Source organism: Syzygium oleosum, unplaced genomic scaffold (genome assembly GCF_021117445.2).
Source record: "Syzygium oleosum isolate NSW1041296 unplaced genomic scaffold, Sole_v2.1 Sole_v2.03, whole genome shotgun sequence".
NCBI classification, from domain to species: domain Eukaryota; kingdom Viridiplantae; phylum Streptophyta; class Magnoliopsida; order Myrtales; family Myrtaceae; genus Syzygium; species Syzygium oleosum.
The window spans coordinates 16,974,806-17,039,162 of NW_026607487.1; the positions used below are offsets into that span (position 1 = coordinate 16,974,806).

Sequence of the window (64,357 nt, forward strand, 5' to 3'; positions counted from 1 at the left end):
ATGCCTTGTAATTTAGGTGATATTAATCGGATTTTCTGCAGACATTGGATATTTGTTGGGTGATACAAAGGAGCACTGCAGGTTCTTTTTCCTTCTTTTCATTTTTGAGAAGTCAGTTGGATGATGGAAATAAAGAAACCTTTTTTAAATATGCAGAACATTTAAAGGTACTAGAGCAAGGGCAGCTTTTGTCTTTATTATAGGCTTTTGGTTGCTGGACCTAGCGAACAACACGGTTCAGGTAAATTTGTTGGACAATTGATCTTACCAATCAATCTTGGCACATAGGAAATTGCATTTTTCACATTTCCTCGAAAAGAATCTGAACATTTTCATATTTTAGGGTCCAGCTCGTGCTCTTCTGGCCGATCTATCAGGTTAAGACTTTCCTTTCTAAGTTTTAACAACAGAAATTCATTTTTCTTCCTTGCCAATTTCTCATTCTTTTCAATGTGCATCTTTTTTAATTAATGAATGCCTATTCAGTTTTCAGTTTTGTGATCATCCATGCATGCTAATGCTGTTTATATATCTTCACATGTGGCTGCAGGACCTGACCAGAGAAATTCAGCCAATGCTATTTTTTGCTCATGGATGGCTGTTGGAAATATTCTTGGTTTTTCTTCTGGTGCTAGTGGGAATTGGCATAGGTAAATATTTCTGACTTGGCTTTGAGGCAACATGCTTCTGAGATCATTGCAGATGTGTGACATGTTTCCTTGTTTATTGAGATTATATTCCTTTCATAAATGTCGCCTCTCTGTCATTTTATACTCTGAATTATTGTATTGAGGGAAAAATAAATTCAGTGTTATCTTATCGAATATCTTTCTTGTTGCATTTGGGTTCTGCTTTTGGGTTTTCTTGTTGTTATTTTCCTTTTGCTGATATCTTACTTTTGATGCAGATGGTTTCCTTTCCTGACCAGTAGAGCTTGTTGTGAAGCTTGTGGGAATCTCAAAGCTGCATTTCTTGTTGCTGTGGTAATGTTTTAAATTGAACACACTTTACTTCTTGAACCTGTCTGTTGAGCGTATGCTTGGGGAAATATATGCCTTGTTTCATGATTAAGTGTCTGCGATCTGTGACTGCAATTTCTTCGTTGAGCTTCTTTTTAATCAAACTATACCTTGTGAAATACTGCTTTTAGGGTATGAGTATTGGAAAGCAGATGGGAAGCATAGTGCCATAGTTTTATTATTTCCCTTTATCATCAGTTCGTTCTTGCATAGTATACGTTTAATAAAATCGTCATGAATAGCTTCCCCATTGGGTGAGTCTCTCACTAATATCAGACACCATCCCTGCCAAATATCTACAGAATCCATTCACGAAGAATCAACACATCCATTAACATTTGTCGCTTGATGCTGATTGCTGACTCTTTGTTTTATTGACTCATGAGAGAAGAAGGTTGTGAGTATACGGGAGGACAATAATTAAATTTAGTGATAAGGTTTTGCATGCAATGTGCTACTGGTTAGGAAAAACATACACTTTTATTCTCACAGTACGCAACATTTGTCTTCTTACATTTGAAGCAATGCATAGATAGGTATAGATTTTGGTTCAGTGAAGGAACAGTATGTCTATCACCCACCTTAAGTAAGAGGAAAACCAACCTTCTACAGGTTTGTTATGAATCACACAAACAATCTTTGCAAGGGTTAGAAATGATCTACTTCACCTGCTTGGGAATATGGATGTAAGTTGATTTTAGCATGGAGGACACCGAAGGAATGTCTTGCCCGAGAGGTCCACTCAATTCTTTTCCATGGGATGAAAGCAACGAGTGATGAAAAGACAGTGCTGTCAATGTTCTTAATAGTTTGGGTTATATATTAGAAATTGGCTCATGCATTAAATGCCAGCTTGTAGTTAGATTTTTTTAGTAGAGAAAAAGTTGAATTTGTCGAGAGGCTAGGACCCTGACTCTTTATCTAAGCACCAAATTGGACACCCGATTTATATTTAGTTCAGTTTAGTGCACGAGGGGGAATTTTATTGATTTATTATCTGGTCAAGTATATGCGAGTTTATATGTCATGTTTGGTTACGTGCAGGTTTTCCTTACATTGTGTACCTTGGTGACTCTTTACTTTGCTGAGGAGGTTCCCCTTTCTGTGAATGGGCATCAACGTTTATCGGACGTGGCTCCTTTGCTGGATGATTCCAAGCAAAATGGTCTGGAACTGTCCAAGATGAAATCAGACATCCCAGGTGTTCACAATGCCAATGCTATCAATGGGGAGGGATTTCATGAAGGAGAGCTTGCTGCTAATCATTCGAGCCCAGAAACTAATGGTGGACAGACTGAGAATTTCGATGATGGCCCTGGGGCTGTTTTAGTGAAGTTGTTGACCAGTTTAAGGCGTTTACCCCCTGCAATGCATTCAGTGCTTCTTGTTATGGCTCTAACCTGGGTACGATCCAACTTCAATAATCCTGCACTTTTATTAGCAAAAACTCAGTGCTCTCATGTCTTTGTCAATTTTAGCTGAAATTACACTACATATGGCGCTTGCCTTCATGATAGGTCTTTTGTTCTTATTTGTAGTCTGGTTATACTTTTCCTGACATATGCATTAATGGTTAAATGCAGTTGTCATGGTTTCCTTTCTTTCTTTTTGACACTGACTGGATGGGGAGAGAAGTGTATCACGGTGATCCAAAGGGGGATGATGCAGCAGTAAACCTTTACAATCAAGGTGTCAGAGAAGGTGCTTTTGGTTTGCTATTGAATTCAGTAAGACTCAGAATTGATGTTCATCATTTATTTGTAGCCTGATCTTATCGGGATTTGCCATGTCTCTGCTTTTTTTTTTCCCTCAACAGTACCGGTTTACCTGTTGATGTAATGGAAATCGCATATGAATCAGTATTAGCTTATATTCTTTTTCTCTTGACTTCCTTTGTTTCTTTCTGTAGGTGGTTCTTGGCATCAGTTCCTTCTTTATCGAACCAATGTGCAAGCGAATTGGGGCACGGCTCGTGTGGGCTTTGAGTAATTTTATCGTGTTTGCCTGCATGGCAGGCACCGCTATCATCAGTTCTGTATCCATCTCAGAACATTTTGAAACTGGAGGGATTAAAGCAGTTGAAGTGGCGTCTCTTGTTGTATTTGCTATCCTTGGTTTTCCCCTTGCTGTAAGAAGCATCCCTTCAGTTGATTGTTCTCATATATGTGTTTTCATGCACTAATCTAATGATGTCGTTCTTGTAGATTACATATAGTGTTCCCTTTTCTGTCACAGCAGAGTTGACTGCTGATTCTGGTGGTGGCCAGGGTATGTGGTCTTGTATTGCCTTTTTCTGTTAAAATTAATTAATTTCTTTTTTCAAACTCAACATGCTCCTCTTTGTAACCCTCCAGGTCTAGCTATTGGAGTTCTTAATCTGGCAATTGTTATTCCACAGGTAGCTTACTTTATTTAATTCTCTCGATTCTCTTCTCTTAAACTGGAATTCAGGGCATTACATATTTTCTCCACATATTTTCTCCTAGCATAGACACTAGATTAGTTTGCGTTTGAATAAAAGAGTGTAGTGTCATTTTGTAATAGTTAGGATGCATATGATTTCTAGTTGGAGTTTTTTGCTTTTGGAAGATCATTGGGGCACGATCTTTGTATCAGAGAATGCACTAACTCTCTCTCTCTCTCTGTCTCTCTCTCTCTCTCTCTCTGCTATGAACAATAGAGTGGAGACCATTGCATTGACCCATGCTAGAGACATTAAAACTGGTTTACAAAAATTATTTACAAAATTGTAATCTAGACTTCTGAGTAGCAGTCAAACAATCCTATTCGGTATCCAATAAGAGCATGCAACATTATTATCTAGTAAACAAGTTTTATAAATTTGTCTTTGTATCTATAGCATCCCTCGTGATAAAATTGATGCTGATTTTGTGTGCATTATGTTTTTCCTTTTCAGATGGTAGTATCGATAGGAGCAGGTCCGTGGGATGCTCTGTTTGGTGGGGGGAACATACCTGCCTTTGTTTTGGCTTCCATTGCTGCTCTAGCAGCTGGTGTAATTGCCATTCGTAAACTGCCAAACCTTTCGAGTCGTGGGTACGAGTCATCTGGTTTTCATTTTGGCTGAGGGCAGAAGTGGCCTTGACTCAGTCCAAGACACCCCTTCAAATGTTGATCTCCTCATAGCTCAACAGAACGCGCCGCGGCTCGCTCAATAGAGCAAAGGGCTCGTTTACGGTGCAACAGCACCATGATTTTTTTCCAGGGTTACACATTTCATATTCAAATTAATTCATTTTTCCCCCAACCGGCGTGGGTATATGTACATTGTAAATCAGCATATATACGACGAGAGGCTTATACAAGTAGATATGACGACAATTTTTTGAGTTGCTCGCAGGTTGACACTAATATTTAGCAATAATCTGTCCCGTCTCCTCTCTTGTCCCTCCCTTTTTTGGCCCCCTCTGTTCTAATCTGTCGTCTTCGTCCTGCTGCCTTGTTTGGTTGGAAACACTGAAAATCATGTCTCAAGACACTAATATTTAGCAATAATCTTTCCCGTCTCCTCTCTTGTCCTCCCTTGTTTGTTTTATTGTCATTTGCACTCTCGATTTTAGAGGCCACAAAATCGTGGACTTTGGAAGTTCTTTGTTTAAAACCAGTTTTGCGTTTTAGCTTTTCGTTTCTATACCGCACGACTTGTCGAATTATGGTTGATGGATATTTATATAGACAAAGAATATAGCATAGATGGAAAAAGTGACGGAAAAGTCTGAAATTTATTGTATTGGTGCCAATTTAGTTTTAAGTTTTTTTTTGTGCAAATTTAGTTTTGTGCCAATTTAGTCATTCCAGTTAATTTTGGCTGGGTATTACTAACGTTGACGTCGGTCTGCCTACGTGGTACTGTCGGAACTGACGTGGATAATTTTTAATAGGGTTAATGCTACGAAAAATCCCAAACTGGTATATCTGTGATAAATTTACCCAAAACTATTTTTTTGATTACAAAAAATCTCAAACTGGTACACCTGTGATAATTTTACTTTGAACTAATTTTTTGACTATCAAAAACCCCAAACTGGTACACTTGTGACAATTTTACCCCGAACCAATTTTTTGACCACAAAAAATCCCAAACTGATACACTCGTGACAATTTTATCATCAATTAGTTTTCGTTAAATTTTACTGTCAAATTGTTAAGTTTGATGACATGTGGTAGTTGACGGATGTACCAATTGGGGTTTTACTCATTTGTTTGTCACAAGTTTACCAATTTGTGATTTTTCGTGATATTAATCTAATTTAACGGACACTAACGGAGGGTAAATTTATCACAAATGTACAAGTTTAGGATTTTTAGTGGTCAAAAAATTAGTTTGGGATAAAATTGTCACAGGTGTACTAGTTTGGGGTTTTTGATGGTCAAAAAATTAGTTCGAGGTAAAATTGTCACAAATGTACCAGTGTAGGGTTTTTGGTGGTCAAAAAATTAGTTCGGGGTAAATTTGTTACAGGTGTACCAGTTTGGGGTTTTTGATGGTCAAAAAATTAGTTTGGGGTAAAATTGTCACATGTGTACCAGTTTGAGGTTTTTCGTAGTATTAACCCTTTTTAATAATATTTTTTTTTGATTTTTTTAATTTTCTTTCTTTCTTCTTCCTCTGGTGGGGTGAGCTGGCCTCGCCTGGGCAAGGGTCGCCATTGACCGCCACAGGCAAGGGTAAGCCCTGGTGAGGCCGACCCTCGTTGGGCCTCGCTTGGGAGAGGGCAAGCCCAATGAGGGCTACTCTTGCCAAATCTGGCGACGCTAGTCTCGTTGGGCGTCGCTCGAGTGTAGGCGACACCTGGTGAGGCTGCTGTGTCCTGGGTGAGAATCGGCCTCGCTAAATCTAGCGAGGGAAGCCCTTGCCGGGGCTCACCCTTGCCTGGTCGGGCCTTTCTTGTGGCGGTTGACAACGACCCTTGCCCAGGCGAGGCTAGCTCGCCTGGTGGCCGGTCACCGGCCAAAGAAAAAAGAAAAAAAAAAGAAAAAAAATAAAAATTGAAAAATTGAAAAATATTAAAATATTATTAAAAATTATCCATGTCAGCACCAACAATGTCACGTAGGTAGACCGATGTCCACATCAGCAATATCCAGCCAAAATTACCAGGAAGGACTGAATTAACAGAACAAGAATTTGCACATAGTTCAGATAGTCTGGACTATGATTACAACACTGGATGGAGATAAGCTTGTAATAATTAAGGTTATCGTAGCACCGATACTGTTCACTGTAGCAAATAGTAGCTAGTCACTGTTCATAGGCTACTATTCATAGGTATCCTATGTTAGAGTCATGGACTCTTGTGTAATTAGTGCGTGTCTTATATGTAAAAGGACTATTGTCCAAATAGTGTACCCCAGCACCTATATAAGGTCATGTAATCCTTTGGTTTGGAATAAGAGGGAAACTTATGAAAATTCTCCAAGATCCTCACACTCCATGTCTCCCTAAACCTTTCACTTCTTCAAAGCTTAGTATGATCTTCTAAGAAAAGCAACTCGGCCGGTTAAACATGTTACAATCCTGGTCTCTTTGAGTATCTCTAAAGATTTAGGACTAAATTGACACAAATGCAATAGGTTTAGGACTTTTTAACATTTTTTCCTAGCATGCACTACCCATGGCAAAAAGCAAAATTTATGTAAACGATTCCATTTGCGAGTAATTATAAGTTTCAAACCCAGGATGAACATCGTCTGGGTGAAATGTTCTTTGGGATAAGGATACTATGAGTGCCATAACTTCCGTATGGCGCTTATTTGAGTGCCATAACTTTTTTTTCGTTCACTTAAGTGCCACTTCCGGCAAAAAGTGATCACTTGAGTGCCATCGGTCATTTGGCAACTGGAAAATCCGACGTGGACGCTGGTCGTCCTACGTGGCTTCGCCGGAGCTGACGTAGATAATATTTTAATATTTTTTCCCTTTTTTGAATTTTTCTTTCTTTCCATCAGACGAAAATAGATCGTTTGGGCGACGGCCGCGAAGGCCTCTGGGCGAGGCCGTCGCGGCCTTACCGGCGGCGGGTGAGGCCACAAAGGCCGTTGCTAGATCTGGGCGGCCACGAGCGAGGTGGCCTCGCTAGATCTGGCGAGAGTCTTCGTCGCCTCGCTCGCGGCTGCGAAGGCCCTTGGCGAGGCCATCGTGGCCTTGCCGGTCGCGGGTGAGGCGGCAAAGGTTCTTGCTAGATATGGCGAGGCCACCTCACTCGCAGCCGCCTAGATCTGGCGATGGCCTTCACGGCCTCGCCTGCCGCCGGCAAGGCCGTCGTTGGATGGAAAAACGGAAATGAAAAATAAAAAAGAAAAAGAAAAATTCAAAATTTTTTTTAAAAAAATAAAAAACATTTAAAGAATTTGCGTCGGATGAAAAATTATTAAAAAAATCCACGTAGGATGGTTTGTCGGAAATGGCACTCAAATGATCTATTTTCGTCGGAAGTGGCACTCAGGTGATCTTTTTTTGCCGGAAGTGGCACTTAAGTGAGAAAAAAAAAGTTATAGTCCTCAAGTCAGCGCCGTACGAAAATTATGACACTCCTAGTATCCTTATCCCAATGTTCTTTACATCAGCGATTCATTATGCTCTGTTTTTTCCATACAAAAAAAACCCTCCTCTGAGAAATAAAAAGAAAGAGCCAAAAAACTAGGAAAACAAGCCATGATAGGGTCCCCCACGTGAAAAACTTGGAAGGAATGCGCAACGAAAACCTCCCAACTTCACAACATGCTCCTGAACAAAGGTTTCACTCATTTGAATCTCACTGACAAAACACATATCTGTAAAAGTGAGCAATCATCTCACGATAGCTCCAAATTTTGCCACCCTTGTTATGTACCAGGACCCTCCTTTTAGTTTTGGTACATCAACCACTTTGTTCCTTGTTCATCCGTGCTAATGCACTAACAGCACTTCCTGTCCTACCTAGCATCAAGTGAAAAACACCGATTCTCACGTCCAATGTTAAGTTATAAAACCAGGTGTGCACAGATGAAATCTATTGCATCGAATGATCAGATTTCAGCTGTTAAATGTCGAATCTCGATACTGCATCCACGGAGGAATCGCTTTCCCCTCCTGTGTGTGGGCACGATGAATTCTGTTTGTATAAATTAGATTCTCTCGAAAGGAATCGTCTTAACTCAAAAGGATGCATGAGTTCCTTCGCTAGAAGAGGGACGACAGAGCAGCAATGCGATTGTTTACAGAATTCGTCGCAAGATGATACTAATAAAAGAAGGAACGAGCGGTGTACATGGAAACTAAAAATCATAGGTAGAGAACACAAAGTTTCGAAATCTGAAGACAACGTCAAACCGAAAGTACCTAGTAAAATTCTATTGTAGAGGTGGAAGCATATCCACCTGTTCATAACCCATCTTCCATTGCAAATAATATGGGTAAATAGAAGCCAACGATACCGCTAAATCTAGATTAGGTTCATGTGCTTCTTCGTCAGTGAGGTCCAAGCGTTCAAACTCATTTTATTTTCTTTTACTAAGTGATTGGCTCAGTCTATCTTTTGACAGATACCCATTTTTGCAGTTTCTCCCCCACACCAGCTCATCAACTATAATAAGTCATTAGTGTCATTGAAATCCCCTGCAACTCCGGGCAGAGCAAAAGAAAAGGAGGGAAAAGAAACAACGACTCTGAACTCATCATATGACCCTTTTGACCATGTATCACCTTCGCTCAGAGGCTTTAGTTCTTTTTCGCTGTTACACGTTGTTGCTATTGGTTTCGTCAGAAGAAACAAGGAAAAAAAGCAAGACAATGAGAATTAAGAATGGCATGGATGGATCAGAGGGGAGGGGATGAACTGGTATGCCCCAGGAGGTGGTGTCTCTCCTCATTGGGAAAAATGAGAATTAAAAATAAAAGCAAAAATGGAAAAGAAAGCTGTGCAGGGCCTGAATATTTGGCCAAGCCAGTTGGTGAGCGAGGCCGTCCCATGAAGTGCATGTATCTTTATCAAAAGGTGCTAAAAAGAAGAGATGGGAGTGATCAGTGTCAGCGTTTTTCAAAGAGAATGAACAGGTCGTGATTCCTTTTCATCCTTTTATTAGTTCCCTCCTCGCTGCTGCGATGTACTATTTTCTTTTTTTGCTGGGTTGCGATATGCCGCGGTATCGCTCGGATGATGTTGAATGGATTTTTATTTTGTTTTCGATGATGGGAAGTGTTTTTTCTCTTTTCAAAGAAACTGAACACGGTGCTCATCGAGGGATTTGAAATTGCATTTCTCGGTCGCCTATGTCGAGCATATTCCTTTATATGAGACTCAGTCCATGCGTGATCCGTGAGTGTAGGCCAAACTCCGAAGTGAATCTGAGGCCTTGGCTGGAGTTTTGAGTTAAGGGGCAACTACGACTTTATAAAAACAGACCTCTAAGTGAACCCTGTGGGGTCGTGTTCTTAGGTAACCTAATTACTTGGCTCTTAAGGTATTGACAGGAACAAGTTTATAACAGTGAACAAAACACATCAAAAGATGAATTCGACTGATAACATATCTCAGAGATTGGACGAAGATAAAAATATTATATAGTTCGCACGGCTCCATGCCCATGATGAGTAGATACATGAGTGCATATAATAATGAATTGAGCCAGTTACAGGCAAAATATCAAATCAATAGCTCCATGGCAATGATGTAATGGACCATGCATATCAATCAACAGCAAGAATAATTGTGATCACAAAATTGGAAAAGGATTTTGCCACACGAGGTGGGATCCAAGCGCTGTTGTCTAGGCGGGAAAATTAGATGGTCGGGCAACAAAATCTTGTTTTGGCCAATAGGGGTTTATAGGGTCCTAGCCAAACCTCAAGCTGATATTGGATGAGTCTGATATTTTTCTAAGGATGAATCAACACCCTTTTAGACAACAAAATCATTGCCAAACCGTTCATATTAATCTCCTAGGGTCTACAACGATCTCTCATGATGGTCTTATTTCAAAATTGTCTTACCTAAATCATTCATTTAGTGTATACTTTGAGAAAGTAGCAACTTCTACAGGTTGTTGGCCAAAGTTGATTTATTATCGGCCGCATTTGAGAAAGTTTTGTTCGTATTAAGTACTTCAAGTGGCTTTGTGCACAACAATCTGTCGCATTTTTGGACCCTTTGGAAGTCCTTATTATTGAGATCAAGAATAAGGTGATATGCATGTTAGGTTAGTAATTTAACCCTTTGCTTTATTACATTCATTCTTTAAGCCCTAGACCCATGATTTAAGCCAAGAATGGAGAGATAATATCATCTCGTTCAGACAGCTCCGCACTGTTTTCCCACACAGAAAGGTTAATATCTGCAACAGTTAAATGTGTTTGAAAAACAAGTACATTGCAGCAATGATAACAAGATCTAGTCATCCATCACAAAGGGAGATTGGGGAGAAAAAAGAAAACCAAGTGATGACAATATGAATGGAGCATAGGATTCCCCAAAGCTTTCTCTTTTATGAGAGCGTGGCTTTTTGCAGAAAAAATGAGAGAGAGAGAGAGAGAGAGAGAGAGAGAGAGAGAGAGATCTAAAACCTTTGTCAAGAAAAGTTGCCCTAATATCTAAAAGAGAACCCACAAAGGAATGAGGAATCCCAAGCAAAGAGAGACTCCAACGCCCACACTTCAAGTTAAAAAATTGATATGGGTGTTATCTTTTGTCACATAAGCTCCAAAGTTCATCTCTTTCCACACGTGGGGCCTTTTCCCCCTGGCTCTTTTTAGGGTTTCTTTCTACTTGCTTCTTTCCTTTTTTACATGGTATCAAAGGAATACATTTTTTCCAAGCCCTCAAAGCATTAGTGTGTTGTGAGGAAAGAAGATAGCCATTGACATGTCACCCCGACATACGTAAAAGGAAAGGCAAAGGGAGAAGTGCCCGGAGAGCAAAGATTGTTTGTGGTATACGTGTACTTAAAATAATATTTCTCTATCTCATTCACACATTCTTTTTAATATGTAGAATTTCTCGTGATTGTGACTGTGAGGGAGCTCGAAAGTTAATCGCTCCATAAATTATAATAAAAAATAAAACTCTTCCCAGTTTCATCTGATATAGGACCCGCAATACATCTCATTACCATTAGACTCGGAAATTACTCGTTAATTTAGACTCAAGTGCCGCACTAGTGACTATTATATACCAAAGTATATTGACAAGTATAATATGACAATAAATAGAAAATGACCTCTTTCAGTGACATTCAACGTTGAATGGGATATAGTTATTCCATGAGCACAACAAACATTTGGCAATAAGTGCCATGGTTCTTGTGAGATGTGGTCTGAATTGGATAGAACTAACTTTTAATATAAGTAAGCTTGCAAGCCTGCTAATCCATTCATCTTGTCAATTCATGTTGGCTTCTATCAAAATAGGAGCTACTAATTCAAACAATCCCTAGTCCAAGAGATGAAATTTAAAATTCAATTAAAATGGAGCCAAAAACCAACCCTTGTATACACCCAACTTTCAATTTCCATTGTCAACCAGATGTGCCAAAATTGCAATACGAACTAGGTTAACAGGAAAAACAAATGCAGCAAACCCTAAAGGAGCGTTGTAGAAAGTGGTGCACGACTCTTTTATATGTTGCACATCAAACTTTGCTTTTCTGTAGGGTAAATCGTGCTCTCTTTTTCAGCCTTCTTTTTCGACCTTCTTGTCCACTTTTCTGCTAATGTCCCTGATTTTTAGTGAAAAAGGATATGATTAGGGAGCGTAAAACCAGCCCCATTTCGGGACCCTTTTGTTGATAAGAAAGGTTCTGGGACCTGCTTCGTGTTTGCTAATTTAATTGCCACGTGAAAGGGAATGCACTAACAACAAGACAAATTGATTATTATGTGCTTGCTGCTTAGCACATAATCTAAACAGGGTTTTCGCATTGTAAGTCCAAACGAAAAAGGGCAAGCTCGCCTGATAAAGTTGGGGAGACCGGCCGGTGTGATTGACAAGGGCAAAGCATACTTTGAATTTTCTTCCCTTTTTTATGAATAGATAATTATAATAAAGAGCACACTTTGATTTCTCTTCTTTCTTTTGTGGCCTAATACATAATCTGAAATTTTGAAACGCATCATTTTTAATGATAAGGAGAGATCACCTGGATTATAATTTCCCCAAAGAAAAAATAGTACTTTAGAATAAGGTTATAATTCGTAAAAGGCCCCATGACCCACATTGCTATGCTTTTCAAAGCTAAATCGATGGGTGGCGCATGTTTTCTTTCCATTTTTCTTTTCGTTACCCTATTATTTTCCCCTCTCTCCATATATATCTTATCCTTCTACGCGCTTCTCTAATGTCTTTTTTGACTTATTCTTGATAGAAGCATACTGATGCGTCATTCGATTGAACATTATTCATAGAATTCTATTTTTTTTTTTGGGGGGCTCACAAATTAAGAAGAATTTATGGGAAAACACTACTTTACAAAGGTTATTATTAGAGGTACTTTCAAAAGATTTTTCTCATGGTCAAATCGAACAACAGAGAGATGTCCATAGTATTTGAACAGTCGAGTTCATTAAGAGTCGATGAAGGGGAATAGCATTAGATGGAGCATTCGATAAACAAGAACTTGTACTCTCAAAATATAAAGAGTTTATGCGAAATATAATGACCTTTTTCAACTCATTGGAATATGCTTATTGGGCAAATATGTCACCCGTTACTCATATCAATATAGATGTTTATTAATATATAGGTATATATATATTATATGAGGGTATGTTTATTTCGGGGGAAAATTCATGATAAAGAAAAATGCTTTTCGGGAAATCATTTCTCACAAAAATGTTTTCCTTTTTTCGAGATAGGGAATTCATTATCCTAACTTTAAGCATGTGTATATTCTTTAATCGTAAATGGTTATCCGTTGACTGATCCACGTGTGAAAGTTTAAAAAATTAATTCACGAAAAGTTGTTTTAGTCAAAACAAACACATCCTAGGTTTGGGAAGTATATTTACGTATTTATAATTAAAAATATATTTCTATGACATGTTATGAATGTTGTATAATTCTTTTAGTTAGCACAACACATTAATATATATGTCAATGTGTCGTGTAGATGGAAACTCGTGGGCAAATTAACCTGCTAATTTTGCTTTTGAGGAGAACTTTAATGGCTGTGACAGAAAAAGGAGAAATTTAATGATGGTGTTTTAGACCAATACCTCCACACGAAAGAGCTTAGCTCTTTTTTTTTTATTGTTAAGTGATCGAATCGGCAAGTCTCAGCCAAGGCGAATTATTATGCGAATTCGTTTCGGCCGCCGGTCCGTGTTTCATCAAAGAAATGTGTGTGCGTGCTAAGTGTGTTTCATAAATATTTGTCTAGATTGGCAGTCAAATGGTGTCAAGACTAGTTTAAGAAAAAATGACAAAAATAGTCTCTAAACTTTGATTTAAAGTCGAATGTGGTCCTAGAACTTTAGTTCAATGTGCAAAGTTGTCCATGAATTTTTAAATTGTTCAATATGGCCCCTAAATTTTTTGTATATGTTCTATTTAGTTCTTAGACTACATGAAAATATTTAATGTTATCCCTAAACTTGGATTAATGGAAGGACAATATTGAACATGTATCAAAAGTTGAGAAATCACATTGAACAATAAAAATTTATGGACCACATTAAATAAATTAAAAGTTCATGTATTACATTACACATTGGATCAAAATTTATATACCATCTATGTCTTTATCCCTAGTATTTGCACACCTTGATCCACCTCTGCTAGCGATTTTAAGGGTGCACTCCTCCTTATCGATCCGGTGCATTCATGATTTTGCTTTTGAAGTGCTCTCAACATGACTTAAACTTGAGACCATTGAATGAGAAGTGAATTCTCTTATTATCAAAATCGACACCTTGTTTTATACGCAAATCTTAAACGACACATTGGTAGCCCCACCCAAATAGAGGTTCAATCTAGAGAAGGAGAATTTTTTCCTTTACACCCTTTATCTGGTGGGAGAAAATATATATGATAAAAAAATGAAATGAAAGCAGCCCCGTGAAGGGGGGACACGTGGCGGCGTGCAAGTGGGTGGGAGGACGCTCTCGTTGGGGCATGATGAGTTCATGAAAAGAAGATGAAAAAGCCCCACAGCTTATCTTTATCATCCATCAATCTCTTTCGGAACTTGGGCCTCCCCTCCAATCATACTTTCCTTTCTTTTCATTTTTATTTTTGGGTGGACATTATTACATGCTCTAAGAACTGAAACCATCTTGGCCACTCCTATATATATATATATATATATATATATATATATATATATATATGCTTCATGTATTAATACACATTATCTTTGTTGAGTAGTGACCATTCATTTAAGTCAATCACAAAATTATAATTAAACAAAAAATGTATGATGATATCGTCACAAGAAGTTACTCGTGATAGAGGCATAATCGATTCATAATTAAAACGCGCACACTTACTTTTCCGTGTGCTTCAATCACAATATATGTCATGCTCTAACATTACTTAATTGTGTTGGGAAATTTCCGGGTATCTCCGAACGAAAGCTACCTGTACACACAAATGTATTACGAACATATGAATAAAAAAGCTAGATTATCATATATTGTATTGCTAATGTTGCAATTGGCTTTACAGTTTTAATAGATGCACCAGTCATTTTCCCCTAAAGGGACCCTCATCTCTCTTTCAACGTTCAATATTTGAAATTCTGAGTTTGCCTCCTCTTGGGCAAGTTGATTGAGGTTGCTTGGATTCATTATTACATATATATATATATATATATATATATATATATATATATAATATGTATATAAGGACCGACTCTAGGACATGATGCAATTAGATTGATGTGCCTAAGTGAACGTGCGCATTGATGTTGTCTGTTTCAAAAGCATGGATTTAGTTGTGGGGGAAAATAAAAAAAGAAATAGCATGAACTCACTCGAGTGGAAATTGAGGTTTTCAGTGCCCAACATTACAATTTAAAGGAAGTGATTAGTATATTTTACAAGTTATCTGTAGCTGAATATCATGGTTAATCAAGAGATTTGGCATGTTAAGATATATATTTGACATCATTCATATCATGAGGGGCAAAAGACGACATTAATCATAGACAATGAATGCTTTATCTATCTATGGTTTGGAGAGTCCATGGTATCCACCACTCGTTCATGTTGTCACGAGCAAAGAGGTGTTAAATACTAAGTAGGACAACATTGAAGCCCCATCTCGAGGGCGTCATGGAATGTTTTGTCCCCGTGATTGAAACGTTTCAGAAGTTACATATAAAACACACACACACACACACACATATATATTTACATCATTTTTTTCTCCTATTTGCTTAGGCCCCTATGGAGGGATGTATTGAATATTCAATGGGAAAATCATTACCTCGGCAGCAATTGTCAAAGACCCAATGGAGATAACGCGGTTTTGGAGAGAGCACCACATCGTCTCATATGTGCCAAATTTATATATTAAAACCTAACATCACTTACAATGTTCACGCATCACGCTCAATCAACAGCCTAACTTTGACAAATTTTAAGTCACTATGGATGAAAAAGGAGATGGGAATCTCGGATTTTCCTTTTGAAAATTGGAGTTCGTGGGGTTCACTCTTTTCTTTTCTTTCTTTTCTTTGGGTCCTTGTGCGTTTTTATGTTTAATTTTTTTTTGAAGAAAAGGATGAAGTGGTGAGGCAAAAAATTACAACTTTATGAAGAAAGGGGATCCCACAAGGTTGGTCTTTTTCAGGGTCGTCTTGCTCTTTGATGGCTGCTTGTGGGACAAAGCAGCACCGACCCCCTAGCATCCCTCCCCTAATGTCTAAAGTTCCAATCTCCTCAACTTGCCCTTTCTTTTTCATTAAAAAGAAAGAAATTGGTCCTTTTCTTGACTAATTTCATTCCCTCCAAAGAAATTCTACCATATTCTCATTCACATTTTGTCAATCTTCCCGAAGCTAGCACCTAGAACCTACCGGTCCAACTCGTGATTATCGCTCCCTTTTTTTCCTCATGCGAGGAGATGGGTATTTTGACGCTGAGCGATTTTATTTAGATGGAAATCAGAGAGTTTCGTGAAAGTGATGATCCAAAGCACAATTTAAGTTAGTGATAAAAGTCCGACCAAAGAAAAAAAGTCGGTGATAAAAGCGATGATTGGAAACACAATTCATGTGGGTGGTTAATTTTATGCTTGCTGTCCAATTCATGTATGATCAAGATTTCTACTTGGCTAAACATCATTGACTAAATGCAAACAGTACAAAGCGGACTTCTTTTTCTTCTTAGCCGCTCTCCTTATCTGTCATTATTTTTCTGCAATTTTTTTGTCTTTTTTTTTTCCTGTCTATTTCGCATAATAGGCGGGAAATTCACTATCGAGAAAGAGACCATGAAGACGGCCACTCTGTCCAGCCCCCTGTGGAGGGAGGGCTCCATCATTTCCGGATTCAAAAGACAATTGTTAGAGCAGAGGACTGGTAGACTGGTAGTTGCCCCTCCTGCTTCCACGTGGCGTCCAGCCAGCGAGTCCAGGTGGCATGGCCAAATTGGTGCGCCATAATCTCATTCGGTGCGAAAGAGATGTTACAAAAGACGAGACAAAAATCATAGGGTAAATATATAATGTGCTGCTAAAACCCCGTGAACTACGTATGAAGCTTCTCTATATATCTTAAAGAGAACGTCCAAGAACGACAAAACATACGGATTTTTCGTGGATTTAATAGGATTATTTGGAGGTACTATGGTCGGCCGGTTCAAATCAAACGATAAAGGTATTCGATAGTTCCGACTATTAAGGTTTTGTTGAGTTAGGTTTATGTCACCTCATGGAGAGGATTCTCGCTTCCTTTGTGTCCTTCCCCCCTTCTTTCTTTAATCATTTTTCAATGCTTCCACTTTTCTCTCTTCTTCGTCTGTCATCGTGTAGGGCAGACTTGAAGTCTAATATCAATGGACAATAAAGTCAATGACTCCCCATTTTTCTTGCACCAGAATGAAGTCCTAACGTAAGACGTGCGGCTTCTGCTCTTGTGTAATGAAAGACCATACAGCATTCGAGGCCTGTTTATATGTACGTGTATCCACTGGTTCTGGCATGGAATAAGGTCTTCCTCTCCCGAAATTAAAACAAGAAACGATAATTTAAAACTTTGGAAAATCAGGAGAAAATTGTATACGATTCTACGTATGTTGATTTAATATATGAATACTTTGGAAGGGCTGAGCATTTGGAAATTAACGAAAGTCAAAATGAATCCCCCAAAAATAATGAAAAAAGTCAAAACTACAAAGTAGAAATCTCTCCACTTACCTAAATTCTTGAAAACTTGAATTTGGATACTGTTCTCACAAACATGATGAAGCATATTCATTAGGGCTTCTGGCCGTTTAGCCAAAAATGCTGACTAGTGACCGCTGAAACCTAATCGCTAGGACGTACGGCTTTGGAACTGGTTTGTATCGCATCTTTCTTTGACATTTAATAATGTAACGTTCAATCCTTTCCCGTTTCATTTTTAACATGTTTTAAGTTGTTTTTCAACTTTCCTCTTCTTTGCTTTGCGACAAAGCTTTTATGCACCTCGTACAAACTTTGTTTAATGTTCATTTTTTCTCCTGTTCTCATGTAGCAATGCCGCCTCATACTTTCTCCATAATAACGCTATAAACATTTGCCCTAAGCGACAAAAGTAAAATGTTTACTCCATTAAGGAAATAATTTGAATAGTTATAATCGAATCGATGTTGTAAAAACTTGAATTGATAACAAGCGTGATTGAATATTTAATGTTATGATACTCAAGAAATATGGCCATGAGTTCGTATTCGAGTTCAGGTAGTAGTGATATCCTTGGGATCACTTAGAGCCCCCTCTACCTTAGCATTCATCCGGTCGTGGGGCGATTTGAAATTGTCATAATATGATGAGATTAGCCTCATTTCTTGAGGGTTAGGCATCTAACAATATTTAAATTATATGACGACATATTATAGAAAAAATTAGCGTTAAGCATACTAAGTTTGTTCATGATCAAAACCATCCAAAGGTTACAAACATGAAACATCATTAGATGGTTGTGATCTGATTGAATATGGTTCCATTAGTTAAATTCACATGCACTTTGTCGAGGTGGTTGTTGATATCTGTCTCGTAAGAGAGATATGAAAGAGAAAATGCACCATCAAGCTCAAAGGGACAAGATGTAGAGATTTTAGACAAAACTTTATCAAATTAGAGTATATTCTCACCCCGTCGGTCTTTTATTGACTATTTATTACATGTGACAATAGTTTCTATTTGATTTAGGATCATTTAGATTAATCAAAGAGATGCTATGTTTACTAACACTTCGTTTGTTACGCGAAAAATGAATGATTTGAAAAACGTTTTTCTAAAAATGATCACTTGTATCTCTTAAAAAAATGAATGAACGAAAAATATTTTTATTATTCATGAAAATGTTTAAACATAAATTGTTGTCGATAATAAAATTATTTTTCATTGATTAATTATTTCAAGCGATACAAGTTATCATTTTTATGAAAATATTTTCCAAATTATTTATTTTCCCGGAAAACAAATGGAGCCTAAGATTCTCAAAGGGAAAATGACCAAAAAAGTCACAAAAACCTATTGCATTTGTACCAATTCAGTCATAAACTTTTTAATTTGGCCAATTGAGTCCTAAATCTTTTGATAATTTGCCAATGTTATCCGTTCGGCCAATTTCGGCTAGAAAATCGCTGATGTGGATGTTGGCCGTCCTACACGACATTGTCCGTGCTGAGTGGACAATTTTTTTAATTTTTAAAAAAAATTTGAATTATTTATTTATTCTTTTGTTTCTTTTTTCTTTTTTTTTTCTTTACTGCAGTCGGTAAGGGCTAGTAAGGGGCCGGCAGTTGAGGGTCTGCAAGCCCTTGCCCAGGTGAGGCCATCCATCGCCTACGGTCGGTGAGGGTATCCATCGCCTACAGTTGGCAAGGGTGGCCCTCGCCTAGCCTGGGCCATTGCCTGATACTGGCCACCCGTGAAAAGGAAAGAAAAAAGAAGAAAAAAAGGAAAAAAAAAAAAGAAAAAATATTTAAAAAATTATCCACGTCTGCGCCAGCCACGCCATATAGGACGATTGGCACTAACTAGATCACCATGTCAGCATTTTTTGATCAAAATTGGCCAGAAGGACTATATTGGAAAATCGTCAAAAGGTTTCGAACTAAATTGATATAAGTACAATAAGTGTAAGACTTTTTTTGATAATTTTCCCGATTTTCAAAGTATGTTTACTAATTAATTTGGAGATTGTTATTAGCTATTGTACATGATCCACTTATTTAATTGACACTTGCAGTGTGCCATATCTGTTAGTATATGTACTTTGTAAACCAATCTTAATATACCTACTACAGCTCTCAAACGAGAGAAGTCATGTGGTGTCAAAACTCTGATAGATGTTCATGTACGTGCGGATTTTCAAAATACAGAAAAGAGAATGTCAATGCAGAACCCTCATATGGCTGGGGCCACTGGCATAAATTTATCAAATAAAAGAGATGAGAAAAATATTTGTGTACCTGCATTCTCCACGTAAATGTCTTTTTATAAAATATTAGATGAACACCATTTGAATACTAACCCAATAAATTTCTTTAGAAAGAATCTCCTTCGTGAGTGCAATAAGACAATGCTAAAGTACTTCAAATATCTTCTTCTTTTACTCTGTGACAGCTTATGGAAGCGATGGATGACAAATTATACAACAAGGTAGACATCGGATAGTGGATCAAAGGGGACTGGGTCCACACACCCATGACCCCATCTGCCGCTGCTACTGCTGCAGAGAGAGAGAGAGAGAGAGAGAGAGGGAGGGAGGCATTGGACCATCGTTTTAGCAGGAGTAAATAAGGAGACAAAAAAAATAAGGAAGCTGCTCGGTTGTCGTGATCTTCAGAAATTTTTAACCCAAAGCCAGAACGAGAGTGATTCAATGAATGGCTTGATGCAGAAGCTCATCAGCAACGTCACGTTCCCCTTTATAACCAGGAAATTTTTCAAATTACTCCTTCGCTGATACGACCCTTCCCCACTTCTCAGCTCTCTCACTGTTATCTTTTTTCATACTCCAGGAGCGATCACAATCAATTTTTAAATGTGGGTCTCAAAATATCTTTTCTGTAAGCTGCAAATTGCTCTCGAACAATCGAAATACTTCTTGTTTGATCTTTACTCGACATACGGGAATGATTTGTGTGTATCCGATTACTTGCTGTATAGTTCTTTTCTAATTGTTTTTTCTCTCTCTTGTTGCATGTGGGTGTGTGTACTGTGTGGTCGTGGTCTTTTTACGCCACCATCTGTGAGGATGACGACGTGCATTAATTATTCTTTTCTCGTGGATTTCAGCGTTTCATTCAAATCCCCTCCACGCCCGCGCACTAACGCAAGAAACCGTTGATCCAAATTAATATTTTTCTAACTCTTCCCCCCTGTGAGCTGTGACTGGCCTCCTCCTAAGACAGAGCAAGAGAGAGAGAGAGATTCAAATGGTTCTTGTTTCTAGAGAGAGAGTGAAAATCAATACTTTGACAGATCATCATCATTCAGGTTCAGCCCCATTTGCATTCTCCTTATATTTTCTCCAATCTACACTCATCTACTCTGCCTCTCTCTCTCTCTCTCTCTCACCCTCTCTCTCTCTTTTATTCATTTTATAAGAGAATCTGACCAACACAGCAAGCTTTGGTACTTTTGAATAAGAAACCAGTATTTTCTGCAGATTCTTGCTCTTTGTATTCCTACATTCATACATTCTCATGACACCAGACACCACTACATCGAAAGCTTTGATTCCTTCCTTTTCCCTCGTTCTCATTCTTGAGAGTGTCGTTGAAGTCTCTGTCATTCCTCGGATCCCGATAAATTTGAAAAACCATCAGAGAGCTTAAACCGCAGCATTTGCCATTTCGATCCAATCAAAGTTTCCACATTACAAAAACAGCCCTTCCATTTACGATCTGAGCTAAAGCAAAGCATTCTCTTTTACCAAAATCTTTGCATCCCACTTTTTCTCTGAGAGAGAGAGAGAGAGAGAGAGAGAGAGAGAGAGAGAGAGAGAGAGAGAGAGAGAGAGAGAGAGAGAGAGAGCATGTTGTCTGATCAAAGGAGAATTGAAAAGTTGCAAACTTTAGAATCCGAGGCATCTGGGTGTGTGTGGATTACAGAGTTTTGTAGTTCCTGAGAAGCGAGCTTTTGTCTCAGTCCCGTTTGAACTGAACAGTGACCGATAAAGTTTGTTGAAGGGAAAGGGTGCATTTTTTTAATGCAGGGTCATTGTTATGAGGGTCATGACACTGTGAGATTGAGTTTGGTCTCTATAAAGAGAGGAGCGTCAAAGAAAACATAGAATAAGGACTGAGTGGACAAAGGAATAGCGATGCAGGATATGAAGAAGAGGACTGACACTGAAGATTCGAAGAAGAAAGAGAGGCATATTGTGACTTGGTCTCAAGAGGTAAATTTTTCTTCTTATTTCCTTAGCTCATGCTTTGTTTTATTCTATTTTCTTCTTTCTTTTTTTGTTTTTTCTTATCTTGTCCCCTCTCTTGATTGGATTAAAGAAGTTTTGAGTGTGATTTGATTTGAGAGATGACGACTTTCTAAGGTGGGAAATTTCGTGGGCTGCAGGAGGATGATATACTCCGCGAGCAAATCGGTATTCATGGAACTGAGAAGTATGAGCTTCGCTTCATTTTTTTTTATGCTTGCTTGTATTGAGTATTTGCATCACTTGATGATTGGGATTTTGATCTTGGTGTAGCTGGTCGATTATAGCATCAAAGTTCAAGGATAAAACGACAAGACAATGCAGAAGAAGGTCGGGTTTGATGCAGAATGTTCTGTTCTTAATCTTATTCCTGCTCTAATTTTAATCCTTTGTATACACACGCTAAGATCTTATTCATGTTATTGCAGATGGTACACATATTTGAATTCTGACTTCAAGAAAGGGGGTTGGTCACCCGAGGAAGATATTCTATTGTGCGAGGTAGGAAACCAAATTTATTTGGATGTGAATGGTGTTTAGTGTTTGTAGTCTGTGAAAATACCGGTCTTCAATCCATACAACCAAGATCATTGGACAAGAATGAGTTGGTGACACAAGCAATGAGTGGTTTTCACATGATGACTCACTTGTGCTTGGTAATAGCATGGCCAGCAGAAAAGTTTCCTATTTTTCAGTAGAGGGATCAATAAATTAGAAAACCATTCTATTTCTCTTAGAAGTTCATAGAAAAATAACCGGAATTATGGAGTATGAAACCTCCCAGTTGATGCAGTTTCGCTTGTATGCAGGCTCAGAAGATTTTCGGCAACAGATGGACAGAGATAGCAAAGGTGGTTTCAGGCAGGTATACTATATGTTCTTCACTTCTTTGCACAAGAAGATGCATTCTCCCGCTCTGCATCAATTTGATTGCTCCTAATTATGCAGGACTGACAATGCCGTAAAAAATCGCTTCACAACCTTGTGTAAGAAAAGAGCGAAGTACGAAGCCTTAGCGAAAGAGAATAGCACTACATTCATCACCCCGAACAGCAAACGGATCATCTTGCACAATCCATCATGTGATGACGGAACAGCAGAATCTGCAGCACCGGCTAAGAGGATGAGGTATTGCTAGAGAGGACGCATGAAGATTTATACTGGACTCATACACTTTTATGTTTATTCTTTCTTCTTTTTTTAATTATGGAGAAACCTCTTCTATGGTGTAAAATGCTTCTGGGTTTTTCTCAGGAGGGCTCATATTCAGAATATAGCGGAAGATTGCAACTTGAAAGACAGATTGCATATACAGAGTGGAATCACATATAGTCAGCAACAAAGAGCTCCCTTTTCCATATTGGCGCAAAACTATCGCACTAACAACTCACCCCCCCAGCAATACGAAAGCAACCAAAAAGAAGCCACCGATGATGGTAACTATCGCCCATCAAATTTCTGACGTTTTAAGTATGTTGCATAAACGGACATAACAAGCGATTTTAGTACACGATCCCTTGAAAAGAGCATCATCTTTAATATAGTCACACGAGATAAAAAGACATGACATGCAAACTCAATACATGATTCTCAGAAAAGGCCATCGTCTTTAATTCAGTCAAACGAGACTATTTTTACAAAAACTTTGGTCATAAGCTGTGCCACTAGTCGTCGAACTTGTCTGTTAAACCCACATATGCTAAGGCTACATTCCTCTCTGATCTTTGAGCAGCTCATGGAACAAAAGTCCAAGGAACATTTCTTAGAAAGGATGATCCAAAAGTTACTGCTCTGATTCAACAAGCTGAACTGCTCAGTTCCCTTGCGCTGAAAGTCAATGCAGATAACATGGAACAGAGTCTTGAAAATGCTTGGAAGGTGAGTACATCACGTTCGCTTTGGTATTTTTGGCAAGATCGCTGATGGCAGTAAGTTTAATGGCTTAAGCAAGCCCTGATAGATGAAGTTCATTGATGAAGTAGATCGAACTCTTCCCCAAAAGAACATCTTTTTCAATTGAATAACCCATCACCTGATCCTTTTAACGTTAAATCAGTTGCCATGGAAGTGATGCTGGTAAAAGCAGGATGGCTGCTCAATCATACTTGATTACTGAAATTACCCCATCTAATCAAGAAAAAATACTGTCCTCTTTCTGCGTCTATTCACTGATTTTCAGGAGTTATGGAACTCAGGTTCTCCAGGAATTTTTGAGCCACAAGAAGGATGCTGAAATTCTCCACGATTGCATCACCGACACTGATCTCCAATTCGAAGATTTCAAAGTCATGGTGGAGGACCTCAGGAGCAGCAATGAGGGAAGCCAAACATCTTGGAGGTAATCAATGTAGATAAGAAATATTGAAAGTATAAGAACTGTAAAACACTCAAACTTTTGTATCTCTCTACTCCAAACACTGCCTAACAGTACTTATATTGTAGGCAACCCGATCTGTGTGAGGAGTCTCCAGCCAGCTCAGAGTATAGCACAGCTTCTACTATTTCGACTCATACTGTTTATGATAAAGCGGAAGAACCTCAAGCTGAAGAAGTTGCACTGCATAAAGCTATTGAAACTGAACTACGAAATAGCCACTCTGATGAACAAGGTGGAGTCGATAACTGCTGTAAAGGGATTCTTTCCAGCTCAGTTACTCATGGAGGTTGTTTACTCTGCAAAAACCTAGATCTTATCATGCGTATATTACTATTCTGTATTCGGTTTAGCTGACAAGAACATTCATCTTTCTGCATCAGGTACTTTCCAATCTTGCGACGAGCACATAACCACCGCTGGAGTTGTTTCTGTCTCATCAAATACAGAATGTAGCTCTCCTGTTCATGTAACCCCACTGTTCAGATCCTTAGCAGCAGGAATTCCCACGCCAAAATTTTCAGAAAGTGTAAGTTCCCTTTCAACTTATTTTTGCTGATTTAAGTCCATGACCAAATTTCAGCATTTTAGGATGTTCGCTGAATGCACTACTACTTTGAAAACCATGAAAGGAGGTGGACTGAAACTTTAACTGGCTGAAAAGGATCTCTCAGTTCTGGAATAATTCCATGAACTTCGATAGTTTCGAATTCGCAGTATCTCAGATCCATGCCCTCATTCATACATACTGATACTCATGTAAAACAAATATGTGTGGTAAATGAAATTTTATCCATATTCTTCTACCGCATCAGGTTCCAAAAGAGTGTAAGTCGAAAATGTGGTACTAAAGGCAAAGGGCTAGAACAGCCCCTCATGTCTTGACATATTAGAGAAGATAAGCAATGAACAGAGCTCGGAGGAATTATGTATCTCGTTATGAAAAGAGATTTTCTGACCTGATCACTTTGAAAGGGAATTATATTTCAATTGAGAGATAGAGGGGGATGGTTAGGGTCATCCATCCTGAGAATGGAACTCATGTCTGCTTAGAAACATTATAATCCACGCTAATGCTAGCAGAACCGAGATATCACAGTTCCTACACACGATTTTTAAGATCACATTGTTGAATATGCCTCTTTGTTCCATAGGGTACTGGACTTTGAGTTTCCTTGATTAGAATATCTACATGGTATACATTAGAGGAACAAATTTACTTAAATATTTCAGAAGTGAATGTGAAATGCAGAAACAAGCACTGTTGTATACACAATGAACTGGACTAGATTACCATCAGGACAAAACTGCTCTTCATTTCCACTTAACTTTAAATAGGTATGAAATAGTTGATGCCTCGTAATTTTTACGAAAAAGCAGGAGCACTGGTTTTTATCTTGTGCCTGGAGAAGGATATTCTCCGCCAATTGGACCAACCCTTGGTCTTGGTTGATGCCTGCTGTCTAAATGTCAATGAGCGTTCAAAGGGAGCTCAGTAAGGTCGAATAGATCCCGATTGTTCCTAGACCACGCTTCTAAGTGCGAATCCACAATTATGTAAACCGGAATAGAAACAGACAGGAAATTTTTCCCTAAATCCCAGAATAAGCTTTGGCATGTGGCAAGACTCACTCTCTCCCTCCTTTCCCCCCAAACACAAAGTACATGATAGAAAAGCTAAAATGAGGAAAAGAAAAGACGAAAACGTGTTTATTGCTTGTTACGTGTCATGCTTTCTACCGGTAAAGATTGCTCATTAGGCTTTAGAGTGGATATGGTCCTGTTGCATTCCAACATTAGTTTTCCATAATGAATTCATTTGCATAGCCCATAGCTAGGATCTCTAAAGTGGTATGAGACTAAATGCTTATTTGCGTTTCCTTTTTCAGGAGAGACACTTCCTTCTGAGAACGTTTGGCATGGATTCGCTTCCTACATCTTCTCCAACTAATTCGGCTTATCAGCCGCCCTGCAAAAGAGCTCTCCTCCAGAGTCTGTGACCGACCATGTTAATCCAACTTCAGTAACCAGAGTACCAAACACACCCCAGACACCTTTTTGTTTTGCTTGGCTGATCCCGCCTATAGTAAGTTTTCTAGTCCTGTTCAAGATCCAATTTTTTTCCCAATGCAGCCACTCAGGCCTAAAGTTTTACAAAAAAAGGCATCTTGAGTCTGCATTTGAAAGCCCCCCCTGATTGGGATCCAGAATGTTATGGCACATTCTGCAATCCTGACAGTTTGAGAGCTTGTCGGAAGTCACTACCCGTGACCAAGTGTGCTTTTAGAAGTGTGTCATTCCCTTTGTGATTTCTCGTTTTTCTCCGCCAGATGTTGTTTCAAGGTGAAACAACTCCTATTCAGTTTTTTCTGTTGATTTTTGGTTTGTACAGAACCTGCTACATAAATCCTTATAGCCAGAGTGTAATTATCAATCGGCAAATCGCCCACAGCCTACCTACAATAGATGATCATAACCGAAAAATAGAGAACCAAGAAAAAGAAAAAAGAAAAAAAAAAAGAAAGGAGGAGCCACCAGTCCATAGGGACTGCCGTTTGATTTTATTTTTTGGCCCCAACATTTGTGGTGTGCATATCATATAGGACAATCTTTTTGGTCTTTGTATTTGGTTTCTGATGTAATGATACTTACCGAGATTGGAGTGGAATTACGATACGGTCTTTGGTGTGCTAATCTTCTTTCTTCTCCTATTCAACACATGGAAATGCTATGCACGATCACGATTAGGCCAATGTCATCCTACAGAAGAAGGTAAGGATCAGCTAAATGGAGGAACTTGAAAAATGATCTAGTCCGCTTCTTTGAAGAAGGTCGGTAATGAAGGATACAAGGAAAATTGCCCAAGAACTGCAACAAACCACAAGCGTATTCATCTCAATCACATGAACAAGTCAGGCAATTGACTAACAAAGAATTAGCATACCCGAGAAGAGAGAAACTCCGTCTGACTGCTTCGCCTTTGGCATTTCCTGCATCTGCTCTCACCTCAGAGCAGACAGAATTCTGGGGAAGAAGGGCTTTTTAAGGATTCGGGTGCGTTGAATTTTGCTTAGAACTTTGAATTGTGATGGAGGGATCGGCATGGTGGTGTTCCAGCATAATCATGTCCCATTTAACTTGAAAAGATTTGTATAAACGTTAAAAAGGGCGAGGAGGGGACCTCAGTACAAAATGATGAAGCGCATTCATTGGTCATAATGAACTATAAAAAAGAAAAAGGGTGATATGGTTTGACCCTCTCCAGCAATCATGTGCTACATACCTGATTTGTTTTTCTGGAAACCAAAAGGTGAAATTCTTCGCCCGGACTCGATCTAATCTAAGTTCATTTGTTGGACCAATGCCACGCAATACGATTTGGGTTCGCTCGTCGTACTCTACTTCATCCTAGGAAGATTGTTTAAAAAGTCCTAAACCTGTTACATTTTTGCCAATTGAATCTTAAATCTTTCAATTTTGCTAATTGAGTCATAAACCTTATCACTTCTTATTTATTGAGTCCTAAAATTTTTTATTGCTTGCCAATTGAATCTATCCAATCAATTTTGGCCGGAAATCGCTGACGTGGACGTCGGCCGACTTACGTAATGCTGACGCGGATAATTTTTAATAATATTTTAATATTTTTTGATTTTTTAAAATTTCTTTTCTATTATTTTTCCTTTTTTTTTTTCTTTTTCCTCCCCTTCTTCCTTCTCCAGCCGGCCTTGGCAACTGGACAAAGGTGAGGACCGGCGAGGGCAAGGCCCTCTCCTCTTGCTCATTGTCGAGACCCGGCGACCGGCTGGAGGAGGAAGAAGGGGAGGGAAACAAAAGAAAGAAAATAAAAATTTGAAAAATCTCAATATATTAAAAATTGTCGTCGTAGATCGGCCGGTGGCCACGTCAGTAATTTCTGACCAAAATTAGCCGAATGGACTCAATTGGCAATAAATAAAAAATGTTTAGGACTGAATTGAAAATTGAGAAAAATGCAACAGATTTAGTACTTTTTTGACAATTTTCCCTCTTACGGAGATTAATGATAAGTTCTTTTTTCTACCTTCAAATAAATTAACCTTTTCTTTATACAATGAAGATGTTATATCTAGGGGTGTCAATGGGTCGGGTTGGATCGGGCTTTCATGATACCCTAGTCGACCTGAAATATATAGGGCCATGCTTGACCCGCCCCGTGACCCTGTTCAGCATACACCTCCAAGAGAGGGTCGGGCCGGGCCAGGTTTTACTTCAGCAGTAGAGAGAGAGCTGTCTTCATCTCTGGTTTCTCGTCACTCACTTCTTCATTTTAACCCTCTCATCGGCTTCCACCTCGAGCCTCCGATGGCGTCCTCTGTCTCCGGCATTTGCTCATCTTCCCCGTCCCTCAAGCCAAAGACATCTGCCGCGAAGTTTTATAAAAATAAAACAAACGAATCGAGCAAAATTTTCGATTGTCCAGAGCAAGAACATCAATTGGACTGCGTCGAGGAAGTGAAACGAACGAACTAGGATTCAAAAGCAATGTGAGGATTGACAAATGCCGAATTCAAACAATCGTCGTCACCTTCCACGAGTTCAGCTCTGAATCAGAACGAGAGAAAGGAAAGCGAATCTTTGTGGCGGCGGCGACGGGGAAGGTTACCTTGACCTCGCGAGCAAGATAGACACGCCCGAACTTGCCTTTACCGAGGGGCTTGCCGATCTCGAAGTCCCGCAGCTACCCTCCTCTCCTCGAACTTCCCTCCACCTTCATCTCCACCTTGGATTCGCGTTGCTACAAGCTGCTCGTCGACCCATCCATGTGTTGGGTTTCTCATGTGCTAAAAACGCAGCGGAATTTATAAACCGAAACCCTATACAGGATCCATGCGTATATTGAAATCTAAACAGAAGTTCGACACGTACCTTTTTGCAGATTGAAGGTAAATTGACAATCGATTGTGTATGGATTAGCACCCCAAGTGTTGCACCTCTACTGGTATCCACACACACGAACGGAAGTCTCCAACGATCCAAGTGCTAGCTAAAGATCTTGAACTTTTTTTTCCTGATCGCCTTTGATCGTCGAGACTCTCTCAAATATCTCTGAACAGAGAACGATTCTCTTCGTATTCTCTTGGAGGCGTTTTTTCTCACTTAGGGTTTTTCGTCACCCACACACACTATATATATAGCCTCATTATCTATGCGAATTAAAAGAAGTGGGGCCGGGCGATTTGGGCCCGCCAAGCTGTCCACCATCAATCGTACGTTTAATCGTTATCTCATAACGTGCACGACTGCGTAGATAAGTTGAATAGGAAAATAAATTAAAATCTACTTCTTATTTTAAGTAGATTCCGGCGCACAGAAAATATTAACTCAGTTCGCTATTGTGTGCGGCCCTGTAGGTTCACTAAACATTAGCAGTGTGCTTAAAACCCTTTTTGGCCCACAAGTCATAAGCGGTCTCTAGCAAGACATTATGACTACCTAAGTATAGTGAAGGTCGGTTTTCCGACACAATCTAATCAACAACTAATATTAGAGTATCAATCTTGATTGATTCCTAGGGCAAACCACTAACACCATGCTCATCGCCCTCCCACTTCAGGACCCGGTTGTCGACGACGCCGGTGTACAGGTCCCCGCCGCCCATGTCGAAGGCGAGGCTCTCGGGCTTGAAAGCTCCGGGGATCGGAACCACCTTGGAAGCGTGGAGGCGGTTGCGGGCTCTCAGGACGGGAGGCGAGTGGAGGAGATGATGGGACGGCAGATTCAGAGCTAGGACGGCGGCCGCAATTGCTAGCGCCGTCGCGGCTACCCCGAGTTTCGAAGCGATGGCATCTCTTTTCTCAGGCGACCAAGAACAGCTCCGTTGTTGGCTTAGATCTAGGGTTTCATCATGCAGAGAGAGGAGAGAGAAGGGGAGAGAGAGATTTGTGGGTGGTCCAAGGTGTCAATGGGTCGGGCCCGACCTTATCCCAATCTTAATAATACCCACATCTAAAAGCCCTATCAGAAGAAGACTAAGGCCCAATCCCAAAAAATCCCAAATTTAAGAGTCGAGCCAGGCCGGGCCGGCGCGGCGTTTCTGACGCCCCTAGTTGTATCTGTCTATTACAAGTGGGGATAACATGCAAATTCTATACTCCCGTAGGGTCCAGATTTAATCAGGTCACGTGCTTCACTAGTGATGACACAAGTTAACAATGCAATATTCACAAAATTACAAGAGCAGATCCACGGATTGACCCCACAATGTAATCTTTTGGTGATCGGCAATGGTGCTGTGGCTCAGTTAAGAAAATCTTCAAGGCGCATTGAGAAAAGCCTTCACATTATCCCATAATTTTGAACACGGCCTACTTATCAAAGTATTAATCCAACATCCAACCCAGCAACAGACAAAATCTGTACGCATTGTGATAGGGTAACGGATAGAGAATGTTCCGATAAGTGAACAAGTCCTAGTGAGCACCGACCAAAAAGGAAAGCCAATTCTGAAGACAAAACTCTCTCCTCCTTGTAAAAGTATCTACCGAATTACATTGATCAATATGCTACCTGTTGCCTAAATTTGAAACTACCGGACCTTCAGGTCACACAATTATACAAGCGAACAAGTAAGTTGTAAATAGGATGTCGCAGGAAGAGCTAATTATAAAGGCCAGGAGTTGTCGCAGAACCTTATTCACATGGCCTTCCTCTTCTTCTGCATCCTCTGCAATTTCCTCCATTTGAGGAAGATCTGGTATGACAATCCAGAGAAGACCATGACAACACAACCCCATTGTTTGATTGACAAGGGGTTGCCGCTTAATACTGAGGACACAACTATGCTCACGAACTTGCGTGTAGTGGTGATGGTGGTGTTAGCGAGGGAGCCAAATCGGCTAATGGTTAGGAAAATAAAATTCTGACCCACTGCACCACAGAGGCAATAGAGGAAGATGTCCCACGCTGCCTCAGGATGCAGCTTGCAGAACTGGACGGCCTCATATCCAATACCTTGTGGCCAGCCAAACATGTATATTAGGTTGTATATGGTTCCCCAAAGGTTCATTCCTAACATTATGTCCCAAGCAGTAGTCTTTGGGTACCTGCCGGAGAAAATTCAGGCACGTAAATGAGGGATGGGGAACAACTATTATCAACTGACAAGTAAAGGCCTCTAAAATCATACAAAAGGAAGAAGATGAAGTTCAGAAAGAAAAGCAAAATACCTTGCCGTAATTGAATCCTGAGTCGCATTTGTAAATCCATCAAACATAAGATTGAGGAAACACAGAAGATATCCTAGAGGGGCATTGGGATGCGCCAACTTGCTGATAGTTTTCGTGCTGGTCTGTATAAATCAAATTACGTAGTTAGTGCAACATAAAAGAAACAGAATTCTCATATTCAATCTCTGACTTCCATATGATAATAACTTGACAATTCATGATCAACGGAAAAGGGTGGTCTCATATGTGTACCTTTAATAAAGCGAAGGTAGAAACTCCACCAGCCACAAGTAAAGAGCATATGTACTCAGGGAAAGTGTATCTTATACCATAAACTAGAGTACCCATCAGCATCACTGGATAGATGAAAAGTATAACAATGGGTCATAAACCAAAGATTGATACACAAAGAATACAGCATAAAGAGCAGCCATGGTACTAGATCCAAAAATTAATAAAAACTTCCAGAGAAAAAGACTCTAGTTTTTTTTCCCCACTAAGAAATGGACAAAAAGCAAAGACTTCAGGTATCTTATGTGAACTATTCATGACAGGTCTATGAAGAGGGCCACCATGAAAATAGATTTATCCAGATTCTCATTAAATAAATTAATTGCGATCTTAAACAACTTTTTCACTTTCCAACCCGTTTGATTCTTCACAGAACCCAATACCCTTCCCACAAATTTCATCACCATTGCCCTCTTAAAACTTTCTTGTAAAACCTTCATTTTAAATTCAGTCAGTGCTATCCCGAAAGAATCAAGCATAAATAAAGCTGAGACCATCTAAAACTAATTGTCATATCGCGTTGGCAAAGGTTAATCCTACCTGGAATCATCTTTGATGATTTTGCCAGGACCTGAAAACAAGAAACAAAAGAAGAACAATAGCAACATGATCAGGTCCTATGAGCAATTCGAACTATAACTAGAACAAAATTACAAAGAAAAATGAACCGCCATTTTGCTTGAGGACGAATAAAGAGGGAATGTAGGCCATGCCTGGGCAGGGTAACTGATGTACTTCAGTGCTTCAATTCCCATAGCAGGACCAATAGTGTTTGTAATTCCAGGGCTCCAAAAAGTCCACAACGGAGCCCCTCCAGAACCACTTCTAGACCAAATTTTTATCACTGTGAAAGGGCACAGAACAATTGAAACCTCAAATCTCCATCACATACCACTATGTATAAAACCCAGGCACATGTAGTAAGGATTTGGCATAGAAGAAGGGGATAGGGAAACTCACTTATATATGACCAGATTAAACAGACCACATTCTGGGCCAAGTTCAGAAAGGAAAGGTGCTCAAATCTCTTCCCATCTGGACCAAAACGTTTGGTGGACCTAAACCACGGAAACAGAAAGACAATCAGCAACAAGATTGCATGCTTAATCAAACAACGCTTCCCAAACCAAATGAAATTCCAATCTATTCAGCAAATGCAGGGATCAGAAGCTGCGACAAGAGCTCCTGTCAGTCAACCCTAACTATACAACAACAGAAGCTCACATATCGGCAGCGACAAAGATCGATCAACCAAACAAAAAGCACCATTTCGCGCCCGATCAAGTACGCATTTTCATCAATCAGAGATCGTAGATCACGCACGAGACACGCGAGCGACTTCCCAAAATATAACCGGTGAAGCAAGAGATCCCGTCACAGAATTGAAGTGCAGAATTGCCGTGGGAAAGGAAAAAGGGAAAGAGCGCTCACAGAGTCTCTTGCAGAACTCCCTGATAGATATAGGCGGACCAGATTCCAGCGACGCACAATGCCAGCACCAACACGCGGCGGAGGCCGGTGCCGTGAGCTTCCATGGATTGGCCCGAAAACGCCGCCGGAAGACACCAGATCCGGCGGGGCGCTCGGCCTTCCTCCGCCGTATGCCTGAAGAGTAGAGAGAGAGAGAGAGAGAGAGAGAGAGAGAGAGAGAGAGAGAGAGAGAGAGAAGGTGTGTGTAGATGAAGAATGCAGAAGAAAAATGGAAACTTCAACTGCAAATTTGAAGGTGCCTCCGAGGAGGAGGAGGAGGAGGAAGACGGTTTCTTTGGAAGGGCGAAGCGAGGGGAGGGAGGGAGGTTATAAGAAGGGGCGCGAAGTGACGCAGGACATCCACGTGGAGGATTTTGATTGGGGTGATGACTTGACGTAGAGTTTCTATTGGACGGAAGGACGCGGAGGGAACCGTGACGACGCACAGTGCGGGAACAAAATTAAAAATAAAATAAAAAAAGGTCTTCGGGGCCAAGTTTTGTGGAAGCGGAGCCACCTTGGAAGCCCAATTTGTAATAAATTCGGACGGTCCAATTTGTCCCGTGCCTTGTGACATCTTGATTAAATTACGTTCCATGTCTTCTTAGAGATATTAGAGAGATGTCGGGCCTTCGCATGTGTTTCAATGCCTCGCAAGTCCGTGATCTTACCGCTTTTTTTTATATTGATTTTTGGATATGTCTTGAGAAATGGCGGACCGTCTACATAATCCAAAACCGCTCATTCTTTTTGTAATTGATGTCGAAGCTCTTTAAAGGTTCGCATTACCTTACACGACAACAGCAACACTGAGGTGATGTATCGGCTAGACGTAACTTTTCTAGATTAGGTTGGCGCGAATGCTTGATGAATTTTTATAGATGGAAAAAAAGAGATTTGCTTTAGGATTATGAACATAACTTTTGATCCGGATGAACTACGAGATTCTCTTACCAAATTTGTAGTTGGTTCGAAGTTGTCTTGTGGATGGAAAAGTGAAACTCTTTTGAAGTCGTTTGCAACCTTAAACTAGTCGTTATTTTCCTTGATCTAAGAGTTTCTTCCATTTTTGGACGTATTTTCTGCCCGTTACTATTAATTGTCGACTCCCACATTCTTATTTTGTTTAAGGGTTATAGCTACCAAGCTCCTCATGTATTACGAGTATCCAATCGTCACGTTTAGCAAATGACAAACAGCTCTTCGCAAGTTTTAGAGAAATCAAGGCTCCGTTCATTTCGCGAAAAATGTTGCATTTCTGGAAAATATTTTTCAGGAAGTCATTTTCTTAGAAAATGACACAATTTTTTGGTGTTTCGGCTGAAATCTGAAAATAATTTCGGAAAAGATTTTCCGTTGTTTGATATGGAAAAGATTTTCCGTTGTTCGATATGGAAAAGATTTTCCTCCTTGCAATACTTTTAATAATTTTTAATTTTTCTTCTTTTTCTTTCTTTTTCTTCTCCGGCAAGTCGCTGGCCGCGGAGGTCGGCCTTAGGCGAGCTCGAGCCTCGCCATAGGCCGACGAGGCTCGAACTCACTAGATTTCGGCGAGGTCGAGCCTCGTCGGCCTCGAGCGAGCTTGGCCTCGCCGGAGCAGGCGAGGCAGAGCCACGCCACAGGTTGGCGAGGCTCGACCTCGCCGGAATTTGGCGAGCTCGAGCCTTGCTGGGCGAGGCAAAGCCACGCCACAGGTTGGCAAGGCTCGACCTCGCCGAAATCTGGCGAGCTTGAGCCTCGCTAGCTTGTGGCGAGGCTCGAGCTCGCCTGAGGCCATCGCCGGCGACTGGTCGAGGGAGAAGAAGAAGGAAAAAAAAAAAAGAAATATTGAAAATAAATGGTGAAAGAAGAAGAAGGAAAATGGTTTCCTCTTTTGAGAAGAGAAAGTCATTTTCCTCAAAAGTGAAGGTATTTTATCCATAGGAAGGAAAATGTTTTCCGTGGGAAGTTATTTTCTGTGAAACGAACATCGGAAAATCCGGAAAACGTTTTCCCGGAAGTTATTTTCCGTGAAACGAACAGAGCCTAAGTTGAGAAGAATTCCTTAGCATTTCACCAATGATCATATGAGAATTTTCATTTACGCGTGTATCGTTTCCAATACGTCGCGAGACATTCTAAAAGTACGTTTGGCATAAGAGGAAACTCCAGAGTAGCTTGAACTTCATTCCATTAATAGCTCATTAAGTCTTGTGATTTGGGATAATTGTCCAAAAGTGTTAAACTTATTGTATGGTAGCCAATTCAATCATAAATCTTTCAATTATGTCAATTTAGTTTTAAGCCTTTAACGATTTTCCATTTAGCCTGAAACTTTTTAATTGTGTCAATTTAATCCTAAACCTTTCAATTGTGCTCGACACTGACGTGAACAACTTTTGCATTTTAAAAAAAAAATTCCGAATTTTTAATTTTTTTTTCCCTTCACTTGTGGTCACCACATGTGAGGATTGGTGAGGGTGGCCCTCACTCAATTCGGCGAAGGCCCTCACCAGTGGCCGGTCATTGGCCATGGCTGAGTACCATATACAGGCAAAAGGAAAAAAAAATAAAGAAATAAAGGTAAGATTTAGAAAAATTTTAAAAATGCACAAATTATCCTCGTCAACACGAGATCTTAGGCCTAATTCCAAAAAAAATCCTCAACTTTACACTTTGTTCCAATTATATCCTGTACTTTTTTTTGTCTCAAGAAAAATCACAAACTTTTATCCGACTCCCAAATCTGCCCTCCCGTTATAAATCCGTTCAATTAAAGTTAGAAAAAAAAAAAAAGAGAACCGGCGGCTGCGGCGGTGGCCAAGCCTTCGCCGGTGGCCGCCGCCACAGCCGTTGGGAAAGAGCGGCGGCCCTCACCTGGGCCTTCCCGAAGGCCGGTGACCCTCGCCGGCCCCGGGCAAGTCGCCGGCGAAGGCGTGCAGCCTCCGATCTGGGGCGAGGGTCGCGCCCTCCCCGGGGACGGGGCCGCACGCCCTCGCCGAGCGACTCGCCGGGCCGGCGAGGGTTGGGCGTGCCCTCGCCTCGGGCCTTCCCGAAGGCGGCGACCCTCGCCGGCCCCGGGCGAGTCGCCGGCGAGGGCGTGCGCCCCGATTCCGGGGGAGGGCGCGACCCTCGTCCCAGATTGGGGGCTACACGCCCTCGCCCGGGCCGGTGAGGGCCACCGTTCCTTCCCGGCGGTGGCCACCGGCGAAGGCTTGGCCACCGCCGCAGCCGCCGGTTCTCTTTTTTTTTTTTTTTTTTTTTTTTTTTATGACGTTAATTGGACGGATTTATAACGGGAGGGCAGATTTGGGACTCGGATAAAAGTTTGTGGTTTTTCTTGAGACAAAAAAAAGTTCAGGATATAATTGGGACAAAGTGTAAAGTTGAGGGTTTTTTTTTGGAATTAGGCCCGAGATCTTAATATGGAGAGAAGAAAAAAGAAGAAAGAATAATAAAAAATATATAAAATCAACAAGAGAGGGAGGGGATGGTGAGACCGGCTCAAACCGTCCTCATGGTTGCAGTTCGAAGAAAACGATAGAGAGAGAAGCGAGAGCAAGAGAAGAAGACTTTTCAACATCCTCGTAGACCAGACAAACCGATTTTTCTACAATCGTCCTTTTCCTCTTGCTCCAAATTTGCATGTCCGTTCCATGTCTAACGTACGAGGAGCCACGAAAGCAAAATGCAAGAGAAGAAGCGTGGACCCAAAAAGAAAAAAACTGTACAAGACAAGCCAAAATCAGAGGTTCTATGTAAGATAAATTCTGGGGTAACATTGCAATTAAGCTCAACTTCATGCATAGTACACCACAACAACATCACGTAGTGATCAGACACGACCGGTTCTAGTTTCTAGTGCAGTTTTTCCATCGATACGATGAATTCTAGGCCACTTATGACTCGAGAGTGGATTATACGGAGAGACATCGACATCCCAACTGCCCAAAGGAGCACCTTCACAAATCCAGATCCACTCGTTTTTTTTATCCACCGTCTCATCAGTAATCATTCGAAAAGTCGATTATCAACAGACCTTCGCTCTAATTCCTCGAAAGATGGTTTTAATCGATGCAAAGTCCATGACATCGTCATTTCAGATAGTTTTTCTGAGAATGGAGATCTTTTAGAGTTAAAAAAGAAAAGAGGCAACGTTGTGGGTAAAATGTTTAACCCTTTTTGAGCTTTGGATGGTCATTACGATGCCTCTACTCACTACAATGCCAGACGTGCATTGGTCCTATCGGTTTGATCACCCTCGATTGTAAGACCACCGTAGAGCACTAAATACTGTCAAAGTGACACACATTTTCAGCAACGAGTGTTTGTCCATACAGATTACAAATTGTCGCCCAAAACCACATCTACTTATGGTTCGGATCGGGTCAGGTCGTGTAAAAATTATCATATCCACAAAAAAAAAAAAAGGCAACGTTTTCTGAATCTTAAGGAAAAAGCTTCGGTGTTGGGTCCTCAGGTTAGATGGTAAATTCATGGACATCAATAAAGTCGCTCTCAGTCTCTCTGGACTTTTATGTGTCTCGGGTCCTCTTCACTCCTTTCACACTTGCATGATGTCTCTGTCTTAGCTAAATTCATGCACCCTCCCACGTCCTCTATTACCATCATCGACAGCTTCAACTCTTGATGTCCTCGCGCAATTCATTTCTGTGGTCCTTCGATTTGCCGGTACATTGACAGCATGCATCGTTCGAGGCGTCTTTCCCGAGTCGTGGGGGGCAATGTACTGTTGCTATCCGAATGGGAGTGACGAACGGGAGACGGGTTTCGAATTCGAGTTGTCGTCGAAAGCTCGACGTGGAGACAATGGTGGAAGGAGTTTGACAAAGAAAGATTTGCGTCATTGGGGTTGGATCGGGTCGAAAATGATCTGATCCAAAAATAGGCAACGTTGTCAGGTAAAATTTGTAACACGTTTTAAGATTTGGACAATCATAACAACGCCTCCACTCATTGCAAGGCCTAGCGTGTACTGGTGATCACCGTCGATTGTAAGGCCACTGTAGAGCACAACATATTGTCGAAGTGATAGAGCATTTTCAATACCGAGCATTTGTCCATGTAGATTGCAAATTGCAACCTAAAACCGCTAATTGTCAACCACGAACAACTCACAAAGGGGAATACTTATATACAAAAAAATACCCACTCAGGAAATTCTGACTAATCCTACTCTTTTTGTGCATAAAGATCCTTAATTTCCCTTTCACAGGAGCTAAGCATCATATGGCTAATCTAGATATCTTAACCTGGATTATGGGGTGCATATTGATTCATGGAGGGGAACTTCGGCTAATTTGGTGAGTTCCACTCGATCTCGCTCGTAGACCTTCGACTCAATTTCTCCTCTCTCTCTCTCTCTCTCTGTTTCTCCATCGCATGACTGAACCCCGAGGGAGACGAGTAATAGATCACACCGTAGAATTAGTACTCGACGAGCCCTCAATAGACGGACGAAGATGATTGAGTACTGAACAGGAATGAGGGAAGGAGCGAGAGATGCTGGATGGAGATGCAACGGTGGCGATGCCAAAAGTGAAGAAAGAGATGATTTCGGCCATTTTGCCGGCAACATCGGCGGCAGACGATGGCAGCAAGGGACTAAAATTTGAGTAGTTAGATGAGGAAGAGGAAGGGGTACAAAAACTACAAGTCATGCCACGTCAGTTCAACTTTAATATATTAAAGGGTTGATAATACCACGAAAAAGTCCAAACTAGTACATTCGTAATAAATTTACCAAAAACTAATTTTTTGACCACTAAAAATCCCAAACTGATCCTGTGAGGTTTTACCCTTCATTTATCACAAGTGTACCGGTTTGTGTGGTATTTTGTGGTGTTGATCAAATTTAACCATCGTGTAATAGGTTTATAACTTTTTGGATAATTTCCCTCTTGTTCGTTTGGTAAATTCCCACCAATTTTCCAACCAAAAACCTCCATAAAAATAGAAGGCACACGCTATTTGGTCAACCTTCACCAGGTCTTTTTTCCTAGAGAAAATGGGAGATAGGAAACAAGAGAAGCTTCATGGTATATAGTCACCATGGAACCGCCACAAAAACATCCTCAAAGCACATCAAAACAAAGTAAAGCTCAAAATACTGTCGACTAAAAAAAAAAAAGCTCAAAATACTACAAAACAAAGCCAAATTCAAAAAACAATGAGGATCAACGGAGCACAAGCAGAATTAAGCACACACTCGTTCCACATGAACAGATATGTAAAGCAAAATAATTGGCGGCCGGATACTGGATCTCATATCTTCGTCAGTGATTAGTACATGTCAAATATAGTAGTTATCATGTTGATGTGCGAGGCTAAGTTCGATTTCCTCTACACTGTCGCTGCAAGGAAACAACCAAAATAGGTTGAGCAAACACATATCTAATATTTGGAAGAGCAAATCTTCGTGGTTTAACGAGAAGTTAGAGCTTCTGTGATCACTATTGAAGCTAGAGACAGAGAACCTATACAGGGACAGAGCAGAGGGTATCGAATCCCAAAAAGCATATTATTAAACTCCCATACCTAGATTAGGAGAGTTCAAACTCTTAATCTAAAACTAAATCGGAAAAAGAGAGCTCTCGGGTTTAAATCTGGAGAGAAGAAAAAATTAATAAAATACAAGGGAAGGGAGGGTAAGACCAGCTTCCCGTTACTAAAGGTCGTAGAAGACGATGGAGAGAAGAGAGAAGAGAGACTTTTCAACGTACTCGTAGACTTGACTGACCAATTTCTCTACAATCGTCCTTATCCTTTTGCTCCAAATTTGCATGTCCCTTCCATGTCTCACGTTCGGGGAAAAGATAAGAGGTTATATATCAGATGAATTCTGGGGTAACATTGCAATCGAGCTAAACCACATGCATAGTACACCGCAACAACATCACATAGTGATCAGACACGACCGGTACAAATTTCCAGTGCAGTTTTTCCATCGATATGATGAATTCTAGGCCACTCATAACTCGAGAGTGGATTATGCGGGGAGACATCACCATCCGAACAGCCCAAAGGGGCACCTTCACAAATCCAGATCCACTCGTTTTTTTTATCCATGACATCATCATTGCAGATAGTTTTCCCGAGAATGGAGATCCTTGAAGATATAAGAGAGGCAACTATGTCGGGTAAAATTTGTAGCCCTTTATGAGATTTGGACGCATCGGCCAAAATCCAACTCCACCACTAACTGTTACTCACATCCATATTAATGTGTTAGGGGATGCAAGCTCGCCATCTCCCTCTAGCCTATGTGCCTCCGATCACCGCTGCCGTGTCATTCTCGATGATGAAGGATTTTTTTGAGTGAGTTATCGAAAAACCCCGAGTGTCGAAGTTACAGGACCAAGCCCTTGAGAAGCCGAGCACGCTCCATGGTACTAAATCTAAGATTATACATTACTTACACCTTGTCTAATTGACAGTCATAACAACGCCTCCACTCACTACAAGTCCTAGCGTGCATTGGTTCTCAGATCGGTTTGATCACCATCGATTCTAAGACCATTGTAGATTATATATTGTCGGAGTGACAAGCGTTTTCAGTAACGAGCCTTTTATCCATGCAGATTGCAAATTGTCACCCAAAACCGCAGATTGTCAATCACGAACAACTCGGGTTATACATATATAAAAAAAACACTCACTTAGGAAATTCCAACTAATCCTATTTTTTTTATGCATAAATATCATCAATTTCCCTTTCACATGAACTAACTTAAGCATCGGAGGGCCAGGTATCAAACCTGGTCACCTTAACCTGAACCTGTGGTGCATATTGATTCCTATAGGGGAACTTTGGCTTTGGTGAGTTCTAGGTTATTCATCGGCACTCGATCTCACTCGTAGACCTTCTACTCTCTCTCTCTCTCTCTCTCTCTCTCTCTCTCTCTCTCTCTCTCTCTCTCTCTCTCTCTCTCTCTCTCTCTCTCCATCGCATGACTGAACCTTGAGGGAGATGAGTGTCGTAGAATTAGTACTTTTTTTTTTGGGTCGAGTAGAATCAGTACTTGATGAGCCCTTAATCGACGGACAAAGATGATTGAGTACTGAATAGGAGGGAGGGGAAGGAGCGAGAGATGCTGAACGGAGATGGCATGCATTTGGCGGCGATGCCAAAGTGAAGAAAGAGATGATTTTGGCCACTTCACCGGCAACATCGGCGGCTGACGGTGGCCGCGAGGGACTAAAATCGAGTAGTTAGATGAGGAAGAGAAAGAGGTACATAAAACTACCAAGTAATGTCACGTCAGTTCAACTTTAATGTATTAAATTACAGCATGGAATATAATGACCTTTTGACCCGAAAGGAGAAACAAATATATTATCCCCCCAGAAGAAGAGCCTCCGGTTGCAATTTCTTGCCCCACAAAATAAGACCGGGTCAACCTTTGATGGGGCCAAGTCAACGATAATGGCCAATTTTCTCAGCTTTTGCAATGATTCCGAATCTTCAGGAAAAAAGCTTTTGGTGTTGGGTCCTTTAGATTAGATGGTAAATTCATGGACATCGATAAGGTCACTCGGTCTCTCCGGACTTTTACGTGTCTTGGGTCCTTCCTCAATCCTTTCACACTTGCATGATGTCTCCGTCTTGACTAAATTCGTCCACCCTCCCCCGTCCAGACCCACCCCTGTTACCATCATTGACAGCTTCAGCTCTTGTTGTCGTCGCGCCATTCATTTCCATGTTCCTTCGATTCGCCGGTACGTCGACGGCACGCATCCATTGATCGAGGCGTCTTTCGCCAGTTGGGGGGGGGCAAAGTACGGTTGCGGTCCGAACGGGAGCGACTCGTGGGGGACGGGGTCTCGAATTCGAGTGGTTGAAAGCTCGACCTGGAGACGATTGCAGAAGGAGCTTGACGAGGAAAGATTTGGGTCATCGGGGTCGTTCCTTTTACGGCTTAGGTTTCTGCTAGACCCAAAAAAGAGATTTTTCATAAGGACCAAAAAATGTAGAAGCATTCCATCCATTTCATACCCAACATGAACGAATCTGGAAAAGGATGCTCTTTTGGAAAATTGCTTTCCCAGACTCAAAACGCACCAAACACTCGTTATCGCACATCTGTTTATGGATGGAATTGGGTTCTCTTAGCGTGGTCCATTTGCTTTATTCTTTGGTCAAAAAGGGGAATTAGTGCCCACTAAACTAATTAGGCAAAACCCATGTACATAAGCTGTTCCTCCAGTATCTAACTCGAAGAGGGAATCCAACAGCGCCAATGTGGCCTGCCAAGTGATAAAGGGAATCGCATCCTTTTTCCTTTCGGGAGGTCGCGGGTTTCGATCTCGTGCGGTTCACATATCAGTCGGGCCGCGATGACAACGGACTCGCCACCCGTAGAATACGAGTCGGTTCGAGCAGTACGTAGCGGGTGCGGTATTTTGGTGGCGATATTTATTTCAAAAAAGAAAAATCTCTCTTTCTCTCTGTCAATACTAGAAAGGGACGAGAACAATAGAAATACATTGGTTTGGGACCTGGGAACGATGGGTGTTTCATCTGTTCATTGTGGTGTTTGCATGGCGGGGAGGGACCCGCTCGTGTAAAACCCCTCCACCCACTGTCCTTTTTCGGTCAAATTAAGGAAAAAAAAAAGAAAAGAGAGCGTAAAGAAGAAAGCTTCCCGGTTGCACGGGGAGACACGTGTCGGTCTCGCGGTGCATCACGTTGAGGGGGGGGATGACACAATGCGGGTGCGTCTTCGGATTCGGATTCGGAGTCGGGTTCGGTGGCGGGTCCTTGGCGCGTTTTTCCCGATTGGGGGCCTGGGCTAGCCGACCCTGCTTCCGCCTACCCAAGCGCGACGTCTCCTTCCCAATTGCCCGAATTACCCCTCCACCTCCTCGCATTCGCGATGGCAGAGAAATCATATATATTATACGGAGGTGATCATGCGCACGTGAATGTCGACCTGATAATTCCACAATTGATAATATTTTTATATTTACCGAGGTAGTTTTCCTCCTTATAATACGCAATCCTTTTTTTTTCTTTCCTAGACAAATAATTATTCTTCGGTACATGGTATTTTGAGCATAAGAGGAGGACTAATCCCACTACAATCTCTAGAATCAAAGTCATTAATTCTTACTAGAAACTCTATCAACGAGACTGACCTGAACGGCCCTCCGGTCTGTGGGAAGAAGAGGCGCACTTGGGAAATAGATTAAATCAGGCTTCATCAACTTTCCAACATTTCAAACCAAATAGAAATTATTGAAGAGTAAAATCACCTCTCGAGATTCCATCGGACATTAGAAGTCCGTTTTCGATAATCAATCGGGAGACAAAACATACTTTCGACGTGTCGAGAGAGAACCGAATGAAATCGAGGGAATTTATAATTTCAAGTGCGATGTCAGTTAAAGTAGAGAGATATCGGCCGATCTGACGAAATCTTGTACATCTTAAAATGCGTCATTTCATCGGTTGGTGATGCGGTACATGACTAATAATTCATCACCCGTGGCAATCACCCATATCAATACATCTCTACATTTTCCGTTAATCTCGAATGTTAATCGCCTTGTATATCGGATGATAAGTCGGGACAAATGCTTGATTTTAAAAAAAGAAAAGAAAAGTCGCTTAGCCATCTTTGGCGTGCGTGAATGGTGTTGGAATTAGCACGAATCCCTTCTCTCTCTCGCTTGCCGGAATGCGTAATCAGTGAGCAAATGGGGATCAGGGACATTCCGGTCAATCCGCACGCCCTCCGCGGCCGGAGCCCGGAGAGTGGCATTTCCGTAACTCTGCGGGCCCCCGCCGTCGACAGCCGTGGCGGACACGTCATCGGAGGCGACCAAAAGTCCTCCCATGCGCCTGTCGCGTTCACACGCGCTCCCTCCCTCCCTCCTTCTCTCTCTCTCTCTCTCTCTATCTCTCCACATGCTCTTTCTACTTTAGCTTCTTCTCCTTCTCCTCCTCCTCCTTCCATATCATCATCATCATCACACGTTCACATTGCCATTCCTGGTTCCCTCACTTCCCCCGACTTTCCGTCGGTTTCTGTTGTTTTTCTCCCCCTTCGTCCCTCGAGCTAAGAATCGCTGCTTTGCACGGAAAGTCTTCCTCCACCCGTCCGACCTTCTTCCCTCCTGCTTATCATTAGCCTCCTACCCCGTTGAATCATTTCCCTTTGAGATTTTTTTTCCCTTCTATTTGAAAAGAATAAAAATAAAAGGGTGCAGGGGCAGCGGGTTTCGCTGAATTCTTGAAGGGGTCTCCCTCTCTCTGTCTCTCTCTTTGCGAAGCGTTCATATGGGCAATTGCTTACGTTCCTCTGCTAAAGTAGAAGCTACCCAGAGCTCCCGTTCCACTTTTGGTAATGGAAATGATATCGTAGATCATAAGTACCTACTACTGCTGCTGTTATTATAGAATTTTTCTCTCTGTTTCTTTATATATGTCCTGTCTTTTTAAAGGGTATCGATGAATTCCTTCTTTGAATTTTTGTTTCATGAGCTAAGGTTTTGGTGGGTTTTCGAGGGGTCGGGTCTTTGTGCTGATTCGTCTCGTTTCCTTTTGAATTTTGATGCAACAGCTTTGGTGTGATCACTGTGTTGGGGGTAGAGTGGGTGAGAGTTGTGGCTCTTTCGTTCTTGAGCTAGTTTTGGGTTTAGCTTGTTGGTCTTGATTGGTCTTGGATTTGGTTTAAATGGGGTCCTGTGAATTAATTATTTTGTACTTTGATGGGGATCATGGGGTTGAACAGAGGGTGTCTCGCACGCAAGTATTGCAGAGAGTTAGTATCTATGACTCTGAATTTTTTTACTCGAGAGTTCAGACGTTTGAGATAAGAGATTAGGATCCAATGTGATGCCTCACATTGAACCAGTAACTATGACTGCGAGACTCGGGCTGCTAGGAGAGACTCATCTTTTTTGGTCGTTGGGCTTTGTAAGTCGGCTTCTCTTTTCTCTGATGTCATGTGTGTTAACGAAAAAGGGAAGATCATCAGTTTTGTTAGAATCTTGTGATATTGGTGGTCAACTAGACATTCTTTCTGTCCTGATGAAGTTTGGGCAGAAAACGAATGAGTTTTTTGAGATTGAATTTGTGCAATAATTAGGTTTTTTTTTTCCCTGAATCAGGAGTCTCGAAAAATTCCAGCAAAACCAGCCGTTATTCACCTCACTCAAGCGTGACCACACTATCCGGCGGTGACAGGAGTTATGCTTCAACTTCAAGTCTTCCGACACCAAGGTCGGAAGGAGAGATTCTGTCCTCTCCAAATTTGAAAGCATTCTCATTCAATGAGCTGCGGAATGCCACTAGGAACTTCCGTCCGGATAGCCTTCTTGGCGAAGGGGGATTTGGGTATGTCTTCAAAGGATGGATCGATGAACTCACTTTTGCCGCTGCAAAACCTGGATCAGGAATGGTTGTGGCGGTCAAAAAACTTAAGCCTGAGGGTTTTCAAGGCCACAAGGAGTGGTTGGTATGTTTTGTCTGCTATCATCTGCTTCTTTTTTCCTCTTTCACAGCTCGTAGTGTTGATCTATTACCTGGCCTGTCTACTAACTGCAATCACTTTCAGACAGAAGTTGATTACCTTGGCCAACTCCATCATCCAAATCTGGTCAAATTAATTGGATACTGTGTGGAAGGTGAAAATCGACTGTTGGTCTATGAATTTATGCCCAAGGGGAGCTTGGAGAACCATCTTTTCAGGAGTAAGTTGACAATGCGCCATTAATAGTTTCAAGGTTTTGGCATTTCTCAAGTGCTATATATCTTACATCTTTGGAAGTTAAAACTCAAATGTAGGACATGCTCTTTGACGTTTGGACTGCTCCATTGCAGTTTATGTGGAAAACGCTGGATTATTTGTGAACTAAAACAAAATATTCAGGAAATTTTCGTAGATAAAGTGCATCTCTTTTCTCTAATTTTCTTTTATGGGTGCATGTCCTCTTTCTCTGGCAGCCAAATTTGTCTTTTGAACCAGTTTAATCAAACATATGTAGAACTCGCGGTGGGCAAAACTCCTCCTGTTTTCAAGTCATTATTCCTTTACCGTATCCTACCTCTCCTCCTCCTGCATAAGCACACTACAGTAACGTCTGGACATATCAATCTTTTTAATGTTGCCTCTGAAAAGGTGGTTAACATTTATCTGTTGTATATTTTGCAGGAGGGCCACAGCCTCTTTCTTGGGCAATAAGAATCAAAGTGGCTGTGGGTGCTGCCCGTGGGCTCTCTTTTCTACACGATGCCAAATCTCCCGTAATATACCGTGACTTCAAAGCCTCAAATATCCTTCTTGATGCGGTATGCTGGGACAAAGAGTTGCATTTTTAGTATTTCTTCTAACCCCCTCGAGTTACTGACGTTTTCTGTGCATTTGGGATGCAGGAATACAATGCAAAACTCTCCGATTTTGGATTGGCTAAGGCAGGGCCAACTGGTGACAGGACTCATGTGTCTACCCAAGTCATGGGTACTCACGGGTATGCAGCACCTGAATATGTTGCTACTGGTACGTGATTGCTAGTGTTGGTGCTTGACTTGCAATTTACATATTTATGAAGGCTCAATAGCTCACTTATTTTTCTCGCCTACCTGCTCTGCCGATTTTGAACCGCAAAAATCTTAAGAACAGCCTTGGAGATACTTCTTAAATGATGAATGTGGAATCATTTCAACCTTACTATCGTTCGTAGCAGTATTACTGGCATAAACAACTATTGTCTTAGTGAAGCCTTGCGTATTTTTAGAACCTTGGTATCCAGTATCGATCACCATCAATCATACGGATATCTTTTCGAGTGCAGTCTGGCCCTTTAATTGACCTTATTTTGAAATTTGAAATCTTTTCCGTACTAAAAGTTTTAATGCTGCACAGGACGGTTGACTGCTAAGAGCGATGTCTACAGCTTTGGGGTTGTGTTGCTAGAACTGTTGTCCGGCAGGCGTGCAGTTGACAAATCGAAAGTCGGGGTGGAGCAAAATCTGGTGGATTGGGCAAGACCCTATTTGGGTGACAAAAGGAAACTGTTTCGGGTAATGGACACCAAATTGGAGGGCCAATATCCCCAGAAAGGAGCATGTACAGCTGCATCACTCGCTTTACAGTGCCTGAACAGCGATGGCAAAGCCAGGCCTAAGATGTCCGAGGTTTTGGCAAGCCTCGAACAGCTCGAGTCTCCCAAAAGCGGAGCCAAGCACAACCCGTCTGACCATCACACTGCTTCGGCCACACCGCCAAAATCCCCTCTGAGACAGCAGCGGTCTCCACTTAATTCGACACCGAGCGTGTCGCCATTGCAGTCTCACAGGCATTCGGCGCATGTTCGATGAGGAGGACGAAGGCCTTGTGTTTGTATAGTGGTTTGTTCCACATACGTAATGTGGTTTTGATTGGTGTGCTATACGAGCATAACGTGTTTGACGAAATTTTTGCATCGTCAGTTAAACTGTGCTGATCAACGATGTATCTTCTGTCACTCCATGAGCTTCATTTTTCTTTCGCTGGGCTTGGTGGCTGGTTTCAGTAATTGATGCTTGTGATTTTCTCCCTCTCTCACTCTCTCTAGCGCACGCGTACACACGCTTGCGCAGGCAAACGAGTGCGCATTAAAACGAACAGAAGAGTGTCAGCCACACTTGATGTGCTTCAGATCTGCACCTGTGGATTTTTCGCTGCATCAGTTGGAGAGTTTTCGCCCTATCAGTTGGAGAATCGCTCAGAAAGAGAGTGGTATCCTAAGATTGAAATTTGTCCTTTAGGGCCATTTTCTCCTCTTTCTTGGCACATCCCGAAGATTTTCGCCTGAGGTCACCGGTCAATGTACATTCCAGAAAATATCAAACAGTTGCACGACCGGAACGGTTAAAAGAACAAGATGCAAACGAGAGAAGTCTGGGTCGCCTGGTGAGTCAGTTCTTTCTAACCATTATTATGTTGTGATTCTTCTGTCGCAAGCAGGCTGCGAAGACCTCCCAAAGTAGCAATTGTTAGACCAGTGAACATCAGTTCATCAGCTTTCAAGATTCTCAATGTCTTCGTCAGCTTTCAATGTTCACAATTTCAAACGGGGGGGGGGGGGGGGGGGTTGGCGGGATGGGGTTAGCAATGAAATGAAAATCGAACGCTCTTCTGACTCTCCCAGTTCGTTTGTGAATGAAGTACAATTGAAACGGTTCAGATTCAGTTCAACACGTTCTCCATGGAAAGAGTCTCCTCCAGCAACTGGAATCCCGAGGAATGAGGAACTTGAACACCGACTAACTGAATGAAAAATAGAACCATATCAGTCTCTCGATTATTTTGGATGCTGTTGGCCTCCTCCTTATTGTCGCTGTTATACTTCAATGGAAGATCCTGAAGTTTTTACCCTGCAGAATCCAATGAAAAAACTTATGAGAGCAGCCTGTGTGACATAGCTCATTAGCTGTATCGCCAACAGAACGAGAGAAACTTTGAAAAGCATTAAGGGGAAAGCCACCGAACATCAAAGGATGATAAGTCTGATGTAGCAGCGATATGAGTGTACAGTGTACACACTCCCTCAAAAGAGTTTATGGTGTTGTGTTGAATTCCGGCCATAGCATCAAGCGACACCAGGAGTTCCCCCAAACACTTCATTGGGAAGTGCTTGCAAAGAAAGTCCCATTGAAGTGTTCAGGAGAACTCTGGGGGGCACCCGATTCGTAATGTTCCTCTCCTTTTCTGGTGTGTGTCTTATCTGCCTTGAGTTGATGAGCAAAAGAAACAACGCAGTGCTCTATATATATAGAAACTGCTCCACTTGAGGAAGGAACATCGTGTGTCAGGATAAGGCTCTTGCCATGTACCTAGACGTGCCTCTGCGCAACATGGAAGTCCCTGGAATGCATGGACATGAATTATTGTGCCATGCGATTCTTTTCCTTTTTCCTTCTCTGTCAGTTTCAAATCTCTTTTTCCTTGTCTTCTGACAATGTGGTGATTAATTCGCGGTTTAGCAAGAATTTTTGCCCATTTCTCGGCCTGCTTCATCTGTCACCGAGCACACACTTTCTCGGCCCTCAGAATCGACTTTTCATTAGATGATTAAAGGAGTGTGACTGAAATTCCAATTCACCTAGCACCAAATTCCTGAAAGGAGAGGGTTCTGGAAGCTGGACTTACTACATAAATGTATGATCTAGATATTCAGATGCGGTGAGTAGTTTAACTGAAAATCTCTATTGATTCAAAGTCAGAAATCCTTTAAAGTGCTTGAGACATCCTCAACTGCAATATTTGATATAAATAGTATCTATTATTTGTAATTCTACAGTGCTCGAGACAGCCTTTACGACGAGATGTCATAATTTGTATCGATGGATTCGTAATTCTACTGATTTTTGTCCTAGCTCTTTCTGTTTCCTTTTGAAGTGGTTATTTTCTTTATTTTCACGGTAACTTCCCCTTTTAGTTCCAATACCTAATGAAGCATGAAAGACCCCTCTCAAGTTTTACGGGTGAAGAGAAGACTGAAGTGGGTGAGGCAAGCAAGACAAGGCTGGTATGGTGCAAAAGGGCTCGTGGTAGCATGCCATCAGATAATATTCTTGCTGTTCATCTGATGGGTGAAGACGACCGGATTCATTTCTGTTAATTGCGTGGATCTGATCACATCAGATGGTCCAGGACCCAAAAAGCATATCATTCCTTGCGTAGACAGAATCTTCACTTACATTTTTAGGCTTTTCATGAGATTTGCCTTTGCCACATAGAAGTTTAAATCTTATCTCAAAAAGCATATTATCCTTGCACCACAGGAATTCTTGGCTGACTAAAATTTCTAAATCGAAATATAACTTGGGTCGTAATTGACTTTTAGAGTAATTGGCGTCTCGCTTAAAACACGACATTGCATACGGTTAATCACCATAGCATCTGAAAACAAGTGAAGTTATCAGATTACTTAAAACTCCCACATGGCTTTTGATGTAAAGCATGCAGTTACCCCCCAAAACTTGTTTCTTAGTCATTCACCAAACATGTGGATTTGAGTCGCTCATATTCCCCGCCACATTACCAGAGCAAACCATCCTTTATTCAGAAGTAGTGAAAGCAATCCCAGCATGTTAAATGCTAGAAATCTGAACACAAAACTTTCACATCCAAAAAAGGGGAAAGCAACAAAACTTATGGACATTCAACTTGATGTGATTCCTCCCTCCCTTATCAATCTACCCAGCAAATCTGGCCAGGTTCATTTTCGCCAACTGAGAATCAATGAATTTCTCCTCTTTTCCAGGTTCCTCCACAAACCCAACCTTCTTTTTCCATGGAGTTACCAGTAAATATGTTATCGTTATAACTAGCAGTTCTTACTTAGGACACCCTCCACGCCCGGGCAAAAGCACAAGAAAGAAGGAAATAAGAGCAAAAAAGAGTCAGCTGTTCCCTGGAGTTCCCCTGACCACTTCACTGGGGCACGTGATCCTTTATACAGAGTGAGGGATTGTCTCAAACACAACCCTACTGAAGTGTTTGGGGGAACTCCGGGTGACATCTGACATTGATCACCAGAGTGTTGTCTTTGCTTTATGTGCTGCCTGTTTCGTTTGTTTTAGTGGTGCAAGAAATTTTAGACTTGAGTTTAATCTCGAGCTTTCTAAGCAAGGTCTCTATCTTACTACCGACAGACAAAAAATTGAACCGAATACGGGGTTAGGGCGATGCAACCCCAAGCTATCTGTTATAATAAAGCCAAGAGGCAATAATTACAATAGAACCCTTATTGTCGCCAAATCTCTCAACACTACCTCTCAAGTTGGAGTATAAATATCACGCATGCCCAACTTAACTAAAACAGGATGAAATGATTTAGCCCGTAATCCTTTAGTGAACACAATAGCAAGTTGATCACCAGACTAAACAAAGGGCATGCAAATTAAATCACTCTCCAACTTCTCCTTGATAAAGTGCCAATCAATCTCTACTTGTTTCGTAGGTTATGCTGTATTGAGCAATACTAATGGCGGCCTTATAATCACAATATAGCATCATAGGAACAAAAACAAATACACCAAGATCTTCAACTAATACTTTAAGCCATAACAACTTACAAACCCCCTGCACCAATGCACGAAACTCTGCTTCGGCACTAGATCGAGCAACTGCATTTTGCTTTTTGCTACGCCAAGTCACAAAATTCACTCCTAAGAAAGTACAATATCTAGAAATAGACTTCGAGTCAAGGGATTTAACCCAATCAGCATCAGTATAGGCTTCAACTTTCAAGCTATCATGAGGAGACATAAGAATCCATTTCCAGGAGCAGACTTTAAATATCAAAGGATCCGGAGAAAATCATTCATATGAGTGGAGTATGGATCATGCATAAATTGACTCACTAGGTTCACAACAAAAGTAATATTAGGTCGAATGTGGGACAAATAAATTAACTTGCCCACTAATCACTAATAATGAGATCACCATCTATTGAGCTCAATAGATGTATCATAGGGATGACATCCCAATAACCCAACTTTTGTTAAAAAATCAAGGGCATACTTTGTGACGCCCTAGAACATCACGATCTACACGTGTCATATTTAATTTCTTTCTTATTAATTTATTCACATGTGGAAGCACGACAAAATAATTATAACATGTCATATCAATATCTTAATAGCTTAATAATGTACATATGCATCATTTTTAATAACATTAATTATACATCATTACTCCTGAACAAACATCAAAATACAATACACTTAGAAAGGGGTCGATATCACCTGGCCACTACCATACCCCTACTCTCAATAGCCTACATGTACAACACCGAACTAATATTTAAGGATCGATAACCTCACCCATCGACGGCTTGTCCACGACATAACCAGGAGGACCATCGAAGCCTCTAAGCTGTCCAAGCAAATCACCATCGAAGCTCGCATACTAGGCTACATACCGGTGGGGAACCCACTCGGCAAGTCCTACGTCGATTCATACCGTAGTAGCACACTTTGTATAAGTTAAAACTAAATCAAGTAACACTACATCTTCGTACACATAATAAACATGCATCGAAACTCCGAATAGCGGTGGCGGTGGCTGTGGCGGTGGAAGGGCCATTCTACATATTTGAAAAATAATGAAAAAAGCCAAGACCTAGTAAATGAAATCCCTAAGTGTAAAATAAGAGTTCACCTTCACCCCCGCCCTAGCATAAACAACAATGAACATTCAAGGCAATATAATAATGCGTGACCACACACCTTACCTTCTTTGCAAGTGTCTCACATGAATGCATGGTATCAACTCAATGCACACGGATGGCATATAATCTCATGATGCGTCGGTATCATTTAGTGCCTTATCAACATGTATATATATATACTCATGGACATGCATTATCTTCTTCACTTCTCATCCCAAACACTCCTGGAGCATCCTAACACATAGGGCATTGTTGCCACCATCATGTGGACGACGGAACACTTTCTTTTTATTATTCAAAGTTATCATGCAGCATTAATGCACATGAACATATTCAACATCAACATTCTATGCACCACATCATTTCACTTAACCATCACCGAATTGCGAACCCCATCACTTATACATGCATTATTTACACAAATAGTAATAAGCTACTTATCTCAAATGTAACAAATATGCTTTTATTAAGTAATGATACTTAACAAACACTTGAAAGACAAATAATTCCAAAGAACTGAAAAAACGTAAAAAGATGTTTTTTTGAAATTCTGCATATCTCCAAATTCGATAACTACGTGCTGGAATAAAAAATTTCCCTCTTAAGTTGACAACTTTCTCATTTCTTTACCAATTCACACACTTTTCACCAAAATACCACCAATCATCGTGGAATTTACTTATAATTCTTAACAAAACAATTATATTCATCAATACACAACTCAACATGTCTCCATCAGAATTCACAAAAGTTATGAACCCAACATGCCACTGCCAAAGTTTACTCACACATGACCTTAAAACTCACTTAAAGTTAACACCCATCAAAACAACCAAGTCAAGAGTACTCATTAGAATAACCAAACTTAGTTCCTAGAGTTTCACTTACCTCAAATAACTTGCACAAAAGACCAAAACTTTAACTTCCTTCAATGAAAAAATGAACAAAATAGAGAATCAATAATTCTCATTTCAAAAACGACAAAACTCAATTATGGAAAGTAGTTGGAAATTTAATGGTTACCTCTTTCAAACCTGAGAAATTAAGATCGAGACTTTAATAATGCAAGTATGGGCTGACGTCTTTACTCTGGGTATAGAAGACAAAGGATTCAAGAAGGAAATTATGTAATTGGAAGCAAGTGAAGGGAATGTTCTCTCTTTTGAAGTTTTTAAAGACTTACCCTTCGGTAGGGTGAATATTTAAAAGTGAATTGATGGAGTTGCTTAATTAACCAAGGGTAAAATTATGAGGTCTATAGGAAGAGAGGCTTGTTGTTCCAATTAAATGGATTCATGTGGCCCCTAAGTAAGTAATAGGATGCAAATGGTCCAATGAGAAGGCTTTATGTGACCTAAGGTAAACAGTTAGGGGTATGTGGCTAAATATGATTAGCCACGAGAGGAGATAATTTGAAGATGCTTCTTCTCCATTAGCCAAGTAAGTGCATGAGTCACCCATTTCATTTATGAACTCAAGTTGAATTTGATGAGATATGATATGACATAAAGCATGACATCAAATCTTGAATAAGCTCAATGCCTTATTTAGAGTATTAATAAGATTTTGGTACATTAAGAAATAAACATATCGATCAAGGGGAATTCAAAGGCTAATTTGCCAAAGTAGATGCTTTAACAAAATATTAAGTGGATCAATACGTAAACGAGGAACAATAGGTGTCCGCTTTAAACATTGGCAACACGGAAAATATTTAAAATCCACCAAAACGTTTAACAAAAATTACCGAACGAAATGGAAATACTTAACTCGATAAAATTCTAACTCATCACTCAAACGATACATAAACTCAATAAATTTTCTAATCTATTGCTCGGTCGATTAAAATTCATACACGTAACGTCAATCACACCCGACTTCTTTTAGGAATTATCTGGATGTCACATACTTCCTTTGTAATAGAAGAATACCTTTTGAAGATCTGACAACTTCAATCCCAAAAAAGCATCGGAACTTCCCAAGATCCTTTATCTCGAACTCTTATTTTAGAATCTTCTTCAGCCTACTGATTTCATCACTATCATTCCATATGACAATAATGTCGTCCATAAAAACAATAAGAATAGTGACCCTAGCAACTTATCTCTTTACAAACAAAGTATGATCAAGATTATTTTATTTATACCCAACAGAGACCATAGCTTCTTGAAACCTATCAAACCAGATTCGAGGTGACGGTTTAAACCATAAAGTGTGCATTTCAGCTTGCACACTTTACCTTGAGTTTTGTCATAAGAAAAACCTAGAGAAATCTCCATATACACCTCCTCTTCTAGCTCTCCATGAAGAAAAGCATTATTTATATTTAACTTCTGAAAATTTCATCTCTGGTTAACAGCACTCGAACAGTATTCAACTTGGCAATAGGAGAAAAGGTTTCTTGATAGTCAATCCCATAAATCTGAGTAAATTCCTTCGCCACCAATCGTGCATTATATTTGTACACAGTACCATCCATCTTCTGTTGGACTACAAACACCCACTTATATCCTACCGGTTGTTTCCCAAGAAGAAGAACAACAAGATACCACGTGCCATTTATCTTCAAAGCATGCATCTCCTCCACCATTGTTGCCTTCCACATTTATCTGCAAAAGCTTCTTGCTAATTTAATGGAATAGAGACAGAAGATAGACAAGACACAAAAGTACGATAAGAGCTAGACAAAGAGTTATACGAGACAACATGGGATATATGTTCAAAGTGCGATAGGAAGATTAGATAGAGAAACCTCACCGGAAGGAGCAATAGAATCCGGATCCAAAGATGATGACCGAACATGCAATGTATCAATAATCTAAACTATGTGTTGGTAGTAGGATTCCTACGACGATATGTCTTCAATGTCTTACTACTATTAATTCGCCTATGAAAGATACCAATAACTTGCCTAACTAGTGTGTTCTCCCCCTAAAATGGTTGCTCTGTTATCTCCCCTTAAGGTATTGTACAATTCTCTTCTTGTGTTGCATTGTTCTCCCCTTAGGAAGGAGGAAAACCTTTAGAGACTATCAGAATTGGCAATATCTATACACTAGGACACTCCCCAGAAGAGGTAGAGTAGAATAATTGTGACGTATCATAACGTCACGCGCAACACGTTTTTTTTTCCAATTATTACTCATAATTATTATTAGCATGCGGAAGCACATTAAAGCACTCACAAAATCCCATACAAAAACAATCACACGAGTTTAATAAAATACATACGCAGCTTTTTATATCAACATTAATTTTACAATACAACGTCAAATATATAAATCTTGGAAAGGGTTAGGGTCACCTAACTTCAACACTATACTCTTACTCTCAAAAGCTTGCATGTACATTGTTGGGCCATCAACTAGGGGTCAACAACTTCACTTGTCGATGAACCATCATCATCAAAACCTGGAGAATCATCAAAGCCTCTAAGTGGTCCCACCAACTTGCCATCGATGTTGACATACCAAGTGACATACCGATGGAGAATCCACTCTGATAACCCCATGTCAACCCATATGATAGTTCTACACCTAGCATGTATTATAGCTAATCCCGGTACAAACACATCTTCAAGAACACAATTGACTAGCATTAAACAAAACATAATTTTCATTTTCTTAAACAACCCTTGATTAAGTTCACTTTTATCACAACTATTAAAGATTATTTCTGTAATTCCAAATTCTTAGAATTAGATTATTGTCCTAGTAAAAATTTCTCATTTTATAATTTTGCCTTTAACTTTTGATTTTCGTTCAACCAAGCCATATTATTAAATTAAATACTAAAGGATATTATTTTGTTATTTAAAACACACACAAAATTTATTTACACTATAGACACTACATAAATTTACAATACTATCAAAGCTACCCACTATTAATTAATTATTACAATTTGCTCTAATTTTGCATAGTTAGATAAAAGCAATTATTTCTAAAAATAACAACCACCTATCATAATAAGATTCTACAAGCTATGAACAGTCCCCAGAACTTTCAGTTTTTTTGTAAATTCATCCTTCAACTTGTTGAAATTACAAATTTGCCCCTGCAGCTTATAAACTCATTTTTTAAACTGGTTTGATTTCCTTTAATTAATCTTACTTAATAATCCACTAATTAACACCAAAACTCATAAAATAACCCTCTTAACAGCCCCCACTTACTTCTATAAATTTTGAAATTGCCCCTAGTCTTGACAAAAATTTACCAAGATACCCTTTTTATGCCTATTTTTACCATTTTCACATTCTTCTTACACAAAATGCAACAAAACCTTTAGTAATCTCTCAAAGACGTTCTAGACATGTGGAAAGCTTTTTAGTTCAAACTCCATAACCACAATAACTTAACATACAACTATTGAAACTTACTCACACATAGAGTAAAATCTAAACTAAATAAACAAATAATTAATTAACCAAGCTCAAGAGTACTAAAACTACGAATGATAACCATTCTGTTCCAGAAATCAATTTCTTGCCAGAAATAGATTTTTCTATTTATGTTCCTGGGCGAGTTTCTGAGGAAAAAAAACAAGTTTGATAACGACACAAAATTTCAATTTCTGGAACAAAAATTCGTTTGATAACAGCATAAAATTTCAATTTCCTAGAACAGAAATTCATTTGATAACATAGTCCTCAAATACCACATCACCTTACAAGAGCCAACATAGGAAAATCCTCAAATACAAAATAATGGAAATACATTACATAAGTCGAAAATACAATTTCATGGAATCTCCGGCATATAATGATCCCTTGCCATTTTATTGACAATACTTTTCCTAAGCATGTTCATCTCGATTTCTTCTCTGGTCGATGTATCGTCTGTAACTTCATCTTGTGTAGGTCCAAACTCGTAATTTAGATCTCCATATAGGGAAAAGTTTTTATCCGTCTTGTCTTGATCACAGATGTAATTATGGATAACACAACATGCAATTACAATACGTGCTTGCTTTCAAATTGTAAATGAAGGCATGTGTCTCAAAATGAAGAAGCAATTTTTTAATGCCCCAAATGATCTCTCAATGACATTCCTTAGTGAAGAATGCCTGTAGTTGAACAATTCACTTGCTGTTCTTGGCCGTCTTGCTCTACCCCTATAATCAATTAGATGATACCGTTCACCTTTGAAAGGAGTTAAAAATCCCGAAGTTGTTGCATAACCAGAATCTACCACGTAGTATTTGCCTATAACAAGGTATTCATTTGTTGGTCATGATTTGCAATCGCAATCCAATTATAAAGAAAATTACTGCTTAAAGAACCAGCAAATACCTGGTAGTGATTGAGGAAATTCTAAGCGAGGAGTCTCGAGTGCTGCCGAGAGCACCCGACAATCGTTGACAAAGCCTTCCCAACCAGTATACACAAAAGTAAATTTCATATCAAACGAACAAACACACAACACATTATGAGTGGTAATTCATTTCCCGCCTCTAAATGGGATATGCTTCGCCACAGGTACATAAGCATGATGATGGGTGCTATCAATAGAGCCTACGCAACCCTATCATTTTATCAAAGACTAGTATTATACATTATTATCAACAAAATAAAACTGATGGTGTAAAGGAATGCATGAGAATCCTACCTTAAAGTAACGTTTATGGTTAGGATCCATAAGAATCTCCTCTGGAACGACGTCAAAGGAAGGTGGTACAATAACCTCTCTTGCCAATTTGAGAACTGCTTTCAACACTATAGTAAAGTGCTTACTGATAGTTTGTCCCGAGTGTTGGAATCTCTCACATAAATCTCTATTCGAGTTCTTGTGACAAATCCCAACTTGTTCATCTACCCTAACATATCGACTATCTTCCAACCAACCCTTTGCCTTCTAAAATTCAAAGGTTGAGAAAGACATGTCTATCCATTCTAAAAGCTTTATATACTCTATCTGAATGTCCATAAAGAACCTCTCTTACCCATTTGGGTCCTAACAATACACTGTTCTTAATAGATTCTCTCATGGGCATGGACATATCCACCGTAATAGTGCACAACCAGACTATCAGTATATCAAGATCAAAATCATCAAAGTCTTGTTCAACTAATTCAACTGATGCTACTTGATCATTATAAACGCTACTTTCACCCTCCTCCATATTACCTATGCCATCACACGAAATAAGAACATAAACACATCAGATAAGGACTCCAATAACAATCAACAATAACCACAATATCATCATAGTTGCATCATAAAATAAAATAAAAACCAAACAATAGCCACAATGTCATTATAGTTGCATCATAAAAAAACCAAAGTCTCAAGTACACAAGTCATACAATGAAATTAAGCCAAATATAAATCCATAGCATATTTCTCAACAACTACTTAAAGAGATTCAAGAAGTTCACGCCTCCTTTCAGGTAGAGATATGATGAAAACCTCTCTCCAAGTGGCATTAAGGCATGTCTAGTTCACAGCTTTATTATAAAGATCCTGCTCCCAGTTAGGCATGCCATTTAGGACGGCAACCACAATTCCTATGGAGTAGGGGTCTACAGGTGATGGGGCATGCGAGGCGACGGAGCCACTGTTGATTGACCCGTCCTGAAATTTTGATCATTTCTTGAATGGCTTTGCATGTGCCACTAACGTCACATGTGTTACTCTTTCTCCTCCTCTTAGAATTTGGAGTCCTATACAACTTGTGCTTCTCACGAACTGGGATGGCAGTCATGTCAGGTGTAAAGACTCCCTCATTAATATGGTGTTCATTAAATTCCTCTGGATCACCTACTGCAAAACCACCACCACCACCAACACCATTGTCTTCTCCCTCCGACATTACCAAGTCTTCTACATTTCCTGTTGCATACTCCTTAGTAGCATATATATCACCAAACACAATACACAGCTCGGGATAATGAGGAAATCCATCATTCTTAAATTTAGCACATTCGCTATTATCCTATAATTTTCATAATAATGACTTATGTCAACAACATAATCGAAGCTTACATCGTTAATAAAAACAAAATGACCCAAGTAAAGTAATACCTTGATATGACACTCTCATACACTTGCATCGTCTACAGTAACCTTTTTGTTTACATTATCCCATCCAAATCCAGATTGTGAAATAATCTTTTTAAAACTACCATATTATCTCTTCAGTTTGTTTACCATGTTCTTCAACTGAATTACACTAAAGTCGAGTCCTGTTTGTTTATTGAATTCAGCATGTATATTATTCCACCCTGCTTTGTTGTAAGTATAGGTGGTGCAATTTCCTTTTTTTTATCTCTTCTACCAATAAACTTACAAGCAAATTGGTCAAAGGCTTGGTCCACTTTGCCATAAGAACCTCTTTGTGGGATGCCATTTAACCTTAACTGGTTGAGTATCAAATGAGCCATATCAGATGATGTACCAATTCAAGTGCAGAAGCTTTGATGTCAAGATCACAATCATATGTAATGACTATTAATAAACCAAAATACACGAAGAAATTGAAAGAGAACATCCTCCTATCAGATCAAGCAAGCATACATGTAGAGCCCATACACATCCTAAGATCACTTTTACTACTATGTAAATACATTTTATTGTAGAAACTGTGTAAAAAAAAACAGGGTGACTCCCATACAGTCAATTATAGCAGTATGTCCCACATATACTCTTTTCATGCAATGACACCACACCCCAAAGGACAATATTAGATCATGGTGTCTGACACCGAACTTCAGGATCACTAAAGTGAGAGCACAAGTGAGAAGAGTATGTGCTAGTCCCCAATTGATCTAAGCATATGCATACTTGTATAAACCAGTGACTCAACTCATACCTTTCACAATTAAAAAGCCAAAACTTGGTAACTCCTTTACTTGTTTGTTGTTTCCTAATATTGCCATTATCGGAGATTATCAAATTGTACAAAGAAATTTCATCCTTCTGCGATTTGTTTGCAGAAACTTTTGTGGTTGTGATTTGTGCAAATCGTTTGGGTACATGCACCAATGAAGAATATAAGCAAAATAAAGAATATAGCATCATTGGACTCTATGGATTTCGTTTGAATGGCCTCTAGCTGTAGCACTTGCAATATGGTCACAGTAATTAATCGTTTTTTACAAAGACCAAACTATTCTGGCAAAGCATGCAACTAATGTATAAAACAAATACAACTTTGCTATTAGAATCCATGCGGCCCCTAAATCAGGAGATAGAGCAACTCAGGAGTACAGAGAAGATAGGACCCATGAGTATCATTACCAGTTTTTTGCCAAATCTTACTCGGTTGTTATGGGTTAAGAAGCTAACACACAAAACCCTCTCAGAGCAATGGTGAAAACTCACAGCACTACATGTTGACCCCAAAAAAAAATCTTTAATGCCCACTAGAAAGACCAAAAATCACATCTTATTCAAGCGATCACGGAAACTCCTAGCCCCACACAAAGTGAGAGCGTGAGTTATACGAAGAGACGAAGCCCACCAATTGTGTGGGAAAGCCAGTTACCTGGAGGCGTCAAGTAGATAGGCTCGTGCAATCGATGAGGGCCTTGTGAAGTGAGGGTCGACGAGGAGGACGGAGACGACAGCAGCAAGGAGGACGGAGTCGGAGTCGAAGTGGATGGCGGCGAGGAGGATAGCGTCAAAGTCGAAGTCGGAGCTGCAACGAGGCGCCTAGGGTTTTTGGTCTCTCTTTCTGTTGAAGAGGTGGGTGGGGGAGAGTTTAAAGCCAGAATGTCTTCGTCTTTTATTTGGTGGAAGTCTCTTTAGTTGAAGAGATAGAAATTATTTTTATTTATGTTTCAAAAATAGAAAAGAAAAAAATTTTAACTTCTAATTAATGTTCCAAACCTATTTCTGAAACAAAAATTTGTTCCAGAAATAAAAAAATGAAATTGCATTACCAAACGGATTTCTGTTCCAAACCTTTTCTAGAACAGAAAAATAGAAACAAAATAGTTATCATTCGCAGCCTAAGTAGGAGGGGACAAAAGAATCCATTTCTAGGAACAAACTTTAAATATCAAAGGATCCGAAGAAAATCATCCATATGAGTAGAGTATAGATCATGTATAAATTGACTCACCGGGCTCACAGCAAAAGTAACATCAGGTCGGGTGTGGGACAAATAAATCAACTTACCCACAAATAACCAATAACAAGATCACCATCATTTTCTCGAAGATGAGTATTGTCACGCCCTGGCTCGAAATCGTGACTCGCAGGGGTTATTTTCGCGACGTCCCAAGCGCGTCGCTGTCCCGTTCATTTTTATCTTTCGTTACGTTCACGCGGAAGCATATTTCATCCCCGTACAATCAAAACAACTTTGGGATTAGGAAAAGCATCACACTTATATTTTACATGATAGCTTTATTTACAAGCCCTTATTTTCTACGGGCCACAATCCGCATGCACATCCGCTATTACATATTTTGATCGCATGGCCGGGGTACACCTAACTCCGCTACCGTGGATATCCACAAAACGCTCTAAAAAAGGGCTCCCAAAAATTGTTGCTCCTCCGACGCTAGGTCGGTCGCCTAGGCACCGTTTGCGGCTTTCCTGGGCACAGGACCGTCGGCTCCCCTGAACGGTCCATTGAAACCACGAAGGTGGCCGAACAAGCCACCATCGATCCACATGTACCACGATACGTAAGTGTGGGAAACGGGGTTGTCTCGGGGTTGTCTAGGCCCTTGTCCACCATAACGTGGGTGATGACTCTACGAAAGGCCCGACCCTCGCTCGCATCGGTGACGTCGGCCACCTCAACTTCCAACTCGACCGGAGTGCCGAAACGAACCGATAGGAACACCATCCTATAAATCTGGAAAAACAACGGGGGATGAGTCATAAACTCAATAAGTAAATTCACTAATTTCAAGTTAGGAGGAAGCAATCGCCGTTGAACACACTTTCAACCTTTATCGCCCCAGGTGTCGATGGCACATCAATAGTAAAGTCGTGCCTTACCTCAACTACGTACAACACATGATTCACATCTGCGACAATCATGTTCAACACACGGTTCAAATATGGTGATGCCATATTTCTGGATCAGTTTAGAAAATTGACTTAGCAATTTACAATAAGAATCCATATCAGAGCTGTAGAGAAGGATGTCATTAATATAAATTTGGGCATTGCTCAGAATATCCCATCCAATGATGATATCTTTGTTCGGTAAACTAAAATCAAGGATTTTAGTAGTGAGAAAACACTGTGAGAAGAGCTGAAGGGTAATGAGTTTGCTTCGGACTCTTGTAGCAAAAGTGTCTCCAGAAGCAGAATTAAACAAGCATCAACACACGGTTTCTCAATTATGCGAGAACAAGCACACGGGATCTCATTTATTCTTAATCGAAATCCATCGGTTCTTCTGAAATCCATCGGGCATCCAGAATTCACCAGGCATCCGAAATCCATCAGGTAACGTCCCGAAATCCATTGGTGACAGCTTTAGTCCCTCGTGTGTCCATGCATCAAAATCACACAATCCGATTTTTATATTCTCTTTATTAGCCCATGCAAACAAAAGGGCCCGAAGGCGTGCGTGCTAGTGTAACTCATGGATAATAATCCGTAATCCTCTAGTATGTCGGCCACGGTCTAGGGCTCGTGGCTTGATCCGACGTGCCAAACGTCGAACTAGAACCCAACTTAGCTCGGATTCGATACGCCTCAATATCGAACCTTTACCAAGCAAGGTCCGGTCCGTAACGCCATAGCATGCATACAAGACCATACGTTCCCTTTTTCGCGGCCGAGTTATGCTTCGGCTCACGATTATGTTACACAAACGACAAAATAATCAAATAAACATCAAGCAAGTCCCAATCACGGATTGGGTCAAACATAAATCAACAACGTATCTCAACATCCTATCCCGAGATTAGGGAATCTTCTTACTACTAGAGAGCAAAGGAGGTGGTCATAATGTTTTCGGTAAAGACAAAAAGGGCAAGATGAGTGGGGCCGAATGAGAGGGAAGGTTGGCGTTAGAAGGGTGGTGACTAAGGGAGGGGTAGACGTGAGGAAGTGATGGTGGTGGCGAGAGAAAAAATGAAGGTAAGGTGGGGACACACCTATTTAAATGCCAAGACTTATTGGTGGCCTTTCCTAAGGTTACTAATGAAAGGTTGCTTAAAGTCTTATCTAATGATTATGGTTGCCTAAAAGTCTTTGTGATGATTAAGCTTGTCTTACAAGCCTTTTATTTGGGTCAGGTATCTCTAAACTTGGTTCCCATGTCTCTAAATAGGGTTATGATGCCTTATTAGTTCATTTATGGCTAAGCTTTCAAGACAAGTTTCAATAATTGCCTCTAAGAAAAGTTCCAATAATTGCCTCTAATTGACTTGACTCACTTTGGCTTCTTGTTTTCCACGTTTTGGGCGTGAAAGGCCTCTTGGGCGTGTGAGGCTTCTTGCCTCTTCAAGACACTCCAATTATTGATAAGGTGAGTCACCCTTTCTATTATTGCTCATGAGATACCTGAGCTTGCACTCAATAATTGTTATCATGTAAGATAAGGCTTTAATAAAGTAAGTTGACTTGACTTTGACTAGGTCAAGTGTCTTCTTGCTCACCAAGTTTTAGGCGTGTGGCCTTGTTTCTCATCTTCAAGAACACTAAATTATTGGCACAAAACACCTAATCCAATGGCTCATCCTCTTCCTGAACACTTGACTCAAAAATCATTATTGCCCAATTTAAGAGACGAACTAAGGAAAACAAGAGTTTTATGTGTTCATTTACGATCGGCCATCCCGTTCGGACCGAGGTTCGGGGGTTGGAGTATGACTGAGCATGGTAGGGCGTAGTCGAGCCAATGACCTGACTGGCCGAATCAGCTGGGCTGACCAGGTGTAGAGCCTGTTTGGCCGAGACTGACCATGCACAGGGCTGGGCACATGGCCGAGCTGCACGAGCGTAAGGCCGAGTCTGACCAGGCACCGGATTGGGTACTGGCCGGGACTGACGGGCACTGAAACTAGCATAAGTATTAGGCGTAGTGGCTGGCACATGGCCGGGCACAGGACTTGGCTCGCACGGCCGGCACAAGGCTTGGCTCGTGTCCAAGTGGTAGGGCTCTTGGCCTGTCCATGGCCCGTCCATAGCCTACCCTGATTCACCATAACGATCCATTGCCGATTCGCGACCGGTCTATATTCGAGCATCAACGATCCATGGTCGACCCTCGATTGTCATGTAGTTGCGTGGAATCGATCCGTGATCGACGCATGGCCGCACGAAATCTGT

The 64,357-nt window shown here is 40.5% G+C and overlaps 4 protein-coding genes, 2 long non-coding RNA genes and 1 pseudogene across 8 annotated transcripts in view; 3 read left to right on the plus strand and 4 right to left on the minus strand.

The window, feature by feature from the left end:
• LOC115671821 (sucrose transport protein SUC3) overlaps positions 1 to 4,345 on the plus strand; it is a 6,675-nt gene extending 2,330 nt beyond the window's left edge. The window contains exons 4-14 of the mRNA XM_030593474.2: positions 17 to 81; positions 157 to 241; positions 344 to 377; positions 551 to 650; positions 908 to 983; positions 2,064 to 2,423; positions 2,603 to 2,746; positions 2,929 to 3,147; positions 3,224 to 3,287; positions 3,374 to 3,417; positions 3,937 to 4,345. Coding sequence (XP_030449334.1) covers positions 17 to 81; positions 157 to 241; positions 344 to 377; positions 551 to 650; positions 908 to 983; positions 2,064 to 2,423; positions 2,603 to 2,746; positions 2,929 to 3,147; positions 3,224 to 3,287; positions 3,374 to 3,417; positions 3,937 to 4,107 — 1,362 coding nt within the window. The 3' untranslated portion in view covers positions 4,108 to 4,345. The remainder of the gene's footprint in view (positions 1 to 16; positions 82 to 156; positions 242 to 343; positions 378 to 550; positions 651 to 907; positions 984 to 2,063; positions 2,424 to 2,602; positions 2,747 to 2,928; positions 3,148 to 3,223; positions 3,288 to 3,373; positions 3,418 to 3,936) is intronic.
• A 16,372-nt stretch (positions 4,346 to 20,717) lies between these two features.
• On the plus strand, positions 20,718 to 26,673 carry LOC115671932 (transcription factor MYB88-like). Of its 3 annotated transcripts, none has more exons than XM_030593630.2 (12): positions 20,723 to 21,572; positions 21,746 to 21,792; positions 21,879 to 21,935; positions 22,034 to 22,106; positions 22,415 to 22,470; positions 22,554 to 22,733; positions 22,860 to 23,041; positions 23,338 to 23,483; positions 23,801 to 23,943; positions 24,048 to 24,268; positions 24,363 to 24,508; positions 25,869 to 26,673. In XM_030593630.2, the coding sequence occupies exons 1-12, from the start codon at positions 21,495 to 21,497 to the stop codon at positions 25,977 to 25,979; spliced, it is 1,440 nt and encodes a 479-aa protein (XP_030449490.1). In that variant the 5' UTR covers positions 20,723 to 21,494; the 3' UTR covers positions 25,980 to 26,673. The 3 variants fall into 3 exon arrangements, with proteins under 3 accessions (XP_030449492.1, XP_030449490.1, XP_030449491.1); XM_030593631.2 differs by having other exon boundaries at positions 20,724 to 21,572; positions 21,723 to 21,792; positions 22,415 to 22,466; XM_030593632.2 differs by lacking the exons at positions 24,048 to 24,268; positions 24,363 to 24,508; positions 25,869 to 26,673 and having other exon boundaries at positions 20,718 to 21,572; positions 23,801 to 23,947.
• On the minus strand, positions 23,123 to 27,508 carry LOC115671934 (uncharacterized). The gene is made up of 2 exons (XR_004004661.2): positions 26,924 to 27,508; positions 23,123 to 26,739 (listed from the first exon to the last, which is right to left on the minus strand). It is a non-coding gene; the product is annotated as an uncharacterized LOC115671934 (long non-coding RNA).
• A 2,954-nt stretch (positions 27,509 to 30,462) lies between these two features.
• Positions 30,463 to 33,043, minus strand: LOC115672053 (UDP-galactose/UDP-glucose transporter 3). Its single transcript, XM_030593810.2, has 7 exons — positions 32,910 to 33,043; positions 32,439 to 32,536; positions 32,192 to 32,322; positions 32,019 to 32,049; positions 31,440 to 31,543; positions 31,188 to 31,309; positions 30,463 to 31,064 (listed from the first exon to the last, which is right to left on the minus strand). Exons 1-7 carry the CDS (start codon positions 33,011 to 33,013, stop codon positions 30,656 to 30,658), a joined length of 999 nt encoding a protein of 332 aa, XP_030449670.1. The 5' UTR covers positions 33,014 to 33,043; the 3' UTR covers positions 30,463 to 30,655.
• Positions 33,044 to 43,879: 10,836 nt separating this feature from the next.
• On the plus strand, positions 43,880 to 47,468 carry LOC115671982 (probable serine/threonine-protein kinase PBL3). Its single transcript, XM_030593710.2, has 6 exons — positions 43,880 to 44,293; positions 45,063 to 45,409; positions 45,509 to 45,644; positions 46,106 to 46,242; positions 46,327 to 46,450; positions 46,817 to 47,468. Exons 1-6 carry the CDS (start codon positions 44,230 to 44,232, stop codon positions 47,269 to 47,271), a joined length of 1,263 nt encoding a protein of 420 aa, XP_030449570.1. The 5' UTR covers positions 43,880 to 44,229; the 3' UTR covers positions 47,272 to 47,468.
• Positions 47,469 to 47,951: 483 nt separating this feature from the next.
• LOC130137719 (uncharacterized) lies at positions 47,952 to 48,664 on the minus strand. Its single transcript, XR_008816090.1, has 2 exons — positions 48,425 to 48,664; positions 47,952 to 48,309 (listed from the first exon to the last, which is right to left on the minus strand). It is a non-coding gene; the product is annotated as an uncharacterized LOC130137719 (long non-coding RNA).
• A 9,647-nt stretch (positions 48,665 to 58,311) lies between these two features.
• On the minus strand, positions 58,312 to 59,625 carry LOC115672064 (uncharacterized; annotated as a pseudogene).
• Positions 59,626 to 64,357: the final 4,732 nt, after the last annotated feature.

Excerpts from the sequence above, each read along its gene's own strand:
- LOC115671932 (XM_030593630.2), top strand. The coding sequence starts at position 21,495 with ATGCAGGATATGAAGAAGAGGACTGACACTGAAGATTCGAAGAAGAAA. Across the intron at positions 21,573-21,745 it reads TTGTGACTTGGTCTCAAGAG|GAGGATGATATACTCCGCGA; the intron begins GTAAATTTTTCT and ends CGTGGGCTGCAG. Across the intron at positions 24,269-24,362 it reads CAGCTCAGTTACTCATGGAG|GTACTTTCCAATCTTGCGAC; the intron begins GTTGTTTACTCT and ends TTTCTGCATCAG.
- LOC115672053 (XM_030593810.2), bottom strand. The coding sequence starts at position 33,013 with ATGGAAGCTCACGGCACCGGCCTCCGCCGCGTGTTGGTGCTGGCATTG. Across the intron at positions 31,310-31,439 it reads CTACCTTCGCTTTATTAAAG|ACCAGCACGAAAACTATCAG; the intron begins GTACACATATGA and ends TGATTTATACAG. Across the intron at positions 31,065-31,187 it reads CAGGATTCAATTACGGCAAG|GTACCCAAAGACTACTGCTT; the intron begins GTATTTTGCTTT and ends TTTCTCCGGCAG.
- LOC115671982 (XM_030593710.2), top strand. The coding sequence starts at position 44,230 with ATGGGCAATTGCTTACGTTCCTCTGCTAAAGTAGAAGCTACCCAGAGC. Across the intron at positions 44,294-45,062 it reads GAGCTCCCGTTCCACTTTTG|GAGTCTCGAAAAATTCCAGC; the intron begins GTAATGGAAATG and ends TCCCTGAATCAG. Across the intron at positions 45,410-45,508 it reads AAGGCCACAAGGAGTGGTTG|ACAGAAGTTGATTACCTTGG; the intron begins GTATGTTTTGTC and ends AATCACTTTCAG.